The 66,272-nt window shown below is 42.0% G+C and overlaps 4 protein-coding genes across 4 annotated transcripts in view; 1 reads left to right on the top strand and 3 right to left on the bottom strand.

The window, feature by feature from the left end:
• Positions 1–1,398, bottom strand: part of snx2 (sorting nexin 2) — a 39,809-nt gene extending 38,411 nt beyond the window's left edge. Inside the window, exon 1 of the mRNA XM_050052134.1 lies at positions 1,154–1,398. Coding sequence (XP_049908091.1) covers positions 1,154–1,252 — 99 coding nt within the window. The 5' untranslated portion in view covers positions 1,253–1,398. The remainder of the gene's footprint in view (positions 1–1,153) is intronic.
• Positions 1,399–2,981: 1,583 nt separating this feature from the next.
• rnf214 (ring finger protein 214) lies at positions 2,982–10,206 on the top strand. Its single transcript, XM_050052132.1, is given in 7 exon segments — positions 2,982–3,387; positions 5,474–5,703; positions 5,831–5,964; positions 8,270–8,498; positions 8,608–8,817; positions 9,485–9,597; positions 9,599–10,206. Coding segments are annotated over 7 exon segments (1,611 nt in total). The 5' UTR covers positions 2,982–3,266; the 3' UTR covers positions 10,173–10,206.
• A 20,155-nt stretch (positions 10,207–30,361) lies between these two features.
• Positions 30,362–59,409, bottom strand: sncaip (synuclein, alpha interacting protein). Its single transcript, XM_050052105.1, has 12 exons — positions 59,294–59,409; positions 53,684–53,771; positions 51,715–51,787; positions 51,037–51,593; positions 49,324–49,492; positions 48,933–49,222; positions 48,520–48,699; positions 45,621–45,734; positions 43,695–43,820; positions 42,976–43,145; positions 39,536–39,625; positions 30,362–38,601 (listed from the first exon to the last, which is right to left on the bottom strand). Exons 2-12 carry the CDS (start codon positions 53,738–53,740, stop codon positions 37,638–37,640), a joined length of 2,790 nt encoding a protein of 929 aa, XP_049908062.1. The 5' UTR covers positions 53,741–53,771; positions 59,294–59,409; the 3' UTR covers positions 30,362–37,637.
• A 3,129-nt stretch (positions 59,410–62,538) lies between these two features.
• The window catches only part of LOC126394956 (trichohyalin-like), a 19,785-nt gene continuing 16,051 nt past the window's right edge, over positions 62,539–66,272 (bottom strand). The window contains exon 6 of the mRNA XM_050052107.1: positions 62,539–66,173. Coding sequence (XP_049908064.1) covers positions 64,426–66,173 — 1,748 coding nt within the window. The 3' untranslated portion in view covers positions 62,539–64,425. The remainder of the gene's footprint in view (positions 66,174–66,272) is intronic.

Below are 66,272 nucleotides of genomic sequence, written 5' to 3' on the forward strand. Positions count from 1 at the left end.
GCAAACTAACTCAACAACATGACCAAACACAAGTATGACGCTTAATGTATTAAACTGTGTGGACCCTGGACTAATGACTAAAGAGAAATCTGGACCCTGTGGCTGCACTAAGTGGGGGACACTGCTCTAACACAAATACCTGGATGGTAAAAGTGGAGCAGAACTAGGATTCTTTACTGAGTTAATTTCATAAATTAAGCAGCTTTTGTTTAGAGTTCTCGAATTCTTCTCAATAGAAAGTCGTTAAATGTAAGAGTTTTAATCACATAGACAGTTTTGTGGCTCATTTCTTGTTAAAACACTGCAAGAGATAGTTTTACAAAGCCAGGGACTCTTACTGTGAAAGGGGTGGACACACCTGCACAATCTAAATACAATCCAGCACAACTACCCTGCAACAAAAACTACATTTGTGCAGCCTGTAGTGCGCAGCTTCATTTAGTTCCTGTATTGTTTTGTTGGTAAATAATTAAATGTTGCATTGTACTGAACATTTCTGTTGATATTCAGGCAGTTTTTGTTGTTTTGAGTCTGTTTACTGTTACCTGAGTAGTTTCAGAGTCATCTTCACGCTGCATGAAAACACTTTGACTCTCAACTATCTGATGGATTATTTGCCTCCACCATGGAAATTATAATTAAGATCAATTTTAGTTCAAAACATCAACCACTGCCTTTAATTAGTTCTATAACACAACAAAAAACATGCTTTAATCTGGTAATGTGCACTCGTTTTTCCAGCCTGCCCTGAATGCATCACCGCACCTGTGTGACTGTCACCTGACCGCGAGAGCAAACACACCGATTCTGCGCTTTTCTCCGCGCAATCATGACCCTCCCCGGCTCCTGTAAGTGTGTCTCTGAAGGCCACCGTGTGTGTGGTTACACAGTGAGTGCAGTGGAAACGGGTGTTTTGCTGAATGATGACAGTGCAGGGATTAATGAAACCACACACACACACACACACACACTCCAAACCTAAAGCTAAAGGTCTCCTCCCTGCCTGCTCCCCGTCCTCCAAGTTCTCATCTGTTGTCAGCTGGAAGCATCACGCCCTGCCTGCCACAGCTCCCCTCGGCCTCCCTTCATCACCTCCTCCTCCTCCTCCTCCTCCTCCTCCTCTCCTCCTCCTCCTCCTCCTCCTCCTCCTCACCTCCAGTGTGGCGGCCGGCTCCGGGAACAGGTCCTCCCCGTCCTCCAGCTCATGGAAGTCGGTGTGCTCCGGTGGAGGGTCCCTGGCTGTGTCCGCCATGGTCGCGTCGCTCCTGCGGCTGATTGTGACGAGTAGCTAACAGCTAGCTAACACACACACGCACACATACACACGCACACACCGACAGACAGCGAGCAAACAGCCGAGTGACAGGGCGAGGAGAGGAGGAGCGGGGAGTCAGGAGGTTTTCCCAGCTCTGTCATGTGACTAACAGGAGTCCTGATGGGAGCCAGAGAGGAGGGAAAAGAGAGGAGGGCTCACTCTGACGCACTTTCTTGACACCGAGAGTTTGACCTCAGAGGAACTTCACATCTCACACAGATAACGGTTACACACACATTACTGTTTGTTTATTTATTTATTGAAGATATTAATCAATTTCATTTCACACAAATTCACACACATTACTGATTATTTATTTAAAGATTTTTAAATTTGGAATTTTTACATAAGGTTTTAAAAATTTGACATAATAATAATTTATTTCAATTTCACACAAATTCACACAAATTGCTGTATTTTTTTAGATCTCAAAATTTGGCAAGATTAGTTTTAAAATAAATTCCACAATAATAAGTAAGTTAATTTAATGTAAGAAAAAAATCACACAAATGTCTGGTTATTTATCTTTTTTTTTTTCTTTTTTTTTAAGATCTTTAAATTTGAAATAATTTACATTGTAATAATTTGTTAATTTAATTTCAGAGANAAGTAAGTTAATTTAATGTAAGAAAAAAATCACACAAATGTCTGGTTATTTATCTTTTTTTTTTTTTTTTTTTTAAGATCTTTAAATTTGAAATAATTTACATTGTAATAATTTGTTAATTTAATTTCAGAGAAATTCAACCCAACTTGTTTTTTTTTATTTGTTTCTTTTAAGATTCTCAGATCTCTAAATTTGGGCATTTTTAAGTTTTAAAATAACTGGCTAATTTAATTTCAGATAAATTCACATAAATTACCTTAAAAAAGTTCCCAGAACTCTAATTTTGGCCATTTTAAGATTAATTTTAAAATAATTCAAACAATAATAATTTATTTAATTTTTATGCAGTGGGCTCATAGGCTGTCACGCAGGGACTGTTCTTTATTTAATCTAAAAAAATATAAGCATATTTTAAACATGTTTTATTTTTATTTCATGTTGGGCATTTTTTTTAGCAATTTTTTTTTCACAAGAAACTGACTTTGCACTGTATTTTTTGGCAAACTTAAATTCACATTTATTCTTGATTGAGCTTTGAATATAAATATTTTACCTAACAGAATAATTGTATTTATCAATCAGGTGTAACTTCAAAAGAAACGTTGAGAGGCAGCAGCCAGCCTGGATATCAGTCCACAAACCTGCAACATGACGGCAGAAGAAAAATAAATGCTACTGATCTTTTCTCAGTGCAGAATCTACAGTGATGATTTTACAATGTTAAACATATTATTTTGTTTTTTTTAGTAGCTGTAATTTTGTAGAAAATCTTCAATAAAGAATCATTTGTTTTGTTAATTGTTATAAAATAAATGTTTCCAAGGTATCAAAATGTTAAATTCATCTTCAGATTCAAGGCAGTAAGACAACTAATCTGTAAAATAAAATATAATAATATAATTTTATTATTATTATTTATTGTATTTACTGTGTTTATTTATTATATTATGATTTTATTTGTCTTTTTTAATAACCATTTCTGCGCCTGTGTTTGTTGACGTTGTCCTGGTCTGTCGTGCTCAATAAAGTTTTTTAAAAGAACAAAAAAACAAACCTATTTTATTTCCGATCATAGACGATCTTTGTGTCGTGTCATTTCGGTCAGATCATTATCAGTGACACACGTTATAGTTTTCGTGCCGTTACAAAATCACCGGCGGCATCTTTAAACTGTAGTTTAACATTTTCAACATTTTATTTTGAAGAAGGTTTCCGGTGCTAACAGTTAGCTCCGAGGCTAACAGCTAGCTGCTCCGCTAACACGCGGTGTTTACATCGGCTCTGCCTGGGTCAGGAAACTTCACCGAGTTCAGTTCAGTTTCATTTCTGTACCGAGACATTAGCATGGCTGCTAGCGAGGAAACAGCCAGCCTGCCCACAGAGGAAGAGCTCCTAGTCCGGCAGGAGGAAGAGGAAGAAGAGGAGGATGACCTGGAGCTAGCGTTAGCAAACATGAGATTGGAAGGTAACAGTATGACAGTGTTTATAGAGGAGCTACAGAAGTGTTCAGGCTCTGTACTGGAGTTAAAGTGCTAATACCACACTGTTATTATACTTTATAAATATGTAATATAAGTAAAACTCCTGCATTTAACTGTTTACATCGGTGGAAGTACAAAAGCATCATCGTTAGCATCAAAATTAGCATCAATATATACTTAAAGTACTCCAGCAGACTGGCCTATTGAAGAGTAATACTATTGAACTATAATTACTGGTGCATTAATGTATGTTAGCATCACTAATAAGGTAAATAATTTCACTTAATTAATCTCAAACCGGAGAAATTCACGTTACAGCAGCTCAAGAGTCAGAAAATGAAAGTGACAGAGTGCTAACAGGGTTCAAAAACATACAAATAAGATTTAAAAAATAAAATAAATCTATATATTATATACACCTTTAACTTATGCAGATACTGTATGTACACAGTTGGTAGTTGCGCAGGATAAACTGAAACACACAGAGGTGTGTGGTATATTTACTGCACAGATATAGAGAAATATTATTGCTAAGGATATGTATGTAAATATTTATGATAATGAATATGTAGAATATATATAACCTGAGGTAAAAAAAAGAAAATAAAAAAAGAAGTGCAGATTAGCTGTGGTGTTGTAACCTGAGGTTACAGAGTTGCTAAAGTCGCAGCTGATAAAGCTGGAGATCATGTGGACGATGTATGCTCTGTTTCTGCTGGGCAGGTTGTGAACTTCCCCCTAGGATCAATACGGTTTCATCCTAATCTGTGACATTACATCATAATCTATTTGTTGCTCACATTGCATATTATTAATCCCAACATGCAGAGTAATTAAATTTGTGACATGTATTTGAGTAGAACTGAGGATTCCACCCCTGATATCTAACTTAAAAATACATTATTTAAACTATCTTATAGTTATTAAATGTAAACAGCAGACACAGTATGTCAGAGCAGGCAGTGTCTACTTCCTGGAACTAACTTAAACAGGAAGTCAGTCAGATATTTATGTGCATTACAGGATGTGATGGTGCTGATAAGCTTGCAAAGCCGACAGCCTATATATTGCGACAAAGATGCCAAAGATGTTAATGTATTATAATATGGCGTTAAAACAGCTTTCCAGCAGCAGCTCTTTGACCCTGAGGCGAAGGGGAAACTGGTCTCGCAGCCGGAACACACCCAGACTGAAAACACACAAGAAATACATAAAACATGTAATGTAAACATGTAAATGATGTCGAAACGTGTAGATGAAGTGACATCATCCATCCCAGCCATCAAGACTGAGTCATGCTGAGCGTGAAGCGGTTTGATGGTGTGGGAGATAAAGACATTTCTCAATGAGGACGATCTGAAATGACTCAAACCTTTTGAATTACTTTCATGCAGAAAATCCGAGACAATCGGATCGTTCGGAAGGAGACAGTCAAAGAGTGGCGGCAGTAGTGGGATAGTGTGACAAAAGGAAGACACTTAAAAGAAGTTCAAAATAAAGGAGAAGGGATTTAAAGACGGGAATCCAACAGCAAAGCACAAGTGATTATTAGTCGGTTAAGAACAGGTCACAGCAACTTGAATAGCACAGTATTTGTTTTAGGGAAACAACCAACTGCTGTACTGTGTTCATACAGGAAGTATGAGGAGGAAAAAAGGGCTGTGTTGCGGGATTACAGACGTTAAGACGAACGGAGGCCAGGATTAAAGATGTGCTTGAGTGTAGGGACACGATGGAGGTGAGAAAATGGATGTTTAGGTTTCTGAAAGCAACGATACAACAGGGTTATAGTGGACGAGTAAAAGCAGGAGGCGGCAGTGACACAATGTAAAGGATGCAAGCTGCCGGAAAACCCCAAAGAAGAAGAAGAAAATCTGAGACAGATGATCTTGTTTGCAGCCTATTCATGTCTCTAAATACTACGATACCCATGAGCTTCAGTGGCTGTCCCTGTGGTGAAGAGTCAAGCCATCATCGTAATGTCATCTAATTTAGTCACCGGTCCTTTCCTTTGTGTTTATTAACAGTTTTAACACCTTTTTTGTGTACTGGTTTTGTTTCCTGTCCCAGACCTGCTGCAGAAGGTGCAGGCTGTGCAGACGGACAGCACGACCGTAGAGTCGGGCGTCAACACGGAGCCGGACTGGGAGAGTCAGGTGGAGGCCATGTTGGAGTACAGCTCCAGCCTGATGGAGCGGTACGACAGTCTGATGAAGAAGCAGGACGAAGAGGGGGAGGCGCACGAGAAACACAAACAACAAGTGCTGAAGAAGAAGGAGGAGGCCACCCGCCAGCACCAGGTGAGATACACACACACGTGTACACACACACATGTACATGTACACACTGTTTTAAAGTACCCTGTGGAGTTGTTGTTGGGCTGTAACAGAAGTGGACTCCACCGTCACACTGTGACTGTGTGTTCAGGCTCTTCTGGAGAAACTGGAGTCTCTGCGAGTCAAACTGCAGCTGAACGACTCAAAAGCCACAAGGAAGAACTTCTTAGCCAAGAAACAGGAAATGACATCAGAGAAGAACAGAGTTGAGGAGGAGAGGAACAGGTAAACACTAACAAGACCGTGCAAATGCATGAATTGAATTAAATTAAATTTAAAAAAACAAATGTAAATTTAGACCATTTTAAAATGCACATTGAGCAACATGTTAGCGATAGGTAAGTATGACTTCATGTTCCTGCAGCTGCTTCACAATAAAAGCCCTCCAGATGTGGCAATAATTATTGTGCCCCATAGATACATCAGCCCAAAATGTAGGTTTGCCTGTGTGCTGTGGTTGCCCTGTAAAAGTCCATGATTCCAATCAGAAGCCCAAGAGTCAGATCTCAATTTGTGAGACAAATCACTGTAATTTTCTTTTTTGTTAAAGAGACAGTTCACCTCAAATTAAAATGACACATTTTTCCTTTCACCTGTGGTGCTATTTTATCAGTCTAGATTGTTTTGGTGTGAGTTGTGGAGTGTTGGAGATCGGCCGTAGAGATGTCTGCCCTCTCTTCTGTATAATGGAACGAGATGGCACTCAGCTTTTTGAAAATTTAACATCAATGTCTTTTTGCAGAAATCATAATCCGGTTACTCAAGATAATCCACAGACCTTGTTGTGAGCAGTTTCATGTAGGAACTATTTTCCTTCTACTAAGCTACGCCCACCAACCAATTCACCGCACAAAATGAAGCGTGCATCTACTTGACGAGAGGCTTGTGCTTGTGACAGTGTAAGATGTAAACGTTAGGGCTGGGTTGAAATAATAGATATATCTGACTCAAATCAATCTTCATTTGAATGACCCAATATCGATTCATAAAATCTGAGATCCATCTTCTATATATGCTTTTTCCCATGGATGTGCGACACTTTAACTCCATTAATCTCACCAGTTGTAAACGGGCCCCAGTGCTAAACCGTAGTCTTGAAAAGCTCTGATGTTACCGGTTCTTTTATCTTTAGCTGTTAGCTTCCTTTCTTAACATGTAGGTGTAATTTATAATCATGCTACTGCAGCCTCTCCTCCTGCTGTCTGTGCATCGGGGCTGCTGCGCCACTTTTACGCACACACACACAAACATGGAGTACAGATGCCGCGGTGGAGACAGAGAGGTGAAGATAACTTGACCTGATGACAACTACGCTTGTTACTGTGAGTGCAATAAAACCTCCACGAGGAGGAATCGAATCGGAAATTGAATTGAATCGGGAAATCAGTGGCGATACCACGCCCTAGTTGGCAGGTGTAGTTTGGTTGAGTTTTTCAGATGTACTGTTTTTGGCACTTTGAGCACCACAACCCGGATGCCTCCTAGTTATATGATATAGGAGAGAGGGCAGACGCAGCAACTCACACCAAAACAATCTAGACTAATAAATGGCACTACAGGTAAGAGGGAAAAAAAAAATATTTTTGGGGTGAACTGTCCCTTTAAGCTGTTAGTGTGCACACAGCAAAGCAGGATAACGGCATTTAAAAAGTTGTACAAATGTCTCAAAAAGACTTCACAAAGACTACACAACAAACTGGGATGGAAATAGACGAGTGTGATGGAAACACAGAGCAGCCAGTTTGTTTCTGTCAGCTGCCTCAATACTGAATGTTTGTGGCAACTAAACTATTTTGGAACCAGATGTTTGTGTTGTACCCCCTCTACTGCTGTATTCAGCTCACAGAGCTGCACAACTGAACTGTAACCAGGACACAGTTTGTTTCTGACTGTGTGGAAATGTAATAACTTCATAATGGTAGGTAAGTTGTAAAACCTTTGTAATATCATTGAGCACTTCTAAAAAGTATCTATAGACGAGAAAAAACAGAAACCATAAGCACATGATGAATTAAAATACAGACTAATCAATTAATCGTTCGGTTTTTGAAATAAAAAGTGAAAAACGGCCGTCATGTCTTCCTAAAGTCCAAGATGACATCGTCAAATGTCTTGTTTTGTCGGACCGAAACTCCAAAACCTGAAGAGATTCCGTCAACTGTCGTAGACGACTAAATAAACCAGAGCATATTCACATTTGAGATGCTGTAAACAGAGAAGTTTGGCATTTGTTCTTTTAAGAATAGTTCCTGATTAACTTTCTGTCGATCAGCTAACTGATTAGTCAACTTATTGTGGCACCTTTATTAATGAGTAAATATGTTTATGAGTCTCATCACACTTTACAGTAACAGAAAGAGAAGATAAACACAATGTAAAATCTTTAAAACTGTTAAATGGTTGAGACTGATGAAGTTTCCTCCTCAAACTAAGTTCCCAAAAATCCCCCGAAACATGAGAACTCACCCACACACTCTTCCTCATCCCTCCTCCTCCTCCTCCTCCTCCTCCTCCTCCTCCTCCTCTCCAGGCTGGCCAAGGAGCTGGAGGAAAGTGAGAGGAAGCTCACGGCTCTCACGGAGGAGCAGAGCGAGGAGCAGCGGAGGTGGCAGGAGGAGCTGGACGAGCTGAGGCAGGAGATGGAGCGAGTGAGGAAGGAGGCGCAGGAGGCCGAGCTGCTGGCCTTAAAGGACGAGATCGTCGCCACGGAGAAGCAGAGGGATGTCGCCATGGCTCGCATCGAGGCCTGGCTCAGTGAGGTACAGACAGCAGAACGTTCAGATCAATACTCAAAGCTTTCATCTGATGTTCAGTCAGACTGAAGCCCTGCAGACGCTCTGATGTTGACCCTGTGGTTACCTGTCCCAGGTGCGTCAGTACCTGAACACTCTCCGGGTGGAGTTCCCTCAGCAGTACCCTCACGAGAGGCAGAAGTGGGAGAAGAAGGAAGGTCTAGTCCGGAGGAGCCGGGAGGAGCTCCAGAGCCGCTTCCAGGAGGTTCTGCAGCAGCTGCAACAGGGCCGCGAGTTAGAGTCCCTGCCCAGGATCAACATGCCATCCCTGCCGCAGCTCCCCATGGTAAGAATCTTCATTTGTGTTGTACTGGAGAAGCATTTATGTAGCTAATGTTAGCTAGGGCCACAGTGTGTTGCCTCACTCCCCGCCGATACAGACCACCTCGCGGGGAGTACAGCAGGCAGCAGCTCCAGAGACAGACCCCCAGTCGGCAGCTGCAGCGTGAACCCCAGCTCCGAGGGACTGGACAGCCCTGACTCCCTGCCAAATTAGCAAACTTTCTGTTGCTGCTGTTACACCAGTTAGACCCGGTGCTGCCGCTGGCCACCTGTCCACTGTGCAGCCCAGCGCTGGCTTTGCACTCGCCAAATTCAAGCTGCTACAGCCGCTGACGGAAGGTATATCTCCCTGAGCTGCTGCCCGCTCTGATGAAGCAGTCTACAGCAGCGGGGAGTGAGATGGAGGGACCGTAGCTAGCACTAAACACTGGGTTACTGTATGAAGCGTGTGCATGTGCCAGTGGTCGTCTGTCAAGTGGGGCTTAGGACAGACAGGGAAGAGCTGAAGGATGAGGGTGTATTGTCAGATTCTGCTTTTATTGTTTTGTTTTGTTTTGTTTTTTGCCTTTCCCAGATTTCTGGGGCCTTAAGGGGACTTTTTCAAAAGGAGGTTTCAGGAGTTTAACTTATTTAACTTAAGCTTATCTAAAGCGACTCTTTTCCTCCCACAGGCTGACCTGCGATTCAACCAAGTGATGCAGTCACTGGTCCGCCCCCAGTTCATGCCCCCTCCTCCCACAGTTCCAATGAACCGACCCCTCCATCCCCCGAGACACCCACACTTTTATNATGAGGGTGACTCCACCTCCCAGTCTCTCCCCATCCCCTCCTGTTCAGCCCATCTACCCTGTAGCTCCATCCCCGCCTGCCCCCGCCGCTGCTGCCGCCGCTCCCTCTCCCACTCCTGCCACCTCTGCCCCTGCTGGCAAACTCGACAAGGTCCTGGAGAAGCTCGGAACCTGCTTCCCACAATGCAACAAGGCTCAGCTGACCTCGCTGCTCCAGCAGGTGAAGAGCTCCCGCGGCACGCTGTCTGGCATGTCCATGGAGGAGCTCATCGAGCAGGTCGGCTTCAAGCTGATGCAAAACGAGCGATCGGCCCCGGGGCCCATCAGCCGGCCCACGCCCCCCGGCCCCATCCAGAGGCCAACACCTCCCCCACAGAGAGTGCCAGCAGCAGCAGCGGCAGGTGGAGGTCAACCCGTCGGGGCTCGTAAACTGTGCCTCATGTGTCAGAACCACGTGGATCCAGAGAGCCGCCACCCGCTGAGCTGCTCACACACCATCCACAGAGACTGCATCAGAGTGTGGCTGCAGTCCAGCAAGAACAACTCATGCCCCTTCTGCCCGGGGAAGTGACGCAGGAAATGCCAACCAGACTGATCAGGGCCGCCACAGAGATGACTCTGATTGTCTCAACACATGTGGGTTCTCTCTAAAATACAACCTTCAGTAAAGAGAAAGAAGGATATGATTTATCATGTTGCAGCAGTGGAGAGCATGCTGGCAACATACTTTTTTCAATACCTTAGTTTGAGTAATATGATTTTCTACATTTTTTTTTGTTTACCAGAACCAATGTTTTTGATAAGTTGTTGTTTGTTTGTTTTATTGTTCTTGTCACATGGAGCCAAAAGAACTGCCAAAATAAAACTGTCTAAAATTTGTAAAGTAACAACTTGCTTTGAATAATTTTGCTTCATGTAGCTGATTATGCTCACATACTTTTACAAAAGTATCTCACTGAATGCAGGACTTTCACTTCCAACAAACAAGTTTTACATTGTGGTACAGAGTCCGCCAGAAATGAGTCCTAAAATGCGGAAATGAATTTGTGTTTTAGCACTTGTGGTTCTCACGTCTCGAAGTCGATGGTGTTTTGAATGGGTTTTTATTTAGATGTCTGAAATAAGGTCTGTGGTTAACACAAGCTGAAGACACTTTCATGTTTTGTTCTACAACTTAAAATACAGAAGTAAATACCCCACTGTGAAAGCTTTTATGTGTCTTAAAAAAACAGTTGCTAACAGATGGCTAATGAGACTACAGAACAAAGTAAATTTGCTTTTTACTTCTGGTGATTGCATTAAGGCTTCAATAATCATGAAAGTGGTCATTAGTAAAGTTTTTCTTGCTGAACAAAACCTGTAAGTATCATAAAGGTTTGTTTGCAACAGCTCATTTCCTGCAATAATCCGAAATCTAAAAGAAAAATCCCGTAGGCTTTTTGACGAGGGAACCCGGACAACACTGACTTCCACGTCAGCCTACAGTAAAACGTCATCCCTGGTGGACTCTGTTAGTATTTTTACGTAAGTAAAGGATCTAAATACTTCTGCCACCACTGACCATGTGACCAAAATAGCAACATGGTAATGCTAGCCTGACCATGTTACAGTCAGCATGAAAATCAGGACTTCTTTTTTCTTTGTAAGAGTGAGATGAGTATATGAAGCAACAGTTTATAAATGTTTTTACATTTTTATTTGTGTACATTAAAAAACGAGACGACTGAGCCTCAGTGGTATTGGTCCACTTTGGACAGCCATGCTAGATGTTTCCCCTTACTTTAACTCTTTATGCTAAGCTAGGCTAACCATGCCCCGACTCATCCACACAACGGGTCTTGTTCACAAAATGTCAGTAAATCTATGAGTAGATTTGCACATTAAAAATTGAATAAAAACCTACTAATGGATTCATGCATGCTGCGGAGAATTCCAATTTGATCGTAGGCACGTGTGTATGTTCATGAATACCAATTAATCGTGAACTGACAGTGCGCTCCTGCTAGTCGGCAATTAGCATACATCCCCACCCAAGAATAGCCAGTGACAACTATATATGAAGATGACAGTTACTATAGATAAGTGCATCCTGTCAACCTGCAAACTCAATCCATTTATCCAGTCGTGTGCTCAGCACTTCCCAAACAGATGCATTTTTGCTAAGTATTCACAATACTTCCGTATAAGAGCAAATGCCTGCGATTTAACTCTGTTCATGCATCCCAAAAAGCAAGGTCCAAGAGCACTTCTCGTCCGTGCATGAGACTGTTTCTATGTATCCGTTTTAAATTGTAAGATTTAAGTGAAAAGACATTTTTTGAGAAGTAGTGAACATACGACTGGATCAGTAACGCCTCGTTTCCACTTGTGTACGGACCAGTAGTCCATTCATTTCTATGGGAATCTCCGTGATATTCGATGTGCCTGTGAGACTCCTTCCCTGCGTAATTTTTCAGTCCGGAATTTGCCTCGAGTACGTTACAAAAAAATTTACTTTTGCGGTGGATTTTGGAGAGACCATATAACTGTGTGCTAGCTTAGCTAACAGGCTGCTAACTGGCTAACAGGCTGTTTCCTTCAGTTCAGTTGCCTGTTGATTGGCAAGTAAGTTTGTCTGATTAAAAAGAACTTGTTTATCTCATTTGAACACATAGTCCATCTGAGTAATGTTATTCTGCTAACATATGGTTATGCATATACAGTCATATCATCAATAGGACTCGTTCAGCCATTCATACGTCTTTTTAATTAAATTAATTTAGCCCCTCCCCCAGGGCTACAGGTAGTTTCTATCAGGTTACTATCCACCTGTAAAGAAATGCACTTCCTTGTGTTGGACACCAGAGGCATCATCTGTATATTTACAGATCTACAGACACATACCTAAGTGGAAACAAGGCGTAAAACTTTGATTATGCTGCACGAGTTGTGTGAGAATTTGAAAACAGATGTTTTGATTCAGTTTCGCTGTTGTGAAACGCAGTTCTTCACGACTTTAATCCATGAAGAATATTCTCAGTTTTTGTTTGCTTTGGAGGCATGCAAGGAAATAAAGTTTTATTCACGAAGACAACACAACACGTGGAGAGTAACTGATATACAAGTGGTCATTTTGTGGGTGAAGACATCCTTTAATGTGAAGATTTCAGCCTGTATCAACGGTAAACTTTAGAAAACAGGAGGCGTCTCACTAAAATATGATCAATTCTACGTGGTTATAAAAACAGCCCGTCCAACATAAAGAGCTAAATTAAGTCCCTGGCTTCTCACTGTTGCACTCACAGTTCACACTTCACCATAAATACACAGTATGAAGTCCCACATACAAACACTCAGACGGAGGAATCGGCCCATAAACACTCCAACAAACAACCTATTGCCTTTTAAAGACAAACACACTCTCACATCCTCTCTCCCTGCGGACATCCCAGTCAGCCTTAATGGGAGTGCTGGGCGGTCGATGGGCGAGGTTAAAGGAGCCGTCGCTTCCCAATAAATATCACAACACACACACACGCACACACACACAGTGCAGAAAACGTGTGTATCTGCAGTCCTGAAATAATGACAGTGTGTGTATTTGTGAGCTGCTTCCTGTTTACTGTCTGAACGTCCATCTTTCCTCTAACAACACTCTCTCTTTCTCAGTCTAAAGGTTACTCTCTCTGCCGGCTCTGACTGATTTTACAGGCAGCAGTGCCAATAAAAGCAGCTCGTCTCGCAGTAAAGCTGCTGTAATGAATGAAGAGCGCTGCAGAGAATAGAGACAAAACACTGCTCAGGGTGGAGGAGAGGTGGAGAGGTGGTTGGAGGAATCAGTCCTGAGACAGAGGAGGTGTATTCTGTCTGAAGAAATGGACGAATTCAACTGAAAACACTGCAGAAAACATGAGTGACGATAACTGGGAACAAATCAGTGAAATTATTAAATCTGCTAATTAACCTGAACCTGACACAACCAGACAAAGTTCAGGGTTTTGGGTCGTTCTGTTGTGTAAAGCTGCAGGTCAGTAACAGATACATATGGTGCTGGGTTATTACAATTTATCCTGAGGGGAACATGAATGAAATTATGAAATTTGGCACTGTCAAAATATTTCACTCTTGGACTGACATCCTGAGAGACATGCTGCTATTGTGGCTAAAAATGTCTTCGTCACATCAGTCAAAGTCCATGGAAAGCTGCTGAAAATCCAATTTGAACATGCAAATTACATTTTCATCCCACACTGCCCATCATATGCAGGACGTCTGCTTATTACACTTATTACAGTAGCAATGTTGTTAGTCAGCATCTGTATTTTTCTCAGGATGACTTCTTTGGAAATCTTTCAGTCCCACAGCAGAGATCATTAAGGGACCTATGATGCTCATTTTTATTTTCATACTTTTACTCTGGGTTTCTATTTCAACATGTTTTCATGCTTTAATGGAAAAATAAAACAGTTTTTCTCATACTGTCTGTACTGGAACCAAGCAGCAACCTCCAAGGCTGAAAAATGAAACCAACGCAAAAATGCCAAAAACTGCAGTTCCTCTAATGTCCACTTGGGGGTGGCTCCAGGAGCGAGTCAGTCCCCATTGACACATGTTAAAATGTCCAACTTCACAGCAGAAATAAACATGTTTACAGCCTGGTACAAAAAAACAGTTTTGGTCTCTATAACTAATTTCAACATTTATGACAACTGTATGGGGGTGAATTTTTAATTAACTAACCTGTTTACATTTTATCAAGGCTTAAAGTTATGCATAATTAAGGACTGGATGCTTTGAGTGACAGGCTGTCTGTGGTCTGTGGAGGGGATGTTGGTGTAGCTAGGTCTATGGCTGGAACACCTGTATTCACCCTCTGCTCTGCTCTGTTTTAGCACCTGTCTCTTTAAGCCCCCCTCCCTCTTGAAAAAGCCCAGTCAGTGTTTCAGGTTCTTCCTTATCTCGACAACTCTCAAGCCCTCAAGAACAGCTCGGGATCATAAGCTAATTTGACATAGGGGCCCACGCAAGAGTCAAATGTGTCCTTTCTGTGACATATTTAGTATAAACTGTGGAATTACAACTTCCAGGTCCATCATGTGATACGATGGGGCCCCAAAAAACGTTTTCTGCAGACTAACATTGTGAAAGACACGACCGTAAATCAGTGGATACATTTATTTTAGCGTCGCAACCACCACAAAATGATTTCTTTCATCGTGAGAATTTGATGCATTTGGTGCAATTAACATTTCTAAAGTCTAGAAGAGCCGTAAGATTAAATAATTTTATCCCCAGTCAGGTGAGCAGACCGATGATGGAAGGTCCTCATGTATCTGCTCTTTGGTCCAACAATGCAGAAACAGAGTGGAAGATTTGGGTACGTTTACACATAGAAGACAACTTTTTGGCTTCATGCACCACTGAGCAACTTCCCCAGTGAAGACAGGGGCATCTAAAGAACATGGCGTCTCTGCACGGTCATTGTAATAGAGAATAGCGGCACTTTCTACCGTGAAAAATCACCAATAAAATCTTCTAAATACAATCAGACTTCATCCAGCAAGAATATGAAATTGGGAAGAAATTAATTTTAACAACACTGGCAGCCAAAATGGCATGTTCCCCTGACGTTAGCATGTAGCTTCATGTAGCAGTGTATGTAATGTACACATGCTGCAGCCTGGAGCAGATGAGAAGATAAAGAAATCCATCCTGATCTGACGTCAACTTGAAGCCAAAGTACAAAAAAATTGTTGAAACAGTATTCAGAGCTGCCTGAGGGTTTTGCTCACAAGGATTGCTTTTACATTCGTTCACCTTATTTTATGAAGCTTTGGTTTAATCTGAACATCCGTCATTGTAATATCATATACATATCTGACAATAAGGGAAAGGATAGGTCCCCTTTGAAAAACGTAATGAATTCTTTTTAATTACATCTCAGTTTTAAAGCTCATCTCACAGTTGAATCCTAAATAATCAGCTGTAGCTGCAGAGCTTCCTGTTAAAGATGGTCTGTATTGGTTTAAAACTACTTTTATCTCCTCTGCAGCCTCACTGCACTGTAGCGTTTTTATTTTTTTGGCCGCTGTTATAGATCTGAGGGGGAGCGTCTCCAGGGTTCGCGGTATTAGTGATGGTCTGCTGTGTCTCCAGTGGATCCTGTGACAGCTCTAATGTCGGTGTGATTTACAGACCGCTGGACAAACAAGCATCATTACCACAGCCTGTAAACGCGGGCCCAGCCGAATGCTCCCAGAGTGGGGTCTGGGGACCCTCAGGGGCCCTCAAGAGGCTCCCGGGGGACCCCTCAGCAAAATGAGAGAGTTTTATTTGACTATTATTTCATTCAGGAGGCGATAACAGACTGAGGGAGAATGAGCGATCAGAGGTTTGAGTCTTCTCACCAAACAATAACTGACTGACCAAATCTGTCTGCCCCCAAACTTTCATGACACGAGGGTCCACGCTGTGATCTTTACTGTCTCTTTAAAGGGAAAGTCCACCGTAAAACACCTAACATGATGTTAAACACCAGCTGTAGGTGATTTGGTAAATTGGCTCCATTTTTACTGAAAAAAAAAGAATTCTTATAAAGTGTACCTTTCTGCAAACTATGGATGTTTTACATCTGTACGTTATTTTGCAGCAGATATGTTTAAATTTTTACGTTCCATAAAAGACACTCGGTTATCATTAGGAAAGATCATGTTTTGGCTCAAGGCCCTGACACACCAAGCCAACAGTTGACTGACTGTCAGTCAATGTTGGGCCGTTGAGAACGTCCCCCACTCTAGTCTTTGCAGTAAGTTTGGCACTGTTGGCTATTGTCGGCTTTTTTCAGCTGATTCAGTACCTCAGATCTGTGTCAGAGACAGTGGAGCCCGTTGCTAAATGATCTCACTCTGATTGGCAGTGCAGCTCAGCGCATAAGAAAAGAAACGGAAGTGAGGAAAGTAAACAAAGAGCTAAAGTCAAGAGGGAGTGAGATCGAAACAAACATGTAAAATGCGACAAAATTATTTTTTTAGCCTTTGAGCTCTTTAGCAGAATGTTTCCTGATGGTTTATGATGTTCTCTGGCACAAGGTAAATATCCCTTGGTTGTGTTGTTGCTAACTCGCTAAGTAGCATCTTCAAGCGGTGTCTGTCGGTCTTCTGGTTTCCCTTTTTGAATGATGAATACAGACTACCATCACCTGCTGGCTTGGAGAGTTGTTTCCTCTCACACAGGCGCAATACGTACATGTTAGTGGCCGTTCGACTGTAGTCTTTGCGGTGTGTTCATGGACACAGGCGACGTGAGGCAGCACAACAGTTGCCATTTGTTGCTGCTAGCATCTGGACCTTTGAAATACCCAGTTTTCAGACATTATTGCGTCCAGAAACGCAGCAACATCTCAGTAGGTAACACTTTTCGCGACACCATCCCCAGTAGAAACACAGCCATGGGTTGCTAGAATGTATGGTGCTTAAAAAGCCGCTGGAAACACACTGGTGACTCACTGACACACAACCAGTTTTGTTGTTTGTTGGTCTCGAACAGTGGTCTGCAGCTTGGCAGACTTCTTACCATCCCCTCCATCTCTTGACTACATGACTTCAGAAACATTGATATGATACACTTGAAATGTGCAAATGTAACTGATCGTGGTTTGCAGAAACGCACAATGCCAACATTTTCTTGCGGCAACTGGACTTTTCAACCTGTGTCTTGTCTTGTCTCAAGTTTTATTTTTCTTGATTCCAGCACAGTGAACCTGCTTTATTCCATCTTTTGGGATACAAACACTTATTTCCAGAAAATTATTGAAAGAAGTTCCATCCATCCATTTTCATCCGCTTCAGCCGGGTCGCAGGGGCAGCAGGCCAAGCAAAGCACTCCAGACATCCCTCTCCCCAGCAACACTTTCCAGCTCCTCCTGGAGGACCCCGAGGTGTTCCCAGGCCAGATGAGATATATAATCCCTCCAGTGTGTTCTGGGTCTGCCCCGGGGCCTCCTACCAGTGGGACGTGCCCGGAACACCTCTAACAGGAGGTGCCCAGGAGGATCCTGATCAGATGCCCGAGCCACCTCAACTGACCCCTTTCGACGCGAAGGAGCAGCGGCTCTACTCCGAGCTCCCTCCGGATGTCCGAGCTCCTCACCCTATCTCTAAGGCTGAGCCCAGACACCCCACGGAGGAAACTCATTTCCACCGCTTGTATCTGCGATCTCATTCTTTCGGTCACTAGCAAAGCTTTCAATTCACTGGTCCATCTACGTCCCAACCCTCGCCTATGGTCATGAACTCTGGGTAGTGACTGAAAGAATGAGAATTGAAAGAAGTTGATTCATTTAAAACTTTTTCTTAAGGAAATAATGTTTATCAGAGTTGATTCCAGACAAATGATTTGATAAGATGGAGATATTTCAGGCAACGTTGCCAGCTGCCAACCCTTTTACAAAACTAGGAAAGGTTTTAGCAACCTCAGACATCAGCAATGGATATCAAGTTTTAGTGTGACCCATTTATTTTCCTAAAAGTCTGCAGACCCTCAGTTACAAAGTCAAATCAGGTGTATTTAAGTCTGGCAAAAATTTCATTTTTTAGAGCCCAAATTTGCCTCAAGGGTTTTAAAGAAAACTGTATAAAGGAGCCTGGAAGCTGATTTCTCACAGATTTCATTCAGTCTTAAATACAAAGAAAATTAATTTCAGCTGTATCCAGCAGGCAGCCAAAAAGGCCAGAGGAAAAATAATTAACTGCATGGAAATAAAGTCACATTTACCCCTTATTTTGAAAATATGTTGCATCTTAAACAAACAAAACAACCACCTCACACCCATCTTGAAAACTAAATACTAACTATTCTTCATTAGTGTCACATTTTAGCCTAAAAACTTCACCACCATTCAGCTGAGGGTGGACGTACAGCATACAGACACATTTAAAGTGTTAAATCATATTTGATAGTTGCTGTGTGTTTGCTGATGTTGCTGTAACATTTTAAAGAAATGCAGTCACCAGCTGACAGACTCAAAATGTTCCTGCGTCTCAGCTCGGTCAGTTTAAAGCCACAGAAATGTAAACGAGACGTTCCTTCAGGTCTGTACGAGCAGAGAGAGGCAGCAGTTTATTAAAGAACCTCTGAGCTGAAAACCTCCTGCCTCCACACAAACAACAACTTTTAAGAAAAAAAATCAATCATCTCTTTGAGTTTAACACTCGTTTTGTATTTCTGACATTTTCCAGAACATCATCAGCAGTCGTCCTCGTCTCCGGGGTCACAAACTGCTTCTGCACTCACAAGGAAACTGAGCCCACTGTCAATTACAGAGGCAAATTAAAATAAGAAGACACCAGTTTACTGCAGGTTATTCATGATACGTGCTCCCAGTGAGCCGGTCCTCGGGGGACAAACAGTCTGAAGGCCAAACAAACACTTTAACAAGGTACCGCTGCTGTTTTCATGCTCCGAATCAACAAAATCGACTGCGTGACAGAGGAGCTAAATGCCAAACGGCTGCTGAGGAACAAAACTGATGCTGCTGCTGCTGCTGCTGCTGGAGGTCTGTATGTCTCTGCTGCAGCAGCTTAACCACTGCAATGCTGCCCCCCGCTGACCCTGCAGAGGAACTACAGACGCACAAACATGTCACTTTACATCAGGAAGTATTTAATATAATAATGAAAACTGATCCTCATTCTGATTATGTTGCAACAATATGATGATTAAGCTGAGTCAGTATTATCTTTTTAAAATCTTGTATTAAAACATTTTGTTTTTTTTAATCAATTTATTTGATTTTTTTTTTAAAACTTGTTTTAAATGTGATATATTTCTTAATTAATTTATTTATTTTAATGTGCTACCTTGTGCGGGCAGTTATATTAATGGTATGGAGAAGTTTAATATTAAAGGGAAGAGACTCATTAGCAAAAACTAACAAAGGAAAATAATAAGGGACTGTTCCTCACTTATGAGGGGGAGGGATGGTACAAAAAGTGGGAGACGTCAAATAATTTTTTAAGCATTAGGGAGGAACTTATGTCTTTAGTTTAGTTTCGGGGAGGGGCATAAACATTTAGTTTTTATTTTACTTGCACCATTTATCACAGCATCATTGGATTTTTGAAATTTCTGATGATCACTGGACACATCACGTGTGACAAACACTCCTGTTAGATAAAAAAAAGCATAACCAAATGTGAACTTACAATATTGATATTTCATCAAAATCACTTTTTTTTCAACTCCAGGATTTCGTCTTCTACTTTTAAACATCAAAAGGGTTTTAAAAAATCTATTAACCAATTTATGGTGGCGGGAGGGTTATGCATTTACCACCAGTCATTCAGGGAGGGTCAAGGAAAATATTAATTATTATTGGGTGGGGTTAAAATAATAAAATAATAATAATAATACTAACAAAAAGTCACACCCCCAACACCCCCCTCCTCTGACAAGTGGAGAACAGTCCCTAAAGTAAACAGTGGTAAAACTAGTAAAGCAAAGAGGGCCAAACAATTAAATATAACAGCGTATAAAGAGCTTATTAAAGCCGCTACAAGGAACTTTTAACTGGATATGCAAAAGTCTCTTGTTTCTGCTGATGTCTGTGCGTGACCTACAACAGCAAATGAGACCATCGGTGTGAAGATAAGCTATTTATATAGTGTATATCCATACCTTTAGGAAACTGTCTCCGGGTCCGCCCCAAGGCTATTCAAGAGAAGGCTGAGACATGGGTCAAACATGGGGGGATTGCACATGCGCAGTAAAATCTGGTCTGCACTTCCTCAAAGGCTCAGTAGATGGAGTGAGACCGCGGAATAAAGGGGATGTGCATGCATGTCATTTTCACAGCTTATTATTGGACTGTCACTGGTGGCCTGTGTTGTCGGTGAGAATGACAGAGATGCAATTCCGACAACTTCAGGCAGCCGCTGTCCAAAAGTCCAAGCAGACCGCACCAAGCGCACTCCTTGATTGCCTGAGCGGATCCTGCGCTTTTTATCTAGCGCCCCTGCAGCATCGCAGCTCAAGTTACACTGCGCATGTGCAATCCCCCCATGTTTGACCCCGTGTCTCAGCATGTGCAATCCCCCCATGTTTGACCCCGTGTCTCAGCCTTCTCTTGAATAGCCTTGGTCCGCCCCAGGTCGCTTCCAGGACGAAACGATTTACAGCACTCAGACGGCACACGTCATCTTACCTAGCTGCTTACCTTTATAGCGACTCTTATAAATAGTCGCTATTCCTCCTCCTCCTCGACCCGACGTCCGCGGGGAGTTAAAATAGCAGCAATCATCGGGTAAAAGTTCTGTGAAAGCCCTGGACTCACCAACAGTCAGCCACGTCTCAGTCACACAGAGAAAATCCAATCCTCGGGAAGTCAGGAAATCCTTCAGGATAAACGTTTTGTTCGCTAGCGATCTAGCATTTACCAGCCCAATCCTGGCAGGAGCCGGCGGGTCCACGGCGTTAGCTGTCCGGGGAGCCACACACAGAGGCCGCAGGTTGCGCAGATTTACCTCGCGCCAGCGGGAATGAGGAGAGCAGGGGCCGCAGGGCTGGAACACCTCATCCGGGCCGATGACAGGTACCAGCCAGGCGTCGACAGGGTCCAGCGAGTGCAGAGAAATAAAGAGGCGAGGCACCGCTCCATACTCAGTCCAAGAAGCCGTGGAAGCGCTCGCCAAACAGGCCTTCAGCCTTACCAGCCGACTGCTGCGTTTACCCCGGCGGCAGTGGCGCTTACGCCGGAGAGGTGGAGCTGGGGCGCAGCAGAGGTGAGCTGGGATCCCCGATAGGAACGGGGGCAAAGTTTTCCCGTCTTGTTGTTTCATTCATCCCCAAAACAAACACATGTGCGAGCCAGGTAAGCGTATTTACGACAATACGCGCTAGAGCTCATGGGAAATGTAGGCTTCATTCCGGCAAAACACTACTGCTTTTGTCCACAGGTTCACCAAAATCAACTCAAAATGAAAGTTCCTTGTAGGGGCTTTAAGTAAAAATACACGAATGCAAAGAGATTTAAAAAAAAATCAAAAATACCACTGAAGCAAGTAAAACTAATTTGTGAAAATTAACACTACAATAAAAAAGCCAGAAATTAAATATAGAAAGTAATTTAGCTAATTTGTGACTAAGGTGAAAACAGATAAACTGAGTAAATAAAAATAAATATATAATAATATATATAATATAATAAAAATTTATTAACTTTTGCTCTCTTCCATCATCGTGTCTTAAACTCAAACTAGTGTTTCCTTTTTAAATAGGATTAGGGTTAGGATTTATGTTTTGGTCCCAACAAGGAAAATAACATGCTTATTATGTTTGTAGATACAGATACAGCGAAGCTTCATGAGAAACTAACGAGCTTGATGAACTTGATTTTACCTGTTTTATTCAGTTTTAGATTTGTGTACATGTAATATTGCTTTGTATTTTTTACTGCCATTTACTGTTGCTGTGCGTGCTAAACGTGCTTTATAAATAAACTTGATTTGATTCTTGTTTGATTCACTCAGAGAAATTCAGCCACAGAAATCTGGAGGTTAAAATAAGAACGGTTGTAATATGTGCAGTATAAATGCAAAGGATGAAATGTTGATCAAAAAGCTGTGGGAGGGAAACAAATGGACTTTTTCTTCCTCATCACGTTGATGATAAACAGGTTTGTCTTCTGTTTCTTTGAGTTCACGGAGCTTCATCAGTCCGAACTACAACAGATGGCAGTTTTCTCTCAGTATTGATGTCGTCTGTTCACCTGCCAATATCACCGCTGAGTTATTAATATGACATAAACACTGAACTGCACTAACAAGCTCAACTGTCACATTATAACACACACAGGAGATCTAACACAACATGTTAATGTAGTAAATCACTGTGTCGTCTGCTTACTGGTATTTATTTGATTTATGAACTAGAAATACAAAAATAAATATCACTACCTTAAAGCTTGGCCCACACGAACAACAAACAACCAAACTTGACATTGGACAACATCAACATATATATTACCCAGCAATTATCACTGCATATCTGATGCAAATATCAAAGTAAGTAAGAAATAAATCATTAAACAGATTTTATAGTATTCTAATAGATTTTATTGCTTATATAGAATATATTATTTTGTTTAAGACAGCTACTGACATTTAAAAAAGAAAAAGAAAAAAAACCAGACATACATATACAGCAAATGGCAGCGTTTTGTTAAATTAATAATATTCTATTTTTTATCATTCCTCTTTGAACACATATATATTTCCAAGGGGGCAATCTGAATCACTTGCAAGGGCCCACTCTCTCTACGGGCCCCTCCACCCCAGGAGCCCCAGCCCAATCGCACTGCTTGCACTGTCTATATTTACGCCCCTGGTCCTGCTGCGGAAAGCGGGGTTGGTTATTCAGAAATGTAATTTATGAATAATTTCTCTCCTTCTCTTTATGATTTCGCCTTTTTTAAAGATTGTTTCTCTTTCCCATCTGTGTCAGTGTGCACCATGTGTTGTACATAAGTGGACAGAGCCCAGCAGGAAGAGACACGGTCATGGTGGACATGTTGCATTCGGGCTGAAACCTGCTTTGTTATGAGTCTGCTTCTAATACTCATCCGGATTTAAGTTTAACAATTAACTGTTTTTTTGTTTGTTTTGTTTTTAGTAAGCATGAACATCACCTCTCTGCATGGATCTGCAAAAACATTCATGTGACTCTCCACAGACGAATAATTCAAGCCTCAGTCAGTCAGTAACAGAGGACATTAAGATTAAAAAGACTGGTCTCTGGTCAGTTTGGGTCTTAAATTTTGACAGTACCAGCTGGATTCAGTCGGGTTGAGTCTGAAATACATTGGGACAGACTGGGTTATGATCTGAGTGTGCACAACAAAAACACCTGTCCTCTCATTTGTTTGAGTGCGGTTAGTGCATCCAGTTGAATCAACTTTTGGAGAAACTAGACGTCACGCTGCAGTGGCCGATCAAGTAGCCGTTGATTTTGCCAGATGAATCCTGTTTGTTGCCTACTTTTAATTGGTCACCTGAGTGGACGCTCCACACTGTCTGATGCCAACAGGACCAGAGAACACCTTTAAAGGAATATTTTGTATATCAGATACTCACCGTGCGTTACCTGAAATTCATGAAGGAAACTTTTTGTTTTTCTCTCGTGCCTCCACGCTGAATGGAGAAATCCAAAAAAGGCGAACATCCTTCATGAACTGAAGCCACAGGCACATGACAGGTAACCATCAACAAGCTGTGTGACAGGTAAAAAATAGGTACATATATAAATTCATGGATATGGGCACGGTAAAATTGAACTACACAAGTAAAGCAAAGTAAAAGGATGTGCAGTGTGTGTGTAATATTTTAACATCTACATCACTGTTATCTAGCCGCACTTGTTTTGACAAGCTGACATGTTTTGTTTAGTGTATAATCACCTGAAAATAAGAATTGTTGTGTTTTTGTCACCTCAGAATGAGCTGTTTATATCTACATAGGGAGCGTCTACAGCGACCACTGTGTTGCACCACCATGTTTCTACAGTGGCCCTGAATGGACAAACCAAGGATCCATACTAAAAATATATGCACGAACAAAAGCCCAAAATGGCGTGCACCTAAAAATATTCAACAGTTTCTACAATCAGGCTTCAACCTCACCTGTGTCGCCAATTTCCCGTCTCCAAAATGTTTGTTAGCATGGGTCAGAGTTTCTTCCATCAAGTCTGTTTTTATACATCACAATTTTAGCGTGGGAAGTGGCGTACGCCTTTATGAGGCCTCATTTATGCATAAGCAATATTTATAAATGAGACCCCCGGTCGTTTGCTTTTGGAGAGGAAGAAACCTCTGATGATAATTCAGCTCCTGAACCCTGAAGACTGAGGGAAATCAAACCGGGAGAAGTTTCGGCTGGTTGCAATCTGCAATCCTCACCACTAGATGCCACTAAATCACCCTGAATCTGACACACTGGACCTTTAACCACAGCAAAACTACATCAAACCAACTGTTGCAAGGCTCATTTATCCAGTCGTGTGCTCAGTACTTCACAAACACATGAAGTTCTCTAAAATCTTGTGATTAAAAACACGTCAGTACAAACAGTCTTAGGTCCTGTTTACACGACAATTATTTCTACCGTAAACAGTAAACTTGAGTTGTGTTTTGGCTGATTGTTCACATGACCGCGGCATTATTGGTGCCTCTAAATGCAACGTTTTGAAAACGTCCGTCTCCGTTGTCATGGGAACTTGCAATATGCAGTTCCTTTGAAAACAGAGACTTTTCGCACATGCTCATTACTGTTCCAGTCACTAGGCATGTGCGAGAAAGTCGACCATCACAACAACAATGCCGAGCTGTTTGTGCCGCTCACCCTGTTGGATTTATCAACGCTTCTCCAGCAAAGTGTAGATCTATTGTTGCAACTCCACGTCGTCGTCCGTCCAGACAAACGTTTGTGCGGTTGCCGTTTTGTTTGTTTACATCACCACTCTGTAGAAGGAAGCGCATGTGTGCAGGTGTGTGTTGTTTCTTTACAAAGTCACACCGCCACCTACTGGCAGATACAGCAATTTTGGTCATTTCCGTGTGCACGGCGGCTGTTATCAAAACATTGTCGTCTGAACACGATTCCCTTTTCAGCGGATCGTTTTCGTGTAAACATGGCCTTAAACAGTTTAGACTCTGCTCAAACTGAGCTCAGTGCCTGAGCACACACGTGTACTTGTAGATGGAAGTGTAGATGGCAGTGTTTTATATGGTAACGTTTTAGCAAACAATGCATGTGTTCAGGAGGTTCTGAGCAACAACAGGACAAATGAGACTGATTACACTGCAGGAGCTGTGTGAGAGTCTGTAAAGGGATGATGTCATATGGCTGTGCTGTTGTTTAACGTGGTGCCTGTTCACTGAAACTCCTGAAGAATGTTTTTTGATTCTCTGTTCACTTTGGAGTCGTGCAAAAAAGACAAAGTTGTCTTCAGGAATCCAACGTGGTGAGTGACTGATCTACAGACGGTCATTTTACAGGTGAAGTATTTCTTTAATGCCTGAAGGATCCAGAGAAGATGTGGTGTCTGAAGTTTTGGGTCGTGATGAAGAACACGGAGGATGAGTTTGGCTCCAAACAAACTGTTGTCTTCTTGTTGAGGCCAAAATGCAAATGGTGAGTTTGATCTGCATGTAAACGAACGGCTCGTGTCCGTCTGAAGACGAATGGTGTTTATCAGCCGGTCTGGAATCACACAGGACGCCGTCTAATTATCTTTTTTCTTAAAGGTTGTATTTATTAGTATCCATCATCGCTGTTGTTACATCAATTAATGCTGTTGACGGGCTGAGGAATTGTCACCCTCGACCCCCTCCTCCACCCGCCCTCACCTCCTCACCCCCCCACCTCCATCCTTCACAGGCAGAAGAACCTCCTCTCCTCTCTTTGGCATTAAAGGCCTGTCATCCCAGCATGCCGCGGGGCCCCTGGCCCCAGCCCAGCGGTGTCAATTAAATTTGATTGACTGAGTAAAAGAAGCACACAAATAAGCCAAAACAACAGACACAAAAATCTATACATGACTCCTCCACCCCCCCCTCTCCCGCCCCCACCCCTCCGCCCCGGCTGTCAAATCAAGCGCTTGTCTCGTCCGTTTTCGTGGCGTGTGCCGCGGACGTCCGCCGCCAGACAACCGCCCCAGTGTGTGTGTGTGAGCATCAGTGCCAGCCAAACGCACCGTCCGTCCCGCCCGCCCCTTAAACACCCCCCCCCCACCAAACACCCCCTCCATCCACACACAGCAAACCAATTAGCGGCTCTGGAGCCTCGTCCACGCTGCAGAGCAGAGGCCCCTGGGTATCGACTCAAACTGTTGTCCAATAAATGAGGTCTAATTTATCAGTTTAACTTCACCCCCCCCACTCACCCACCACCCCCCTGAAAGAAAGGGAGGAAAGAGGAAGAGAGAGGGTGGGAAAAAAAACAAAACAAATAGCTCTCGTTTTTTGTTACATGAACTGGCGAGGAGCGTTCCTGATAAATCCTGCGTTCCTCACATTTCACGTCCTCGTTTCTCTCTGTGTTGTTTTGCTAATTGTGAGCCGGTGAGCTCATGTTTCATATTCGCAGCGATGATTGAGGGACGCTATTAGAGCAAACCCCATTAGTCTCCGTGGGGAAGCAGCCGACCCTGCGTGGGAACCATCAAAGGCCAATTTGCTACCCAAACACCATAAATCCTGCCCCGTTAAGTGACTGTTTTTGATGCCGCTGAAGCGCGCTGAAATAAATACACGCTCCGTTATGTATTGTCCATTAAATTACCAGAGAGCACAATTCACACACGACATCCATCTCGATCAGTGGTGGTCAAAAGTGGGGTCCAGGGACCTGCAGAGGGCCTCGGACAGTGTCACAGGAGGTCTCAGTGAAAGTAAAGACAGCTTCAGTCATTACTGAAAGAGCTGAAGTTAGGCTACAAAACTTGGTGGTGAACTTTCTAATAAATCAGATATCTAATATCTGATGTTTACTGTTGATCGTTCAGTTCTGTTCGTCTCATTTGGTGCTGCTCAGCTGGCTACATCTGATTTCAATGAGGCAACACAGACAAACTCTGCTGGGCTGTGGCTCAGAGGTACGACCAAGTATCCTTGAGCAAGATACTGAACCCCAAATTGCTCCCGATGATGCCTCCATCGGTGTGTGAGTGTGTTAAAAACTGAGTAGCAGGTGGCACCTTGTATGGTAGCCTCGGCCACCAGTGTATGAATGTGTGCGTGAATGAGCGCTTTGAGTGGTCGGATGACTAGAAAGGTGCTACAGTATATAAATGCAGGTCCATTTACCCTTTACCCTACTCACATTACCCGACCAGCAGTCTGACGCACCAGCTGTAGACTGTGGCTATAAACCTGACACTGAGCCGCTGATTTCCACGATCATTCTCCCTTCCCTCCTCTATCCGTGCGTTACTGTTTCCTAATCTCCTTCGCTACAGGAAACAACAACAACAACCTCCTAGTGAACAACTTTACACACTGAAAATGCCAAGTTTTGACAAAGATTTGGATCAATAAGGCATGCTGCTTTGTTGTTTCGATGAAAAGCTGTAAAGATCTACAACCAATAAAACAACTTCTGAATGCACCTGAGAGAAGCCCAGCCCAGCCAGTGTGTCACAAATAACATATTTCTGTACTAAACACTTAAAAACCTCATCATGCGCCATCTGTGACGTAGTGGAAGCTTGCTAGTTAGCTAACTTGCTCCTAGCTACGGCGGCACATTTTAATCAGCACTGACGCTGTGGCATGAGTTTGGTTTATGTGTGGGCAGAGATGGTGCTCAAATTGCATCAAAAATGCAATTTAAAAAAAAAGACAAAGATGCAGTTAAAAAAAAAAAGCTGTTGTCACTTCCAGTGAGTGGAAAACAGCAGTGTGCGATTTGAGACAATGCTTCCCTGTTGAGATTAGTGCACCACGCAAGAAGTACATAGTGTACATACAGTAGTTACATGTTGATTTGTTCTTAAGCAGTGTTGTGCTAGTTACTGAAAAATAGTAAATAGTTACCGTTACTAGTTACTTCGATAAAAAGTAACTCCGTTAGTAACTCAGTTACTGAAACCAAAAAGTAATGCGTTACTGAGAAAAGTAACTTTTGAGTCCCCCCCCCCCCCAAAAAAAAACAATAACTCGACTTAGGACTCTCGTTTTGGCTCGCCATCATGCCATCACCTTGATGCACGCGCACTAGTGTCATCTATACTCTGAGTACGTCCTTGCTGTAGATGACTGAGTGGGGACGCTAGAGGGCGCTAGGGGCTTTTCTTTTTTGCTGTGTAGTTGTTCTGAGCCACAAAGAAGACAACGTTGCTAATGCTGCATTCTATTGGTAGCCGGAACCGGGATTGATACGGTTTCCGGTCCGCAAAGGTACAAAAGAACACCCGTTCTACCCGGAGGTCTCGTCATCAAACTCGGGCAAGGTCCAGGTAGACCGAGTCGGTAGAATTGACGTCACGACGAAGATGGCTGCGCACATTGTGAATGGTAAACAAAGTTATTTGTCCTCAATTTGTCCTCGTATATGCTGTTTAATTAAGCGTTTCATACAAGTACTTTGCAATGGCATTTCTGTTTCCACTGTTGATTTGTGTTGGAAAAAAAGTCTGTGCAAGCCCGTTGTAGCCTAAAGTCGTTAGAACCAGCAAAGTCTCTGGCTATTCTATTCTCCGGTGCTCAGCAACCATGCAAACAAAAACAAACTTACGGCGCGCCGCCATGTTTTCCAGACTGTTGCAATGAAACGCTTTCAGATCAGACGTGTCATACGGTCATATAAATCCGACAAGGAATGTCTGGCCTGGATTGCCAAACGAATGCGGCATAAGAAGCATCATGTTTTGGGAAACTCAGCCCTACAGACCAAAACATTTCCTCACTATATTGGCTCGTAGCTACATCGCCTAAGAGACAGCGGATGGAGTTTAACCAAGGGACTGTTAGACTACAACTTGACAAAACAACTGAACGGTATAGGAAGCTTCCTCGAGATAACAATGGACATCACGTCAAGGATATAACATTACTGGGACTAAAAATCTACAGAAGCGCTTCCGCTTAACATTACAGCACTGTGGTGAGGCCAGCAGGTCGACGGTGACTTCACAGATGGTGAGAGACGTGTTTCATTAAGATGCTCTGGTAAGAAGTGTTCATATACTTCTATCTGACTTGACTATCTTTTATTGTTTAGGGAACTTAAGTTTGTGAAGGAACACTGCATGCTGCACGCCAATTTAAACCCTGGCCAAAAATAACGGAGTAACGCACCGTTTAGGAACGGTAACTGAGTTACTGAATTTAAAAACTAATGCGTTAGAGTATTAGTTACTGCCGAAACTAACGGCGTTACTGTAACGCGTTACTGCCCAACACTGTTCTTAACATATTTTAACTCTGGCCGCAGCATGTGGCGGTGACACTGACTTCACTAATGTACCGATCCGCTCCACTTCACACAATATCGTCGCAATAATGTTCTGCTAGAGTCACAAACAGCCAGCAGATCGTCAAGTGGAGTCAAGAGAGCAGCTTCAGAGCTAAAGTATAGCCAGGCTTCATCTCCAGGGCTCAGATTATCAGATTATGTTTTTTTTTTGTTGTTTTTTTTAAATCACTAAAAATCGACTCACAAAATGATCATTTTTAAATGTTTTTTTTTTTTTTTTTTTTTAAATGACAGAGCTCGCCTCTGCATGTGCAAATGTTCACCCCTGACACTATTTTGCAAGAGCACCGTTGCTGCATCCTGGCTTTAGCTCCGTCCAAGATGACTGTGATTAGTTACAAAAAACAAAACAAGCCAGGGCAATTTTTTCACCATAGCAAAAAGGCTAGGTCTGGCTACACGAGCTGAACTAAGTTTAGGCTGCTGAATGTTTAAGACAGATTTATAGTTGTGCGTCAGCTCTGCACACAGCTTATGCTACAGAAATGGGGAATAACAAACACCTGGTAGACCGCAGGGTAAGACAATGATGTCATGTCAAAGAAGTGCTGCACTGAAAATGAGTTACAACATGCAAAAACACAACTGTGTGGTGCTTTAATGTCAAATAACAAAGTTAAGTCATCATGTACAAAAAATCTGTGGTTGGTCAGGAAAAGTCAGTTTGATTAAAAATCCCAACTGTAATATTTATGAAACATTTATGAAACACTGCCCCGATCATGAAGCTCCAGTTCAACATCTTCAGTTTCAAACAGTTTATTTGTCTTCAATAACAGAAGAGCAGCCGTCTCTCTTTACACGCTGGTTAGTAAAAAACACTAAGATCAGACAGGCTCCTCCAACAGTCACTGGTAATGCATCTCATTTTATTATTTTTTTGTTTGCATTGAGAGTAAACATCTGAGTGGATGCATCAACTGTCCGTCTGAAGAGTTTATTGAATAGACGACAAACAGGAAGAGTTCAGTTTGTCTGAAACACAGAGCTCCTCTTCTTCATCCTGAAGGAGCGATTGAAACGATGAAGACACTTCAAATAAAATAAACTGCATTTGTGAAAACAATCTCATCGACACAGTCGACCCACAGACTGAACCCTGGGTGTTTTGGCAGCGAGTGATATTTTGAGGTGGTGGAGTCTGGGAGTTTTCCTGACAACTGACGACAAGCTCCGAAAAACTATTGGTGACACTTTAGTCTGTATTTTCTTAAGAATTTGTCTCGGAAATAACTTATAAAACTATAAAGGAAAATACAGACACTATTCTGTTATTTCACTTTGTTACTCTGAGTTTAGAACTACTTTTTGAAAAGCTTCAAGTAAATATTCATTCACATCAATTTATTGTTGGCAAATGTGTTCTTTAAACATGCTGATTTATTATTTGCCTGCACAAAGACAAATTCAAAATGTTGGCATGTTCCAGTGAGTTAAAATCACACAACACCTGCAGGTAATTGGGCTGAATGAACTGCAAGAACTAAGCATGATCTATATTTTCCCCAATAACTGGCAACACACAAATGACTTTTTTTTTTTTTTTTTTTTGTAAAATAAAGTGTTCAAAACTTTGTAGTTCTGCAAATTTGGAAGTTTATTGTTTACTATACTATAAGAGTGGTATCATATGGACCTAGAGGACCTCAGGACTCCAGTGGTAGCCAACCATGTTATGCTAGCTTCCCAGGAAGGGGGCTAAACTACGCTCCAAAGTTAGGCTAAATTTTGGCGGGGGAAAAACAGCATAGCCATGTCACAGAGGTCCATTGACCTCTCACCTCAAGTAATCTGAATGAAAAAAGGGTTTTCTGGGCACCCACATGTCTCCACATGTCCACTTTATGCTAGTCTCATACAGTTTTGGGCACAAACTTTGCACTTATTTGCAGTATAAATGTGCTATTTTCACTTATTGCATTAAATATTCCTGCACACTGGAGTCCAGTAACAGCCTTGGATTTGCATAAACTGGGTCTGACTGGAAAGCTGAGACTCTTGTGGATTCAATGAGCCCAGTTTCGCAGGCTTCCATAGTTATATTATGTCATGAGGGGGTTTCTCAGGAGTCTCCAGAACATTAAGTGCTTGCCATCCAATTGTCGAAAAGTTAAATTCTTGTCCGTGTTCCTCAAGGTCTTGGTGTCTAAATGTGGTATTTTGGAGGGATTTTTGACAATTTTTATCAATGAAATGCTTACTGGAATCACAGGAATTTGAGTTGGTACTAGCTGGTGCCAAACCCTTACATTGGCTGGGAGTGAAGTAAACGTAGAAGACTGACTGAACAGTGACAGTAAAGTTTTAACTAGAACCACGACCACAATTTTTTCCTGCTCTGAATTACTGAAAAACACAAGTGGAGCATCCAACACAGATATGTGGACACCTCGGCCCACTACTATTCTGTACTTCTGGTCTTTTTAATCACCTTTACAGCACACGCCATACGTACGACTTCTGTGATCAACAACCGATGTAAACACTAAACTTTTCCATCCTTTGACAATTCCTTTAATAAAGTTTTATTGCAACAAATCGGCCCTCTCCCCAAGTAGAGTATCTGTACTGGATGCTAACAGAAGTAGCTGCTAACCACCTTCTTATCTAACTTCGGGGACGACACTGAAATGTTGGACTGATCCTTTAACAAGTCAGAATCAGCCCAGTGGCTGCAGGTAAATCCTCCCAGACTCCACCGCCTCAAATATATCCACCATCAAGAACCCTGACCACCAAAGAGTGTGTAAACCTAAACATGGTAAACTGCAAAAATAAAAAAGGTCTTTGTAAACCAGACGAGTAAACAGCTCAGCAGAATCTCACTGATCCAAAATACAGATGTAAAAGCGGTCAGGAATGTGACAGAAAAGCTCCACAGAGTTTGGATTAGAAATATTCTGCTGCATCAGAACCACAGACAGTATTTGTATCAACGTTAATGTGCAGCAAAAATACGACAGACGTGATCCAGTTTCTCTCAAAGCTACAAAGTAGAGAGCCGAGGCTGAAATCTGTTTCTATCAGGAGTGTTTCCAAACAACTGACGCAGAGTAAAACTACAACACCAAGGAGGAGATTTTGTTTCATTAGTGGCTGTAAAGATGAACACAGATATGAATCTTGTAATCAAACTATGAGACAGAAATGTCCCAAAAGTTTAAAGGTTTCCTTTTAAAGGAAGTGATGGAAACACTGAAATACTTTGGACCGAAGAGATTTCCATGAAATTAGACGTAGATATTCCTGATGGATGATACATAGTGATTCTGGTGAAGCCCTTGACCTTTCCTCTCGCACCATCCTCAAGAAAAACATTACATCTCTATTCACAATACTGTAGAGTTTTAACAGGTCTGTTTCTGTAAACTGAGGTGTAATTCACACTGCAGCCTCATGGGGCTGCTGGTGAGACTCTAGTGTCTCCACTCAGCATCAGTTTACAGAGGAGCGAGTGAAAAGGTATCAAGTGTTCTGCAGCAGCCTGTTTAAAGCTAAAATGAATGATGTAAGAAATATGGTCAAATAAAAATCACCTTAAATGATTGTACCTGCTGTCCTGACCTGCCTGGGTGCTTCTTTTGTATTTGTTTCATGTGTTATTATTATATGTGTCAAATTGGATCACTCCAATGGACAGCTACTGAACAGAGACAGCAACCGAGCGAACATGACGGCGAATATATTTAACTGTGTGGCGCTTCAACTAATGACTACGAGGAATTTGGACCCCGTTGCTGGATCCACTGACATAAAGAAATCTTGTTAACACTTTACTTGAAGGTAGCTACATAAGAGTGACATAGCACTGTCATAACTATGACATGACATGGTCATGAACCTGTCATGAACATTATGTACATGTCATAAACGTTTATGACTGCTGTCATTAAGTGTCATTCGGTTTTTGTAATGACAAGTTGACATTGTTTGGGTTGTCTTTATTATGGCAACTTGACATTAATTAAAGTGACATTACCAGAAGTTGTCTTTGTCATGACAAGTTGACATTAAATTTGTTTGGGATGTCCTTATAATGACGACTTGATATTTACCAGGATGACATAACCAGAAGATGTCTTTGTCATGACAAGTTGACATTAACAAAAAATGCTCCTCTTTTTGTGTTTATGACAAGTTGACATGATGATTATTATTGTCATGACAAAGACATCTTCTGGTAATGTCATCCTGGTTAATGTCAAGTTGTCATAATCAAGACAACCCAAACAATGTCAACTTGTCATTACAAAAACCTAATGTCAACTTAATGACTGCAGTCATAAACATTTATGACATGTACATAATGTTCCTGACAAGTTCCTGACAGTGTCATGTCACTCTTATGTCGATACCTCCAAGTAAAGTGTTTGAAATCTTTATAAACTGACATTAACTTGTCACAAAAGTAGAAAATTTGCTGGAAACAGCGTATTCAGAACGGTCTGAAGCCTCACGTTTTTGATCACAGTGATTTTTTTTTTATTATTGAAACTTTGGTCGTGTCATCCGAAATCATTGGGCTATAATACTTTATGAAGAAAATAAAGAAAAGCATAATAGGTCCCCTCTAACTTCAGCAGCCCTTAATCTGTCATTATGCTAAAAGTATTGGGTAATAGTAAGAGGTGGAGACAGCCTAATAAAGTCTCTCTCCCCTCATCTGTGACATCATCCATGGCTCTGACACACTGAGCTTAATGTATGAACATAGCTTTAAGCTAAGGAGAGTTCATCTGTAAACATGTCACCAGAAACAGAAAATGAGCAGCACTTATTGCCTCACTAAAATCTAAACACTGGATAAGAGCATCAGATAACAGCCTCAGTCGTCTACTCTCAGCTTTGTGAACGCTGTATAGAATCTCTTCTTTCTCCTAAAGTTCAAACGATCGGCCGTTTCGTCGGCCGCTGTAGAAGGTGCATCCTTAAACCTCCCCGCCTCAAACACATCACACAACTAAAGTCTACTTCATGCCAAAAATACTGCATAGATAATAACCATGGAAATAAAATAAAAAAAGTGTGGAATATGATGTGAAACGTAAAAAAAAAAAAAAATTAAATACTACTATATATACAGTGGTTTTAAAAGGATTTGTTGTGCTGGTGCACGTTGACCACGTGCAGGATTATAACCACATATTTTAAAATTTCAAATCATATAACTGTGTGCATAAACATAAATACTAATACTTCATTTTTAGTGTAGTTCAGTAACAGAGTGGCAGAGGAACAGAAACCTGTCGTCTCCAGTCAGAAACATTTGACACTTTGCTTCGGTTTAACGGATCAGTGAACTCTGTAATCTAACTAAACGTGATGAAACTAAAATATATATGATAAGTGGTGATATGGAGATGTGAGGTTTCTGCAGGACACTGATTAATACGCAAACACACTTCCTTCAGTCTGTCAATATAACAACAACAGCTTCAGTATCATTAAACACTCACAGGTTCTTCTCTTTCACGTTGAAGTGAGTCCGATTAACGCCATCAGATACACGTGAACAAAATAACAGACGATAACAGAGTTTCTGTTTTTGTCTTTCAGTCCTTAAACTGTAGGAAAACCATCAAAGGCCAAACATCAGAGGCAGAGAACATGAGAAACTTTACAGTTTGCAGGTATAGAAACAGAAGTTTTAAGAAATACTATTTAAATTAATCTCATCAATAGAGTGTGAAAGTTCCTACCTGACTTTGGGAATGACAGTTTGATATAATAATGTTTAACTCACAGTCTGTTGATTAATGTCTGGAGGTGACATACTCAATGTCAACTGTGCAAACTCCATCCTCTGATGAAAACCATGAGATACAGTTTAAAGCTCCGGAAAAAGATAGTAAGTGGGCCTTTAGCAGAAATTATATTGTTAAACTAGGATTACCGCTTTGTGGTTGTATGACTACGCAAATCTGTCCAGTTGCACTTTACTTTCATGTCTGTGAAAACATGGATGCTTCACACACATCTTAGACCTTTGACCTTTTGGATATAAAATGTCATCACTGCATAATAATTATTATTATTATTTAAGATTCATTTTTGCCTTTTTGCCTTTATTGAATAGGGTTGTTAAAGCATGAAAAAGGGAGAGGCTGCGGCAAGGACACTGCTGTTGGAGCCACCTGTTTGATTTGTGTGAAATGTACTATCCCACCACGCCACTAGGTGGCTTCTGTCACTGGCTGAGGCGGCCCATGGTATTTAAATTCATCCCAGTCAGCACAGGTGTTGCTGATGTTTTCGACTGTGCTCAGATTAAAATGTTTATGGCTGTATTTATCGGGACGCCTGCTCTAACCACTGAGCCACCAGGCACACATCACTTCATCATAATATCCTGTTAGACACCTGTGGGAAGTTTTGTCAAAATGAACGTATGAATTCTTGAGTTATGGCCGAAAACATGTTTGGTGAGGTCACTGTGACCTTTGTGCACCAAATTCTAATTTGTACATTCTTTAGTCCAAGTGGATGTTTGTGCCAAATCTACAGAAATTCCCATTAGGTGTTTTTGAGATACTGCGTTCCCAAGAATGAGACGGACGCAATGTTACAGCGACCTTTGACTACAAAACTGTTATTTGTTCATTCTTTAGTCCAACTGAACGTTTGTGCCAAATTTGAAGAAATCCCTAAAGGCAATCTTGAGATCATACTCCTAAGAATGGGACAGACGGACAACCCGAAAACAAAATACCTCTGGAGGCATGAAAACCTTCACATCATTTAAGTGAATTAGATTTTTTCTCGTTATATTTGCAAGTTTTCATCACTTAATATCTGTATACAGGGTTCCTACGCATTTGGAATTTCAAAATTCCATACTTCTCCATACCATAATTTCCAGACTTCTCAGTGTTTTTTTTCTTCCAGAGAATATGCAACATCTGAGTAAATATATCAGTGTATCATATTTCACATCATATTTAATTATTCTTAATAGGCGACTGTAGCCAAGTTCCATAATGGCATGCAAATAAAAACTCAGGTAAGTTCAATGTTTGGGCTGAGGCGAAAAGGTTGGGACTCTGGGTGCAAGCGATGCAGTAACGAGACGTCAGTGTTTTTTCCTTTCATGTGGCTCAGAATCGCCTTCTCCCCCATGTTGGCGATGTCAAACGATTTCACACAAAGCTTGCATCTAGCTCTGTGTGTGAATTGGGAATCCTTGGCCAACCAGTATTTATATACGGTATTGTCAAGCCATCCATCCAAAAACTTGCATCTACCCATTGTGAACCACGTGAAACTCGTCTTCTTGTCGAAGGTGCAGTGTTGGAGTGAAACTTGATACCTGGGGGGGCTGGAGGAGGGTCATGGGGCAGCGGACTGGACATACCACTTGTCAATCAGGTAAAAGGGGCGGTATGTTTTCTGAGACGTTTGCTCTCACATGAACTGTGCATGGCCCGGCATAAAACACGATCCGGATTGATTAAATTATTTTTGGAAATACCTAATTTTCTATTTTAGAAAACAGTATTTTAGAACAGTAGTAATAGTCTGGAAACATAAATATTTTTCCATACTTTATTTTTCATTTTCCATACTTTTTAATACCTGGAAATTGATCAAATTTATTTCCATACTTTTCCATACTTGTGTAGGAACCCTGTGTATCTAAACGACGGAGGGGAGTCACGTTCCAAGGAGATTAGTGATGTACTAGAAACAATTCTGAGCCTTAGTTTAGTCAAACAATGTACTGATGCTATCAAACAAAAAGAAATGTGGGTCATGGATGTATCATGTCAGGAATGTTTCATTGTTTTGGGGTAATATGTTTGTGCTTTTGGCACTTTGGTTCCCATGATACTTTGGGTAAACAGGAAGTAAAATGAGTCGGTGACTCAGCTGTGAGACATGCCTGAAAGTAATGTAATGTAGGTTTATCTGTGATTAATGTCAGATATATCTCTACTGTAATTCCAGTATAAAGTTCTCATGTTGTCTGCCTCTTGCTGTTTGCTCAGTCGGTCTGTTCATTATGTGCTCTCTGCCCTTCAGTAGGCACTCATTGGTTAAACGTTACTGGTTTTGCTCTTGCCTCTGGCCCCGCCTCCTCCTGGGCTGCCTTTACTCTCTGACTTCCTGCCAGGTGAGTTCTGACAGGTGGAGCCTGACTGACCACCACTGTTGTTGTTGTGGTTTGTGTTTCCGCTCAGCGTCTCCATGATGGAGCGGAACGCCCCGAACGGCCGCTTGCTTTCAGAGCTTCCTGTAGGAGTCCTCTCCTTCCCATGATGCCCTTTGGTCTGCTCCGCCTCCTGACTGGAGCTCTTGTGAACTTGCTCGTCAAAGGTGACTCTCAGTTTGAGGTTCTGAGATGTCTTCCTGCGAGACGAGGGCGACTTCAGGGCGCTCTTGGGGCTGGTGGCAACTTTCTGGCCGTTGGCGCCGTCGTGGAAGTCACTGGAAGCGTCTGGTGTTTTACCGTCCACCGCCTCGGGGTCGCTGGAGGTGGGGGAGGGGTTGTAACCCACGCTGTCTACCGACTTTGACCCACTGAGTGAAAACGCCAGCTTCCTGTCAGCTGTGGAAGAGGAGGAGGAGGAAGGCAGGTGCTTCTTCATCATCAGGTTAAGGTGGTTTGACGCTGGCTCCTCCTCTGCAATTGGCAGATGGGACGGCCTATCAGGTCGCAGTGTGCTCACGGCCGCCGCTCCTTGATTCTTACCCTCCTCCGGTGGATAACCGTCCGAATCGGATTCACTCAGAGAGCGCTGCATGATCTGTCTGAGTCTCGCCAGTTTGAGCTCTCTCCTCTCCACCAGCCCCGTCCTGCGGGGCCCAGTGGCCCCGGGGCCGCCCGCCGGGGGCAGCCTCTCCCTGGGACACAGTGTGTCCGACATGTCCTTCCCCAGCAGCTGCCGCAGCACCGAATCTGGACCCACCCCTCCCTGACGGACCAACCAACCGTCCCCTGGAGTCACCTCCGCTGTCAACATCATCTCTGGCCACGCCTCCACTGAGGGCTGATGGGAGCTGGAGTCCAGAGAGGGAGACAGAAAGGATCCTTTACTTTTACATGTTTCAAGTGTGTTTGTTTGTAATACCTTCAATCATTACTACGACTACTAAGACCTACACCCTTACTACTCCTACCACCACACACTAAGACTACTATTACTAATAGTCGTACTGTGCTGGCTCTTCTAGTATAATTACTTTTCCCACTACTGCATTTTATGAAACTACTGCAACTCTTCCTACTTCTACAACTGCTACTACTCTACTAGTGCATCTGCTGCCATCACCAATACAGTAACAACACATGGAGTCTGTGTGGTTAAGTTAAACTCATTTCAGCTCTGAAATCCCTTTATCTACCTATCTACCTTACCTATTATTACATTTAAAAATTAAAACCATTAATAATGAGACAATAATTGTAATAAACAGTAGAGAGCAGACTGCTCATCCTCCACCTCCCTAAACCCTCAGAGCTGCTTCAGGTGGTGTATTTTAGCCATCTCACCTGAAAGCTGCTGTAAATGCTGCCATCTCTTGTCCTCACTACTGCTGCCGCCACCGCCGCTGCCGCTCATATCTGAGGCTCTGAGTACAAGCTCTTCTCAGTGGAGGTTACCATCGTCACTCCACAATCCCTGCTGTGCTGTATTCTTTTGGGGAGTGACAACTATCGATGTGGCGAGTGCTGTTTTCCAGCACTGCCACTCAGAACAGCACCTGGACTGCTCTTTGTCAGGTGATAGATCGTCTTACTCTTTGGTTTCGCCGCAGTCACAATGGATGAGAAGAAACTCATCGTGGTATAAAAGCATCTACACTTCCAACATTACAAATAATAAAACTCCAGACTCGTGCAGGCCAAAGTGTAGTCGTGGTTGTCGAATACCACAAAAGAGAATAGGTTTCTGTGCGGGACTTAAATGTTGTATGTGTGCATGTGTGTTACCTGGGCGATCTGGAAGGTGTCCCCTCTGCCTTGTTGGGGTCCATCAGTCTCTGCAGTTGTTTCTGTAGAGTCATCCTCTCTGTTGCCTGCCTGCAGGACGGACACAAACACAGAAGGATTAACTCCACCTGATGATACTATTAGAAAACACACAGCTCATAACACTTCCAAAAAAAAAAGATAAAGATGCACTGCAATATTAGTCACAGACAGTAATGTTGGACGTTCTGTGAACAGCAACACTTTTAGTTACACTCAGTCAACATGCTGCAAAGTAAATTCATTCAGGGCCAATAAGGAAGCACCAGTTTATTGGTCGCACAATGGTATCGGCTGATATCCGCCCTATTGACTGCCATCGGCCTATCAGCCTTTAAGGTGACATTCACCATTAGCAGCTGTCAATGATTTTCTGCTGCTTTACATCTGATTTCACAGGCTAATAGCAAGGCTGGAGACTAACAGCGTCTTGTTGTCCCACGGACAATAAAAAACATGCTATATGGATGAACTTCTTCGGGACGCCGCCAGAACAAAAGGATGCATTCGCATCAGAGCACGCACTCTATTGTTTCTCCAATATTTGCTACATCCTGAACAATAAATCTGTTTTGAAATCAGCAGGACGAGAGCTAGGTAACATTAGCCGTTAGCGGCTGGTGGAACTAACTGCTGACAGAGGTTAGGGTTGAGTTACATTATGATGCGTTCAAGCCTGCTTCGGTAAAAACGAATATTGGACGAAGGTTAATTATTACCTTCTTATGATGTGTTCAATGTAATCTTGTAAAACAGGCAATAGTTTTTGCTGAGAAGATTGAATAAATTTAGCTGTTTAAAGGAGAAATCTGTTGATGTCTTCACAAAGAATTAAACAGATAATAGTCAAGAAATTATGATATATTTCATACAGTCAATAGACTTTTGAAGCAGTTATTATTCTAAAGATGTTTTTAACGTGAACGGTTATATTAAAGGTTGTTTCATAAATGTGTATGATTGAATTTCTGCTTATTCGAAGGCAGTGTATCAAATGACTGAATGACTTTAAAACAGTTCAATTATTTTTTATAGAGTAGATTTCTTTGTTGCTCTGGCACAAAAAGGGAGATGAATATTTAAAAAAAAAAAACACAAATAAAAAACAACAAAAACATCGGTATCGGGCAAAACTGTTATTTTAGACAATCAGTGCATCCCTAATTGTCACTTTATGTTTTATATACTCATGTTTACATTCTCTTTGACACCTGTCTACCACAAACATAAATTATTTTATTTTATATTTCCTCTATGTTACATTTCATCCCTTAATATTAACTTTCTGCACTATTTTGTCGCAGACTCTTATTTTTACTTGCGTGATTTTGCTTTTACACATATTTAATTATCATTGTTGAGGAGAGCCTTAGATATTTCTGTGTCAGTATAGCTTCTCTGTCATTATTGTGCATATAACAATGAGTAACTTGAAACTTGAAATGTGTAGAATTCACGTAGTCATTCTAAAAAAAGTAAATAACAGTCTTAATCAAAAACTCTCCTGACTTAAATAAGAACATTTCAATTAATTTTATTCAGGACTATTCATGAAAAAAAAGTCTGTATTAATCTAAAATGTACATAGATGATTATCCACAGCTGCTTCATACAGTATGAAAACTTTCTCATTTAGTTTTTAAAAAGGTCCAGTGTGCAGGATTTAAGGGAACACTGAAGGACTTCTCAGAAGAAAAGTTTCAGCTGGTTGCAGTTTGCAAACCTCACCACTAGATGTCACTAAATCCCCCTATATCTGACACCAGGGTTTCTGCAGGTATCAGCAAATCTAATTTAATGCTTTTTAAAGCCACTTTAAACAAATTTAATGCTCATGTCCAACTGCAGATACAGTTTTTTATTTATTTATTTTATATATATATATATAGACAAAATTGTAAGCATTTGACAATGCTAATCTTGAATATTTGAGAAAATCTAAATTTACATTAACTGTCACTCTATAGTGAATTAGAAATGGCTCACAAGCAGAGGTGGGTAGTAACTAGTTACTCAGTTACATTTACCTTGAGTAAGTTTTTGGATAAATTGTACTTTTCATATATATATATATATATATATATATATATATGTACAGTATATATATATAAGAATATATTTGTGTTTCTTGTGCCTTGATTTATGTTATGTTTGTAAAGATTTAATTTATTTTTGTTTTAGTTAAAGGGGTATCGTTTAAAATACATGAATTTGCAGATTATTATTTTTGATTGATTGATTACGTACATGTTCTTATTTTACAAATAAATCAGACGTTACTTAACAGTTTGAGTAGTTTTTCCACCAAATACTCTTTTACTCTTACTCAAGTAATTATTTGGATGACTACCTTTTACTTTTACTTGAGTAATATTGTTCAAAAGTATCAGTACTCTTACTTGAGTACAATATTTGGCTACTCTACCCACCTCCGCTCACAAGACAGTTTACAGTCTCAGAGTTTATTTGCACATGTCAAAAAGAACAAAACCAGCCTGAAGAACGATGTGAAAAACTAACTCTAACCTGAAAAGGCTGGAGGCGGTCACTGTAGCGGCAGGTGTGGTGGTGGTAGCAGCAGCAGCTGCAGTTGTGGTGGTGACAGCAGAAGTTGCGTTGCTGGTCACGGCAAACAAATTCGGTACAGTTAACTGCTGCCTGCCTTTAATCGCCGACTTGTGACTATCTGACAGCATGTGTGATTTCACCACATTGACGCCCATTGTGCAAAGTTTGAAGATCTTTTTGCACGCACTGCAAAATGCCTCTCCGGGTTTACCGTCGACGGGCTTTAACCAGGTTCTGAATAGTTCCTCATCCAACCACTTCTGCTGAAACTTGCATTTTCCCATTTTTCCGACATTTGCTAATATTCCCTCCGCTCTTTCGCCACAGCATGAGCACGCTCACAGCACGCTGCATTCCAAGCATCCGGTGTTGTGACTTCGTGCACCGGCCGTAAACAATAGCCAATTAAAGGGTTCTGCTGTCAATCATCACATTATACTTCCGATCAAAATTATTAAATGTTTATATAATCAAAATAAATCATGAATAACAATGTTTTTTTCCATCAAGTGTATTTAATTTTTTAATGCCTCTGGACATCGAATTTAAATCGAATTTAATGCTTTTTAATGCCATTTAAGGCCTTAATTTTCGCAAAATCTATTTAATGACTTTCAATGCTTTTTAATGACCCGCGGAAACCCTGTGACACACTGGTCCTTTAAATTAAAACCATTTAAAGGCAGATACATGGAGAAAGTTTAAACAACTAAAATATTTAAAATACTAACATAAAAATGAACTGTGAGAATAACAGTAACTGAGAAACTACAACAAACTACACAATCCAAAACTGTTTTGAAAACAGTAAAAGTAAAAACACTGTAACTTACTCATTGAGCTGTTTAGTGAGTTTGACAACCTGCGAGGCCAACGACATGCAGGTCTCCACGACAACCAGGTACCGAGCACAAGTGGTGTGTCCCTGTCGCTCGGCACTCTGGGACGGCCGCTCCCCCTGCTGGTTCTGCACCGTCACATTGGAGCCGTACTCCACCAGAGTCTGGACACAAACGTAAAGGGTTACTGCTCACACATGTTGATGCTTGGATTTAAAATAAGAAACATTATTACTGGTAATTCTAACTCTGTGTAATAAAATGCTCTGCCCCACAGCACAGATCGGCTCTGCTCTGCTGAGAAAAAACTGCTTCTTTATCACAAACAGATCACTAACTATCAGTATTTTGATTGCCGGCCTGGCTCGCCAACAGGAAGCAGACAAGACCAATAACATCCTCCTCTCCTTCAGCAAGGAGAAAAAACACTCAGCTCCCACTGCAGGAACATGAGCCCCACATTGTAAAACACATTTTTTATAATTGATCTATGTTTTTTCATGATAAGCAGCAGCAAAGTCTGAAAAAATAAAGGTTCAGAACACTAAAATGTTGACATTTAAAGTGCTGAGGTATTGAAATAGTGTGGTTATAACCATGTTCTGTATCACTCAGCTGCAGGTTAAGGATGTTGGAATGGATGAGACAAACTAAAAGGAAACAGCGACAACTGAGGTGGTAGTAATTGTTACTTTCCAGCAGTGCGCACACACCTGTATACATGTGAGGTGTCCGTACTGAGCCGCCACGTGGACGGCAGTGTTTCCATTCTGGTCGACTTCGTCCAGAGAGATCGCCTGCTCCTGCATGAACTGAAGCAACCACAGCAGCACCTTCTCCTGCAGAGACAGACGGACAGAGAGAGACGTTTTATTCTCAGGTCAACACATTATCCCCAAAACAAACACACATATCACAGTATTACAGGACGGTATCATTTTCAATACTGTCAAAATACAGACACTCATCTTTCTATTAACCTCATACACCTCCAGAGGGCAGTGTGGTGCGAGAGGCAGCTGAGCTGACTGCAAGTGGTGGAGACGCCATGCCCGCAATATCAGGGAGAACACAGGGAAAACAACATTATCTTCATATCTAACTCGGTGAATTAAGGATTAATTTCAACCAAACCAGAGCTGGTGATTGTTGGAACAACAGACTAACTAACTAAAGGACTAACAAGACTAACCAAGACAGTTTTGCTGAGGTTTATTTTGTTTCTAAGAGTGTTTAACCATGAGTTAACGGGGTACTTAAACCTGGTGAAAGAGAGAGACTTGAGTCCAAAACATTCAAAAGGTTGTATTTCTCTGTTTAATAAGGAAAATAAATAAAGGTTTCTTTGTGTATCTATTATACTGGAAAAGATTAGAGAGTTTTGGTAACGCTTGGACACCTTTTATTGTTGCCAGGCATCATCTCCTTACCCCAACCTTCCTGTAAAATCAATCTTAATCAGTGTGTAGTTGCTGCCATGTTGAGGCAGAGGGTACTGTCTGTAGCTCTGGTTGAGGGTGAGAGGCTGTCAGCAGATAAACAGAGATCTGTGTGGGTACATGAGACCCTAAAAAAGAGGCTGGATCATGGGGAGTACCACCAGTTGGTCCAGGAGCTTCTCCTCCATCATGGACGTTTACAGGCATATCTTAGGATGACTCAGGGGCAGTTTGACAACCTGCTGTCTATCGTCGGGCCGTATAGCTCTGGGTATCCAGCAGTTTCTCCTCCATTGTTTACCAACTGTAAACTTGTTGTCGTGACCACCACAGAAGGCCCGCCTCTTAAATCATCCCATTGGACAATGGAGAAAAAGATGACGTGGGTGCTTTTTTACTCTTAGTTGAAGGTTTTTTCAACTCGAGGAGTTCAGAGTGGTCCGGCAGAAACGCCAGGCACCTAGAGTGCAGAAATGCGAGGCATGTCGCAACACAAAGCAAGCAAAAAGCTTCATTCTCATTAAAAACTGTTACAAATAGGTGCCTCCAGCTGCTAAAACGCTTTCTGTGTGATCGGGGCCTTACGACATCACAGGGTTCACTTCATTTGGTCCGACCCAAAGTGATCCATCCTTGCCTTCCAGTTCTGGCCCATATCATGTTCACACTGTATTTTACAAACAAACCCAGAGGAGTTAACGTGACGTCACATGACTGACAAGTAACTGACTGGATTGGACAGTTTAGGTGATGTAACTAAACATCAGTGCTGCAGTAGATGGACCCATGAAGGAAAATGAAATTCAGGTGACTGACAGCAGGTCATAATGTTCTTTAATGAGCCCCATGTGTTTATTAACCTTCTCTGGTGTCACTTAGAAATACTTGATTATGAGTATTATTAATCTAAGTCTGCAACAGTCAACAGTGACAAACAGACAGAAATTTGATTTTAAAGAAGTATTTTGTAGGGCTGTAGTCTCCTGGTCGACTAGTCGATTATTTGGTCGCTATGCTCTCGTCCGACCAAATTCTCATTGATCGAATAATCGCTGTGTTACTTTCATGAAATAAAACTGTTGGTTTCATTTTACACATTTCAGACTTTTCCAGACTTTTCAAGGACCGGTGGGTATTGCAGCTTGCTAGTGTGTATTTGTAATAAAGTCAAGAGTGTGTGTGTGTGTTTCCATATTTTACCTGTCCATAGCGAGCAGCGTAGTGGATCAGACTGGGATGTTCTCTGGTGCAGCTCAGCTCTGCGATGGCCTCCGTCTCACTCACCATCCACCTCACACACTCCAGATGACCATTCTGCAACACACACACACACACACACACACACAGTTAACACATACCAGTCAGGTCCAGGTGGTTTTAAATCTGTCATCCTGTTAATCTGAGTGAATAAACACGAGGCTTGTTGATAAGAGCCAATCAGGACTCAGCTGCCAGGCTTGTCTCGAGCTAACACACTTCCTGTCTGGCAGCCAACCAAGAGCTGGGTTTCAATAGCAGGGCAAACAAAACAAAACCTCCTCAGTCGTTGCAGTGTGACCCGTTTTGAACGTCTTGCAGCTGCCAACAGAGCTGATGGTAACGTTTCTTTAATCAAAAACCTCCATTCTAACACTTTATGACCTCACTGACCAGCTGCCGACGGCCAATCAGATGTCTGCATTTCCCTTCTAGTTTACAGATGTTTATTTTTCTTGAACATTTCCACCTGCAGGTGAAAAATGGAGGAAATCAAAAGCTAAGTTGAGGATGAAGCTGCGCAACAAACATCCATTCGCATTTTTATTAAATGTATTAAATGAGGAAATGAAAATGATCTCTCATGGATTCTTTGAGCCACTTAAGCTTCTCATTTCTCTACACGTTACCCCCCACACTGGCCACTTTATTAAGTACAGTATATTGAAAGATGTTTCTAATATTTGACCGCCTATGAACAAAATAATGGAAACTCCTTTTAATATAATCCAGTAAAACGCCACCCACTATAACCTCCATAATAAACATAAAGTAGAATAATTGCCCATCTGACAGCATCAACGAAAAATGTGAAAGCTTCTCAGACGTGTAACTCATAGCAGAGCTGCTGCACTGGATTATATGAGACTGTGTAAATGTACCTAATAAAGTGAGATTTGGAGGAAGTGTTTGATTTGTTTCACATTTCTTTTTTCAGAATTTCTACCATGTTTGTGATCATCATCTCCCAGTGTCCCAGGCTACTTTGGAGGGTTTGTTTTTCCTATTCAATTGGACAAAGAAATCTCCACTCAGACTTAACAACTGACTTGCACACGTGGACACTTCAGAGCAGTGGTTCCCAACTGCTGAGTCATGGTCCAAAAGTGAGCCTCATGGACCGCAAGTGACTCGCAAACATGTCGAGTTTGTAAAAAACACATTTCAGTTTTAAGTACAGTGAATTTCTTGCACAGAACTTTTATTTTGAAGTGCTGTTTTCTGCTGTAGAGTGAGTGACTAACAGACAGCTACTGGACAGAGGCAGCAAACTAGCTCTATGATGTGGCCAAACACAAGTATGACACTGAGTGTATCAATCTGTGTGGACCTTAAACTAATGACTAAGGAGAAATCTGGACCCAGTGGCTGCACCAGTTGGGATGCCCAACCCGAGCCTGACAGGAACTGTCGGGACCAGCAAAGCTGGGGTTGGAGGAATATTTGTAAATGATGTTCGGATTGGGTTCAGCTGACTCGACATGGTGCTTCAACTTCTTTTTAGTAAAAATATAAACTAAAACAAAATCATGGACCTACTGTCTGCTATGATTTGTTTTTCACGAGGCGTGGACACAACACAAACTACTTCATGTAGCCTTGCCTGTATCGTGATTGGGTGGCTTGGCTATTGGGGTTTGTTCTAAAACCATCTCAACAAAAAGAGCGAATATGACCAACTTAACTGCACACCTGAGAGTGAGAGACTGACGCTTTATTTCGATATTTTTACGTGTTATTTCGGATATTTAAATTTTCTTTTTTTTTTTGCATTTGATAATATTCTTGTTAAGTAAATGTTTATTTCTCTTTAAAAGGGTGTACTTGAATCAATATGCCTTTATTATCATTATATTATATATTATCATATATAACTTGTGCAATAACCCCATTTCACCCTGACTGTATATATTCTGTTTGTGTAAATAATCTTGTTCAACTTACAATATATATATATATATATATATATATATTTATTTACATTTATGTTTGTTAATAATTCCTGTTTATTTAACTATATATTTGTAAATACTATTGTTTAAATTTCTTATATTTTCACGTATCTTTCCTCTCTTGCAAGGAGCACCTGTAACATAAATAATTTCCCCTCGGGGATCAATAAAGTATTTCTGATTCTGATTCTGATATAAGTTTAAAAAATGGTCTAAAAATAGCAAAATTACAACAATAATAAAAATGGTCTTAAAAGCACAATACTACGCAATATTATCGCTTATCACAATAATTTCTGACACAATTAATCGCCCAGCAAAATGTGTTATCGTGACAGGCCTACTCTAGTGTACATACATCCTTCGTTGGCATCACTAACATCAAGGCTGAAGCAATGACTCAATTTTAATAAAATGTCTCCTGATTAAATTTTCTGCCTCAAAGCTTCATTTCATCAGTTACATCACTATCACACGAGCTGAGGCTGTTTATTAAACACACAAGTTAAAAGCATTAAGTAGAGCTCTTTTTCTTTAACGAGGAATCTTGTATTTCTTCATTATAAAGGAGACCTGGTCTGCTTGATTTTCTCATACTTACAGTTGATATTTAAAAAAAAAAAAGAAAAGTATTAAAAGTATTCATATACTCAATCATCAGAAGAATATGTAGAATATTAAATTTTCTCATTCTTTCAGTTCACATTAATAGTTTTCTATAAAAACTGTGTCAGGAAGCGGTTTGATATCAGAATCTGCAAAAACAACATTGGAGGACAAACTTAATTAAAGGCTAATACCTGCCCAAATATGTCTGCTTAACAATGCATCTTAAAGTAAACACACACTTTGAGTCTCAAGCTCACACACACACACACACACACACTGACCTTGACTCCCAGTCCAGCAGGGGTGAGCTGTTGGTTGTTGCGTTCGTTGAGGCCGTCCTCCCCCATCAGAGAGGTGAGGTGCTGCAGACAGTCAGCGTGACCCTGACAGGCCGAGATGTGCAGAAGGTTGTTCCCGTCCTCGTCTCTGATCAGCTCCAGGTTGTCTGCCGCCAGGTGAGGCTGCAAGAGGAGGAGAAGGAGGAGAAGGAAAGGGTGGGGGAGGGAGATGAGGAGGAGGAGGAGGAGGACAGGTAAAAACAGTCAGAGGTGAGAGGAGAGGTAAAGGAGGAGTAGAAAAGGTGGAGGAGAAGAAAAGGAGGAGAAAGAAGAGGTGTTGATGTTAGAGAAAAAGAGGATGTTAGATCACCCACCTCCCCACCTCCCCACCTCCCCTGTGATGACCTCCCACTCACCAGCAAAGAGATCTGTCCCTCTCTAACGATGTTGATGATGTTCTGGTTCTTCTTGGTCTCCTCGTCCACCTCCCCTCCTGCTCCTCCACCTCCTCCGAACCCCCTCGGCCCACCGCTTCCTCCGCCTCCACCTCCTCCTCCTCCTGGTCCAGGAGCCCAGGACTTGGAGGAGTCCTGCCTGCCCACACTGCACCCTGGCAGGGGGAACATCATCCCCGGGCCCCCTGGAGGCTCCACGCCCGGCCTCTGGCTCTGGGAGTCGGGGTAGACCCGCGCTGACAGCAGCTTGTCTGGAAGACATCATTCAAACACGTCACATCATATGAACTGTGTTTCTGTCCACTGAGACAAACAGAGAAGAAGAAAAGCTGACGGTATCTTTAAGTTGTACCTGCATCAGAGAAAGAAGAGAGGGAGGAGGAGCAGCTGAGGAGTCCAGAGGACAGCAGCTCCGACTGGTAGCCTCCTCCAGCCGGGGAGCGGTGGAGGTGGTGGAGGTCTGGATCCATGGACTTGGACTTCCTCAGGTCGGACCACTTCACCGGAGACAGAACACAGTACTGCAGGAGACACATCAACATTACCAGCACTGATCTACAGCCTACATATATCAGTAATAATGAAATGAACACGTGGCCATGCGCATCAGCTCGTTTTCCATTTTGGGTATGACAAGTTGGGGAGGACACACAGACGCACCAGCTGTGTCCCAGCAGGACGCTGGTAAAAATTATATAAACACGCTTTTGTTTGTCAGTGTTTAAAAAAACAAACATTTCAGATCGAACCGAGCACGAGTGGTGTTCATCCTCCTGTCAGTCCCACAGAGCCAGTTAACTGCCAGCTGTGACAGAGAGCGTGCGTCCATGTGGCGGCTCAGTTTAAGGTGAGTAATACTTAGATGTTGGTCAGATTATGGTCTAACAACAATTCTTCACCTCAGCCAGATTTACTGCTGCGCCGCAAGCCCACGCTGACTCACTGTTGTGTACACAAGCTGAGACCTGATGTGAGATCTGATCATGGCAACGGCTCACGTCCACATTAATACAGCTCACGTCCACATTAATACAAGCCAAGCTTTCTGTGGAAATGACCGCACGCCCAGTTTACCGTTGAACTTCCTTTCGAAAATGAGTCCACTGTGTGAATCTTGGAGCTCTAACACTGCATTTCCTCATTTATTAAACATGTTTTAAAGCAGTGGTTCCCAACTGGTGCAGCCATGTATCCAGATTTCTCTTCAGTCATTAGTTTAAGTTCCACACAGATTAATACATTCGGCATCACACTTGCATTTGGCCATGTCGTCGAACTCATTAAGTAGCTATCTGTTATTTATTCACTCTACAGCAGGAAATGGCACTTCAAAATAAAGGCTCTGTCCTGAAAATCGACTGTACTTCAAAATAAAGTGTGTTTTTTACAAACTTGGCACGTGTGCAAGGCATTTGCGGTGCATTCAGAATGGAACTATAGACCCACTTTTGGACTGAGACCCACCAGCTGGGAACCCCTGTTTTAAAATATTTTAAATCCTACATTGTTTACATCCATGTTCAGTGGCATGCAGTCGTCCTCTTCCCTGTCTTTGCCGGTGCATTGCAGCGTTTCTTGGTGCCTAACTGGCAAAATTTGCAAATTAACACAGCGTCACAACTTTTTTGTAATTGGGGGTTGTACTTGTGGATGATATAATTTTATCAAACATTTACAGTTCATGTGTAAACATCAATGCTTGTATTTATTTACAAAATTCTGCAAATGTTCAGCTGTGGTGCCACATTATCAATTTTTAAAAATCAATTTAAGTCTCGTCGACAGCAGCTGACCAGTGAAATATTATTTTGCAACTAGTGAGAAACTAGAAGCAACAAGTGGTCACGATACTTGTAACATGCAACTTGTCTAAATTAAGGTCTGGTATGTCAATTAAATATTATCAAACTGTGTATTCTAGTCTTACAAGTCTTACTAAGGAAACTACCTTAACAGTTTACTCAACAGTGCTTAGTTTAGAGATCCGTATACAATAATTTACACATTATTTTTCCTCCTACTTCCTACTGTTAAAGAGTATGTTTAGGAGTAGATGGACATGTACCTGAGTCTGTGAGCTGCTGCTGCCCAGGCTCAGAGGCTCGTTATGGGGTAAAGCGGAGCTCTTCAGCCCTCCTCCTCTGGTCCTCTCCAGGGTGCCTCCGCCAAGGTTGTTCCCCGTCACCGAGCGCTTGTCGTGGGGGACGCGAGGCAGCGTGGACATCTGCTGACTGGACTTGATATAAGGCACGTCCAGGATCTCGTCCATGTCCAGGTCGTAGTGCTCCAGCTCCCCGAACAAAGCCTGGGGGTTGTTCCCTCCGACGACCCCAACGCTGCCGCCGCCAACGCCCTTCGCCTTCCCTCCCGGCCCCTCAGAGGAGGTGGAGGCATGAGTCTGTTTGTCAGAGCTGGGGTCATCCTTACTGGCCTCCCCCGGCTCCCCCTGCCCCGGTCCCTGGACTTTACCGTCACAGTCGGAGTCGGTGGTCTCTGGTTGGTGTTTGAGAGGGGAGACCCTCTTCACCGGCCGGAACTTACTGTGGACCTCAGCGAGCCCCGTGGGTTTGATACCGCCGCCGCTGTGGGAGGAAACGCTGCGACTCCAGTTGATGGCTGGAGCTGCGAGGAGGAGAGGTGAGATTATATAATTAACTTTCACAGAGATGGAAACAGACCCTGTTGAAGTTTAATGCATAGAGCAGGTGTAATGCACCGTCAAAAGAGAGTAATACTTAGTTACCCGGTCTCTCCTCGGCCTGGCCATCACTCCTCCTGGACAACTCTGGGATGCTCTTTAGAGACGTCACAGAATACTGCAGGAAGAGAAGGAAAATCAGAGAGATGTCAGAAAACAGCACGCAGTGGCCCTGCAGCTGTGCAAAGTGGTTATATTTAGATATTAGTTAATTGCAGTAGTTGTTACGTTGCTCTAAGTACAGACAGATTGTAGCATGAGGCAGAACTAGGTTACAGCTGTGGACACACTGCTAGTTTATACACCGAGCGAAAACTACATCCTGCCTTCTAGAGGTGCTGATTCAACATCAAGAAGTCAAGATTCAACTTTACTTGAGACAACACTTTAATTCTACCACACGGTGATTAGAAACCCTTGAATATAAAAACGACTCACTAAAATCGGTTAAGGAATATAAATGTTGCGGTGATTTTTATCCAGAAAAAACTCAGCTTACATATCACTTGCATTTGATTACAGGCAAGACGTGCCTTCTCCAATATGGCAGCAGCACCGACACAGCTGCAACGGGCCGACACAGTCGATGCTGCGTCTTCACAGTGTTGGTTCACACGCTACTTGGCAAAAGTACCTTGTTACTTACAAAGCTACTTTTATTCTTTTACTCTATGTCACGTCAGCCTTATCGCATTGATCAAACAAACAAACAAATAGGCAGCAAAAAATGTTCAGTTAAAGTGATAACTATAAAATAACAGACTTAAAAGTTTTATTTGTTTTTTTGAAGACTTTGTGACATTTGAACATGTCCTCCAATAACTTGTATCTGGCTCTGTCACTCATTCAAAAACAATTCCAAAATATAAATTTCAGGCAATAAAACTGAGATACATAAAAGACAGTAATATAAACTATAAAAATAACAGACTTAAATGAAAACTGTTCTTGTTTTGGGACATTAGAACATGAACATGTCCTGCAAATGACAGTGTGTGTCACTCTGTCTCTCAGCTCTTTCCTTTGCCCTTGTTGTGTCTATTTCTGTGTCCACTGCAAATTCACTATACAGTCAATGGACAAGACATGTGAGAGGCGTGTCAGGTGCAATGTAGTCTCTATATGCAGACTCTACATTCAGTGAATGTAGAGTCTGTAGGCAAACCCCGGAGATCTTGCCTCCAGAAGAAGAGAGCAAGAGCCCTGGTTTCCAGTTGTAGGCTGTTTGTAGTCCGCGTGATATTGACCAATCACGTTTGAGCCGGCTGCAGTTGTTGCCAGGTTAAACGGTCCGTGCGGTGAACTAACGAGGCGGAACATAATTGGTATCACTGCAAACTCTGAATCCATCACAGTGGTTCAGCATATTTACTTATATATAAATGGAAGTCGGAAACGGAAATTCGCCTCCTCCGCCCAAATCAAACCGGAATGCCAAAAGATCGGGGGTCTGCCCCCAGAGGCTGTATTGCCATCTGCCGGAAGTCAGACGCCAAATACAGCTGATGGGTTCTGAGGAATGGGTGCAATGTAGCCAATGAGGGCTGGTCTTGCCATGAAAAGCCAATAGCGAAGCAGCAAGCAGAATAAACTGAAGGATTAGCATGTGATGTCATACAGAAGTGCTTCCCTCATGTACATGCCTCAGTGTGGTGCCGGCATCAGTCACATGACTTAACCTCACTGTTATTATCCTGACTTTTATCCAGACCTCTGCAGATAAACAGTCCGCTGCACTTCAGAGTTTTTCCTGGGAAAAAGAGCTTGTAGCTTTGTGGATGCTCACAACACTGTGTCTTCGTTTATATGTCTATGCTTACATGTGTCTGGAAAAGTGGTGGTTTCAGGTGGAGGTGAGGATGTTGCAAGCGCAGTCTGGCCCTGCTATGGACTCTAAAGTTAGGATACTCTCACCCTGATTCACAGGATGAAGCTTAGAGACATTGTTAGTAGACTCTACCATTAGTTAGGAAGGTGCAGTCAGCAGCTGTTAGCCTGTTTATATCATACTGACCACTGAATCATCAGAGAAGTCGATCTCATCCAGGTCCAGGTATTCAGGAGCCTCCATCTTCACACCACATCATCAGCCTCACAGCCAGCTGCAGACAGACACACACAGGTCACATTATTACATTGTCATACACATTACAGAGACACTCTTCTTCTTGTTTTGTAAGCTATTTAAAGGGTCTGACCTTGAAGAGAGTCAGTCTACAGATGTGTTGGTGATCACTGAGGCACTGAAGCCATAACAGCCTTTGTTTGTAGCATCTTAACCATAAATATGATAAAGACAAACACTGTTGGACATCAACGTTGGGGTGATATGATCAGCAGGAATAAAACACAGGACGTAGCTGCAGGAAACTGGAAACAGTCCCGCTGAAAACTTGTGTTAAAGTTTCTTTTTCTAACCCAGATGACAAACTGTTGCTCAGTGAATAAAGAGGAAACTGTGGAAATAACACATCGGACTTTTATTCTGAAGGAGGAGTTTCGCTCTTACCAACTAACAAAGGGGCTGTATGTTAAACCTGCCCTTTGATTTGAAAATCTAATCCTTTCCTGCTCAGTAATACCACAGATTTAAAACTGTTTAAAGCCCTCGAAAACTGTCAACTGCACCAAGTGCCTGAGCGGTTATGATCAAAGGCAACAAACAGCATGATAATCAGGACCGATCAGAGAGCAGCGTGACTCGCAGCGCCCACGGAGGTTTAAAGACGCAACCTGGAAAAACACAAGCAAGAGCAGACTCTGTTGCGTATGACAAATGACACCGAGAATACTGAGCTTCTGTTTGTAATTACACTGCAAACAATCAGTCTGAGAGTCATTCAGTAATTTATGATAATCACACTCTTGTTTCGGCGGTTTAATCAAGCAAAACGTCTCCGCTGCTTTTCTTTGTTTGATAGAAATTGGGTTTTGCACTTTTAATCAAACACAAAAAGAGAATCCGAGGACGTTCTGGGAAACCGTGCCGAGTTGTTTTCACTATTTCCTGAAAAAATACTCCACGGATTAATCGATGGCAGCTCTGGGAGGATCACAAGAATCAGCTACAACTGCAGCTCGGCCCTGCAGACCTCTCACGTCATCAGGTGGTTCACCTACAATGAGATCCAGATGTGCTGCGGGCGCTTTAAGTTACTATAGTCCTGTTCTCTGGAACAGAACACAGGCTGACCTGAGATCCTCCCCTGCAGTAATCAGTGACGAATCGTGATGTTTAAACAGTGTCAAGACATGATCAAAGTCACAGCGTGCTGCTGCCGTTCTTTGGTTTTAGTTGGAGGTGTTATTTTCCAGGCTGTGTCGTATAGCGTTTCTCGTCTTTCCACCACTCCCTGTACGTTACATACATTCTGAGGAGGTTTCTTTATGTTTTGAAACTTCCATTCACGGCCACAGGATGTTCAGAGAGCTTTCATGTCAGAGTGGAGCTGTTTTCAGACTGTGTGGGAGCAACCGCAGAACTAAACGGGTCAAAATAAAAACCTCTGATTGCAGCTTTGAGAAACAGTCGAGCCTAACATCCTTGATAACAACAGTTTAGGCCTCGAAAATAAGACTGGATCAAAAAAAGAAGAAGAAGAAGGAGGAGGAGGAGGAGGAGGAGGAGGAGGAGGAGGAGGAGGAGGACGTCGGCTTTCTGTGTTTATATGAACAGCTGACGAGCCTGAATCCTTCCAGGCAGCGAGACACGAAAACAATCAGTGAGACGAAATGTTTTGTTTTGGAGCAAAGCTGAGAGACAGGGACGGGAGTTTTCAGGAGGAATTTGGGAGAGATTCAGTTCCTCTTTCTACACACTGAAACGAGATACGTGTTCCTTCACATTTCCCTCAGAGGTCAGGTGGAGCTGCGAGCTGAGTGAATCCACCTTCTCGTGGTCGGATGCACGTTGTCTCGTCTATAAGTAGACATGTAAAAATAAGTTGTGGGTTTAGCGTCAGAGCTCTGGATGCAGCATCTCGACAGTCGTGAGCTTATTGTGAGGTTGCCAGGTTTGAGCTCTGTCCTGACTTTTAGAACAGACTGCTGACTAGCTTAGTGAGCTAACAAGTTAAAACATGAGAGAAATGTAACTGACACCGACCTTCTTATCTGACTCAGAGTGACGTATAAAAACTGCTGCTCCTTTAAAAGGGTCAGTTCATCGAAATTATGAAGAGACAACACCCACCCGAACAACAGGAAATTCAACCTGCTGCCGTCTGACAAGTGATACAGATCTACCCGCTGCTATACCAGCAAACTACAGAGCAACGTCTTTCTTCCTCAACTCCAACAACTCTGATTATTTTGTTCTTGTTCTGTCTGAAGGGGTTGATATGTTTAAGCTGACCATGATAAATATCACAGACGCTGACGGCTGTAAACTGAACTTTTATTTTCTATGATTAATAAATAAAAAATAAGAGGGCCTGATGAAACAAGTTGAAAGAGGCAGCTACTTGCAACGCGCCGTTCTGCAACGTTGGTTGTAGCTTCTTAAAATCTGAATGAGGATAGTGATAGTGAAAACCAACAAAACCAGCATCAGATGGACTGTACTCATAATCAATACGCCACAATAATATAAATAACCAGCGCCAATTCATCAGTCAATGAGTGTGTGTGTGTGGGCGGGGCATAAGCAGGTAGGAAACAGAGGGCTCGGTGGGGACGGAGCACCTGCTGCAGCACGCCAACACGTCGTCTACAGCCATTTTGTCTTGACCAGCGGACTTCAATACAAGCTGTTGTTTAAAACCAGCTGCCGGCCATTTGACCAGCTGAGTGTCAGGTGACATCATCAGCCGGCTTGAGTCGAGCTCAGACCGGCCAGTTCACACCACTGACACTTTTCTCTGTGACGTTCTAAAACAGTTTCATCTCGTTGCAAATCTTTGGTCTGAACTGAAGCTGCTAACAAAGTTCCACTAATTCAGTGATAAACACATTTCATTTCCTGCAGATTATTCACAATAAAAGCCCCCTTGTTATTTTGTTACGTAAAAACTTTAATTGTGAAGCAGCAAAATAAGGAAATGTTGAGCTTCTAAACAGCAACTTCACACAACTTCTAATCAAAAAATCAGATACCTAAAGCAAAAACAGGACGCAGGAGAGAAACTAAACTCCAAACCACAGAGATTCAGTTAGAAGCTACAGGCGTACTGAGAGCTGAACACACAGAGACTTTTAAAGACGCCTTTCTCTCTGGTCTCCTGCAGACAGAGTGGAGGACAGTCTCGGTACAGGCACAGCTTTTGGACCTGCTCCAGAGAAGGTCCATCTCTGGCCATCTCTAAACTGATAATGGAAACGCAACTCGGCACGGCATGGCTTGAGTCCGCGTGGCCAAAAGTGACAGTGGAACAGGCCCATAATAATATAACTGTAAATGAGTTATCAGCCTTTATAATACTGATGATTTCTCTAACTGTGTTAAAGTACATGATGCTTCAGACGGCAGAGACAGTGTGACGTTCAGGTACCCTACAGTAGTGTCTTTGGACGTACAGTGTGCACACAACACAGAAAATAACCAGTGGAAAACAAACAGCATCTTTGCCTAGAAACTCAAAACCGTGTCTTCCCCTCTTCTGAGCTTTCTCCACCTCCTCAAACAGACGCTGTCACCATCAGCCAGTTGGAGGCTGCAATTCAGACGACATGGAGACCTGATAACAGACACTGAGACCTGCAGACTGGACAGCTCTGTGGCTTCACTTTTTTATTTCATTCAGACAGATGTCACTGTGTTAATCCACGTTTACAGGTAAACTGCCATTAAGACTGATTTTAGACTCAACATAGAAGCACCTGATGTTTTTTTAGATACATGTCCTACTTGTAAAAACTTTACTTTAAAGGGCGAGGCGATACTTCTGGCGCTCTGTGGACGATAAATGAGGTAAAGACTTCCCTCTGTGTTACAGGTGAAGAGCCAGGAAATGCAGGCTCCTTTTACACTGCCAGATTTTCGGCAAATATTGGGCCGTTTTGCCGGCAAGCTGCGAGTGTTTAGACACACAGAGCCGGATTGGCGAGTTGATCAGAGGTGCCCAATTTTCCACCTCGTAGGGTAGACATGTTGGTGGAACCCTTTCAGATTAAACAGACCGAGGCAGCCTTCCGCAACGGGAGGGGCTGTTGATGACTTGTGGGAGGAGCTGTTGATGACGCCGCACGTGTGACCCACTGGCGGTGGATAAACAGGAAACAGCTGATAGCAGGAATTAGCGAGCAGCTAGTAGCAAGAGGGAAACACAAACCTGACAGACACTGTAAAGATGAGCAACTGGGGAGACAAGGAATTGCGCGCCCTCCTTGTCCTCGCAAACGAAGAGGCCATTAACCGTCAGATGACGGGGACGGTGAAGAACGGGCCGACTTACGAGAGAATCGCCGAAGGACTGACCAGCCGCGGCTTCCCTCCCACGTCACTGTTTACGTCACACGCTGAGCTACACGTTTTGTTACTTGCTCACGCCCCCATTGCCCCGAAAAAGGCACATTCTGTATAAACAAAAGTAGGTAGGCGGCATTTTGCTGCACTCCCCGATTTTGTTTTTATACTGCCAATGCTGAAAAAAGACTGATTGGGCTTTCCTGCAAATTTGCACAACTCCTGTTTAAAAAGGGCTACAGTGAGTGCTGGATGGAGCAGTGAGTGACAACAACCCCGCCCACATTTAAGGCTACTGTTTGCAGTGGAAACGCTTAATGGACCGAGGGTCTAGGTACCATGTCTGAAGGGTTACTGTTGGTTCCAAAGGAACTGTACTGAGCATGTTTGGTGGAAACAGGGCTTAAAATACTACAAGTAAAAGTCCTGCATGTTTTCCTTAAAATTCTGAGGTTAAATAAAAACAATATACAACAATTTAAAGCTCAACGACGCTCCTCTGAGCCAAAATACAAAACAGAAGTTGCTGCTGTTTAGCACCACCTCCTGCCCCCTCATGAATAAGGAACAGTCCCTTAAAGAGAAGCTTTAAGCACTGGAGGTAATAAGGTAAAGAAAATCCACATCATGTCAGTTTAGGTGTGTATAATTATATATTCATAACAGCCCAGTTATGAGTTAATATCTAAGGCTGTTACTGTGATTTATTTGTACTTATAATTTCTGTTTTTCTGACAGAGATGAGGGAAACATTACACATAGTGGAATAAAAATACCTGCAGGCTGATGGAAGTGAAATAAAACATCATGTCAGACCAATATGTGTCTGATTCTGTTTCATTTTCCTGTAATTAATAACAATACTTTGTTATATTAATGTGTTGCAGGGTGAGAAGTGTTGGCAGACACACTTACAGCTGCTAATGAACAAATAAAATGTCTGTTTTACAGAATGAGAGCAGTGAAAGTGACTTCAGGTGCTCTCTGCTCTCTTTAGCTGATCTAATCCGCTCATACCTGCTCATCCAGCAGCAGGAGGCTAATTAGCTTAAGCTAGCTCAGCTAATCAGCATCCAGAGAAGCTAATGTGGGAGCTAGCTGCTAGCCGGGCACACACTTGGAAAAATAGGTCAGAACAGAGAGCTCAGGTGAAAACGACCCCGGGCCCCGGGATAAAGAGCCGTTATCTCCCGGTTAACGGACAGTTTGGTGTTACGGTACCTTATGGAGGTCAGGCAGCCGAGGAGAAGGAGGTGAAGGAGCTAGCTGAGCCGCTAGCTGCTCTGATCCTCGGATCCAGCTGTTTTTTTTCCTTGTGTCGCCTCGCTGTCTTGAAAAGCACAAAGACTTTGACATATGGGCAGCAGAGATGGAGCAGGCGACACGAGGCCTCACTCTGAGCACGTTTCTGAGGACCAGATCAGTCAGACAGGAGGGAAGGACTACAGTTTTACTCCTGCAAACAGGCTCTATGTGTGTTACAGTGTCTGTTTAATGTTTATGAGTTTGGAGGATTATTAAAACGCAAATACCAGTGATTAAAGAAGTGTGCAGATCCTTCAGTTAAGTAAAAGTAGAAATACCACAGCCCTGAAGCCTGAAACCAAGAATCAAAGTCAGAAACTGTTTAAACAGAAATTACCATTGTTTTTTTTAATTACCAGTGATTTATTATTAACAGTTATTGTGTTCCTAATGTCAGTACAACCTTTAGCGATGCTTCTTTTAGCTACTACGCCCCAAAATATGGAACACCCTGCCTTTAAACATTAGTGGACAGTTTTAAACGATGACTTAAAACATATCTGTGTTTTGCTGCTCTTATGTTTTTATCTTGGTTTTTTCTTGTTTTTGTAAAGTGTCTTTGAGTGTTTTGAAAAGCGCTATACAAATAAAATGTGTTATCATTATTATTATTATTATTATTATTATATCCTTTTAACATAGCCTATAACTAGCAGCTGACTGTTAAAATGTTCAGAATATGTTTGTATGTTTTTTTTTATTAATTATTGATTGATAAATGTACTTATTCTTTTCTTTTCTCCTTGAATGAGTGTTGTATAATTGTATGGTTTTATTTCTTTGCTGTTTGTCTCTGCCGTCTGAATTGTAAAACACTTGTGCTGCAGTTTATGCATGACAGGTGCTATATGATATAAATAAAGTTCATTCATTCATCATTGGATTTCAAATTTCCGACGGTCCGTAGACCCATCATGTGTCACGAACGCTTCAAACAAACAAACAAAAAATATATGACCAAAACAGAGCTAAAAATGATTTCATTTGATTTCATCAACGTCACTTTACGTCTGTGGAGCTACATTTGTTTCTTTATTATTCAGTCCAACAGAGCAGGTTTTGCAATAAAAAAAAAGATTTGAGAGCAAAAGTGTCAATATTGCAAGTAAAAAATTATTGATTAAAAAATGCAAATCCTAAAGTTTTGTTTGCGAGTCATTTTTTTCCATTTCAAAAAGTTTTGCAAGTAAAAAGTTGAACCTGGTGGGCGGGGCCTAAACTGAAAGCTGTATGACACGTCTCTATTGGCCAGTCTCATCAGAATGGCCGCTTGCAAAGCAGCATGGGAGTTCTGTAGTTCACAGGGAATTCAGTGCAGGAGCTGTGGCGAAAATCAATGAGCAGGTAAATACATAACTAATAATAGCAAGAATGTTTTATTTGAACTGCTGCATGTAGATTGCTTTTGTTTAGCCAGGGCAGAACTATCCGATGGTGTAACGGTCAGTGCCGTCGATGCCCCGGGGTGCAGCAGTAATGCCAACTGTCGAGAGTTTCCAGTGGGAGAGAGAGAATCGTGGGTGTAGCCCACTCTGTATGGAACCACGTCAAACCCACCAATAGAAACTCTTCTCTCATCCATCAGCGTAGGCCCCGCCCATAAAGTGCAGTTGAACTTGCAAGCAAAACTTTAACTCGCAAGCAAAGAGGACTGATTCCTAAGCAAAATGATCACGTTTTTACTTACAAACTTGATTCTTGATTGCAGTTCAAGAAATATGCTCTCAAAACAGTTTTATGTGATTGCAACAAAATGACACAAAAATACCTCCATATACGTCTCAATAAAAATTCGGCCAAAAATAAACTGTTTGCACAATAAGAGTGAAAAACTGAGGCTTTTTTCAACTCCAGGATTTTGTCTTCAACTTTAACTTTCACACTTCAAAGTTTTAGATTTAATGCTGAAATGAACCCCCTCCTCTAATAAGTAAAGAACAGTCCCTAAGTAAAAATACATAAGTGTCATCTGCAAAATGTGGGCTACATACTGTAGATAGCCTACTTTTCTTACACCATTAAACCATTACACCATTTATCACAGGCAGAGACTGTAAACACAGAAAATATCATTGAATTTTCAAAATACCCACAGTCCTAAGACACATCGTGTGTGAGGAACGCTTCCATCAGAAAAAATCAAAAGCAAAGATATAACAAAATCTGAACAATTTAAAAACAAACTGTTTGCACAAACTAACGTGCCAATAACTGCACTTAAGGAGCTACAGCGTGTGGACCTTTTTAAATGTTGTTTATTGCTATTCTTTTGCCTTAAATGGTTTTTGAATGTGCAGGACATTTTTCACAACTTTTAACTTTCAAGCTTCAAAGGATTGTAAGCTCTCTAGCGCCCCTATTTTGTTTGATGGGGTCAATAATGGAGGGGTCCCCTCAGATTATGTGTGGTCATATGCCTACAAAGTTGCGTGGTGATGGGTGAAANGGATTGACCAAGTCAGTGAGGAGAAAAACATGGAACAGACACACACACACACACACACACACACACACACACACACACACACACACACACACAGAGTTTTCATCATTATACAGTAAGATAAAAAATAAAAAATACAAGAATAAAAAGTGTTCAACTTTTCAAACTGCAGGCATTGTTTTTTTAATTTGATGAGTATTAACTGTAAGGATCTTAATTATAATATAATATAAGCCACAGTATTTTCTTCAGCTATTTTTATCGCAGCTCTGTGGACGGTGAAGCTGCAGTACCTCATGTGACCTGTCAGACTGAGAGAGTTTCCTTTGGGTTCCTGGTGGTTCATCGTGTCAATAGACGATCTGTGCAGAGGAAGTGGAGCCGTTACATGAGTCCGTTATCCTTAGAATAAAGACTACAATAAACTTGTGCACAGAGCAGGACTTAATGCTTATTCTAACATGTACACATCCTGAAATGAAGGGAATTATAATTACTATGTTTTATTTTATTCTATTTAACAACATGTCTTTATTTCTGACCACTGTTATAATGTTATGGGCTGTTTACATCAGGGAAAGGACGATAAAACTGAGAGTTAGGTTAAATAAAGACAAACCACAGTTAATCTGTCTGCGTAAAAAGTTTTAATATGTTTAAATCAAACTTATTTGCTGTTATAAGTGTTTGTAAATGACTTTGGAGACCTTTGGTTTCATTTTATGAAAGGAAACTGTTGTTTTAATCCTAGTTACAGTTGCTATATGTTTGATAATGTATAAATTTGACTGTATTAATATCTAAATATTAGATCCAGGGTCCAGAGGTTGGGTTCATCCTCCAGAATGAGACATTTGACGTCACACACAGAGTTACATAACACTGAGTGTGTGAGGGAGACAAACACAGGAGCAGCTCCACACACACGTCTCTATAAATGTCCTCTGTGTTTCCATAATAACAGCCTGTGGACCTCTGCTGTGGTTTAACGCTCATCAGCTCACGTTCACCTCATCAGCGCCACCTGGTGGCTCAATCTGAAACCACAGGCTTGTCAGAGACAGGAGGGCACTTAGTGTCTGAACAGTTACAGCTGCATCAGTAACATTTCTCTGAGTGTTGGTGTTATGAAATACATTAATGAACCTGTCTCGTTACTCTGATTTAGTTCAGCCTGGACAAGAGTTTATTTTTAATTGTAGGAATAGAAGTGCATGATCTACAAAAGTGCGTTACAGAGAGAGTGCTAAAAGATAAAATCAGAGGGTGAAGTGACTAAAAATGTGTAATCACAGCAGGGAGAGCTGTAACTGTGAGGAAAAATAAAGTTTATAAACTTTACAGCCTGCTTCTGATTTCACCTTGTCTTTGAATTAAAAAAATCTGTGCTGCTCCAGAACCAAAAGAAAATCTAAATAAACAAGAAACATTTATTTACAATGAATTCAGTTCTGCCTTTACTTTGGACACAAGTATGAATTTCCAACCATAATTCATGGTCTAATCTACGATAGAAGACAGAGCCCTCTGTACACTCTCATGCAGGAGGACGACATCACAACACAATATAAAAACATATTCAAACAGAGAACACTATATTACACTAATATTGATCCAAAATGTTTCTAACAGTCTGCATTTACAGTTTCACACATTTAAATTTTTCTCAGGCTTTTTTTCTGCACCTGTACAATGATAGAATAAATCTGATGTTTTGTTTGACCTGATTAATTGGATCAGTATCTGCACAGGTGCTGAACGTATTAACTGGATCAGGAATCAGCCACATATTACAGTTCATAATTAAACACAGTTCTCTTGTCCACTACATTGATTTGCAGCAGTGACGAAAAATGCATAACACTGTCACCACTTCCTGCAAATCATACTGTGAAGCGATGACCTTTGCCACCAGCTAAAGACCAGTTCAGACTGAAGACGGGCGACGAGATGAGTTGCAACAGACAACTACTTGCAATGTGCCGTTCTGCTGATGATGGTGCTAGATTAAAACTCACCCAGGTCATTACGATTAATTTTGAGGGGAACATGAAGGATGAACCACATTTGATCACAATCCATCCAATAGTTGTTGAGATATATCAATTCATATCACAAATGTGAACCTCATGGTGGCGTAAGAGCCAAAGTCAATAGGATTCCTCCTCTGAGGAACATGAACATACAAGATGTGTTTTTTGCAAAATGGCTATCCATCTAGTGCTTATTGACATTTGTCGGTCCAACAGACGGACACTGTTGTCCAGAGCCCTGTTTCCACCAAGCAGTGTGGTATAGTTTATTTCAGTTCGGTGAAAATTTTTTCCGTTTCCACTGTGAAAACTTGTGGATGGTACCAAGAGAACCGTTCTGTACTGTTCCCACTTTTGGTCCCCCTTTGTCTCAGAAGACCTGAATGAACAGAGATAAATTAGCCGCACAGAGTTCAGTTATTCACTGGTTGTCAACAGCTGCACTGTGTGGATGTGGTGCTTCTTCTTCTTCTTCTTCTTCTTCTTCGAGTGTCCTAATGTCAGCTGTTTCCTGAGCTATCCATCGGCTCCTCCTGTTGGTCTCCCTGACACAAAGCTGCATGATCCTGTTGTCAACTATGATCCATTCCTTCAGGTTCATCTGTTATTGGACACTCTTTTAGCTGTTTGAAAGTCTTCTGTGTTGGCTCTCTGTCTTCTTCCCGAGACCTCTTCTTACCAACTATCTGTTGATGATCTACATGAAACTCTTTCACTTGTATATGTTGTTGTTTTCCTCTTCTTTTTGCTTTCTTTATAGGTCTTACATCAATCTCCATCTGCTGTACGTCCTGACACTCAGCTCCTCTCTCTGAGAGACTCTTAAAGAAGTCCTGTATCTGCTCTGTGCCGTCTTCCTTTACGTCCAGTTGTTGTTGCACTGCCTGCTGCTGTCCTTCCTGTCTGACCTCCTTGACCTCCTTTGGAGTTTCAGTAATGTCAGCTCCTTTCTTTCTCCCCAGCCCCTGTTTTCGTCTTTCTTTCCACGGTATCCATTCCCTCTTGGTGGACTGCTTTGGCTGCTTTTTGGTTTCGTCCATCTTTCTCAGAGATGTTTCTTGCTGTTGTTTCTCTGCCTGGAGCTCCTTCTCTTGCTTTTGTCCTCCAGCTGTGTCTTCATGTACTTTGAGGTCTGGTGTCTCTGTTATTTCCCCACTGACTGATGGAGGCTTATCCTCTCTTCCATCCCCCTTTCCCTCTGTTTCCTCCGCTTTCTTGTTAATGTGCTCCTCTTGTTTGTCTGCTTTACTTTCTGTCGTTGTAGTTACGTCCCTCTGATCTTTGTCTTTCTTATTCTCATGTTCAGCCGTCTGTTCTGGTCTGTTGGCATCTAAAACTTGCTGGTTGTCTCCTCCTTCCTGTGTTTTGAGCTCTGTCCTCTCTGACTGAAGCTTCCTCTCATTCTCCATCTTCTCTTCCTTCAGTTTCTCCTCTTGTTTCTCTGCTTTCCTTTCTGTCGTTCTCTGAATGTTACTCTGGTTTCCCTCCTGACCTTTGTCTTTTTGATCCTCATGTTCTGCTTCTCTCATCTCCTGTTTTCTGTCTTGTAATAGATGTTGGCTGACATTTCTTTTCTGTGGTTTGAGCTCTATGTCGTCCTTCTCTGTCTCTTTTCTTTTCTGCGTCTCTGATTGAAGCTTCGTCTCGTCCTCCACTGTCGTTCTCTCTGCCTCTGGTTGTGATGGATCTCTCTGGTTCTTCTTCCGTCCTATCGATCCAGAACCTCCCTTTTTCACTTGCTCCTTCTCTTTCATATTTCTTTTCTCTTTTTTGTCCTCATCAGTCATTGGCTCTTGGTGTATCTCTTCTTCGGTCTGTACATCCTGATCAGTGTGGACATTTTGCAGTTGTTCTTTTGGTCCTTCTGCCTCCACCAGGACTGTTGACAGTTGCCCTTCAACTGGTTTCATCTTCTGCTCTACTCCACCCTCGCCCCGATCACGTAATACTTGTCTACCTGTCATGTCCTGCTCTTGGTGATTTTCTCCTTCTGTTGGAATTGAAGGTACTTCTTCATTCTTTATAGATTTCAATTCCCTCCCTTCTCCTGTTCTGTCCATGTCTGGTTTTGTCACAAGCTGGTTCTGGTGTGTTTCTCTTTCAGCTCCAACCTGTGGGTCTTCATGTTCACTGTGAGACTCGATCTTCTCCTCTCCTCTATTGTCCACATTATTCTGTCCTTCGCTTCCTGCCATAAGAGGTACCCTTTCTCCTTCTCCTTCCACCACGACCTGAAATCCTGTTTTATCACTTCTACATGTGTCCGTCTTTTCTGCCTCGGTCTGCTCAGGTCCGTCTTCATGGCTCCTCCTCTTGTTTTCTGTGTGAAAAGAGAAGCAGGAAAGACGGGCAATGTTTGTCAAGAAATCAAAAATGATGCAACTGAAAACATTAATTAACGTGTCAAATTAAAATCAGT

Source organism: Epinephelus moara, chromosome 8 (genome assembly GCF_006386435.1).
Source record: "Epinephelus moara isolate mb chromosome 8, YSFRI_EMoa_1.0, whole genome shotgun sequence".
Classification (NCBI taxonomy): domain Eukaryota; kingdom Metazoa; phylum Chordata; class Actinopteri; order Perciformes; family Serranidae; genus Epinephelus; species Epinephelus moara.

What these genes read in the sequence shown, in the direction of transcription:
- sncaip (XM_050052105.1), bottom strand. Translation starts at nt 53,740, where the DNA reads ATGGAGGCTCCTGAATACCTGGACCTGGATGAGATCGACTTCTCTGAT. An exon ending in CTCACTAAACAGCTCAATGA is followed by an intron (nt 39,626 to 42,975) that starts GTAAGTTACAGT and finishes TCCGTCCTGCAG; the next exon opens with GCAGGCAACAGAGAGGATGA. An exon ending in ACACCTTCCAGATCGCCCAG is followed by an intron (nt 38,602 to 39,535) that starts GTAACACACATG and finishes TCTGGACTCCAG; the next exon opens with CTCCCATCAGCCCTCAGTGG.